Source organism: Anas acuta, chromosome 1 (assembly GCF_963932015.1).
Source record: "Anas acuta chromosome 1, bAnaAcu1.1, whole genome shotgun sequence".
Classification (NCBI taxonomy): Eukaryota; Metazoa; Chordata; class Aves; order Anseriformes; family Anatidae; genus Anas; species Anas acuta.
This window is the reverse complement of record NC_088979.1, coordinates 184,217,648-184,289,736: the sequence shown is the minus strand read 5'-3', so window position 1 is coordinate 184,289,736 and position 72,089 is coordinate 184,217,648. Positions and strand designations below refer to the sequence as shown.

Genomic DNA, 72,089 nt, shown 5'->3' with positions numbered 1-72,089 from the left:
TTGTTGCCCTTGATGTCCTCATCCAAGTTCAATTCTATCTCAGCTTTAGGTTTCTTAACTTCATCCGTAGCTGCTCAGACAATGCCTCTGTATTCCTCACAGTTTTCCTGTCCTTGATTCCACTCTCTGTAGGCTTCTTTTTTGTGTTCAGGCTTGGCCAGGAGCACCTTGTTCATCTGTTTTTGTCCAACTTCCTCTTTGGTAGGATGCATCACCCCTGAACTTGGAGGAGGCGGTTCTTGAATATTAACTACTTTTCTTGGCCTCCCCTTCCCTCCAGGGCTTTGTCCCACGGTACTCTACTAAGCAGATCCTTGAAAAGGTCAAAGTCTGCTCTCCTGAAGTCCAGGGTTGTGTGTCCTTCTCACTGGCCTGCAGATTTTGAACTTCACCATTTCATGGTCACTACAGCCAAGGTTACTTTTGACCTTCACAATCCCCACAAGCCTCTATTTGTTGGTGAGGACAAGGAGTGCACAGAGATGACAAGACAGTTTTATAGGCTGGGATTCCTTTGTGCTGCTGTTCAGTTGCTCATCTGCTGACCTCTAATCCCTCTGTTGGCTCTTGACATCTATTACTGGCACTGGCATCAAACCAATAAGAGCGTTCCCTTCCCCTAGCAAATTTAGTTTAAAACTATCTTCATCACCTTGGCAAGCCTGTAGACAAAGATGCTTTTCCTCTTCTCTGACAGATGGACCCCATCATGTGGTCCTCTGGTGGTTCTCAGATACTGTTATTATTCTGTCTGCTGTTTTCAATTCAGGGTGTCTTAGAGGTGTTTTGCAGTCCATCAGGATATTTTCATAGCCAGCAATGTAGGTTGTGCGTTGCATGCCCAGGGATATGCTATAGGAGCACATGGAGGTGTGTGAGAGGGCCAAAGATGCCAAGGTATTGTGGAAAAAATGTACTGAGAGCCAGAGCCTAGGTAATGTCATACATACTACCTTTTGGGAAAAGAGGCTAGAGTGGTCCCCAGAACTATGTCTGGGCTTCATCCCGGCTGAAGCAGGTCAGAGAGGTCCAAGACAGAGGCATGGAGTTTTCCCTTTCACAGCTAAAAAGAGTGCATGGCCAAAGAGTGCTGGGCCCTGCACCTGGGGCGCAATAACCCCAAGCAGAGCTACAGGCTGGGAGATGAGTGGTTGGAGAGCTGCCAGGCAAAGAAGGACCTGGGAGTGGTGGTGGACAGTCAGCTGAATATGAGCCAGAAGTGTGCTCAGGTGGCCAAGAAGGCCAACGGCATCCTGGCTTGTATCAGAAACAGTGTGACCAGCAGAGCTAGGGAGGTGATCGTCCCCCTGTACTCAGCTCTGGTAAGGCCACACCTCGAGTACTGTGTTCAGTTTTGGGCCCCTCGCTACAAGAAGGACATCAAGGTGCTTGAGCGCGTCCAAAGAAGGGTGACGAAGCTGGTGAGGGGCCTGGAGAACAAGTCCTATGAGGAGCGGCTGAAGGAGCTGGGCTTGTTCAGCCTGGAGAAGAGGAGGCTCAGGGGCGACCTTATTGCTCTCTACAGGTACCTTAAAGGAGGCTGTAGTGAGGTGGGGGTTGGCCTGTTCTCCCATGTGCCTGGTGACAGGACGAGGGGGAATGGGCTTAAGTTGCGCCAGGGTAGTTTTAGGTTAGATGTTAGGAAGAACTTCTTTACTGAAAGGGTTGTTAGACACTGGAACAGGCTGCCCAGGGAGGTGGTGGAGTCACCATCCCTGGAAGTCTTTAAAAGACGTTTAGATGTAGAGCTTAGGGATATGGTTTAGTGGGGACTGTTAGTGTCAGGTTAGATAAATATGTTGATAACATATTTATCAATTGTCCATCATCACCTTTGGAAAGTCCCCATGGACTGTAGAATTGGACTCAAGAGTCAAACCACGCTCAGCTCTCAGGTTCCCTAACGCCAAAACTTTCCAGTGTCAAAACAAAATTCACTTTCAAATTTAGAAGAACTGGAGCTGAAGGGAATCCACTATCTCTGTGCGAAGGATAATACAAACCTTTGCTGATCCAAACTCGAGAAATTTTGCATATCTTTTGTAGCCAGGCTTTGGAACAACACTGTGTTGCATGGTAACAAACTGAAGCTATTATCTGTTTTGCAGAGATATGATTTTATTATGGTAGTGCCCAGTGAAGAGTCCCCTATAATAAAGGATTCATAAATGTCTATTTTCAAAAGGCCTTATCTGAACCATAAAATTCATATTCAGGCATGTGCTATAAAATAAGGCTGTGGCACTCAAGCATGATTGTATATTTTTGGCAGTAGCATAGACAGCACATTTAAATTTGAGTTGGTTTGAACTGATTCAGTCTTTTTTTTTTTTTTGGTAATTTAAGGGATGTCACAAATTATATCACATTTTTATAGTGTTAGATTTTTTAATAAGATTTCTGGGAAAGAAAAAAAAAGAAAAAAAAAGAAAAGAAAAGAAAAAAGAAAGAAAGGAAAAGAAAGAAAGTGTGTTTTATGCCTGTAATTTTTATGGACCAATAAATCTGTGAGATAGACTGGTGTTTCACAGCCAAATTCCAGCACTGTACAAGCATGCTATTTTCATTGTCTTTGTAAAAACACTAATTACTATAACCAAGACTCTGTACAAAAGCTTGTGGATACAGGTTTGTAATCTACTGGGAAACAGCCTGAGGAACCACTTTTTTTTTACACACAGTCTTTTATGTTTAAAGCTTAGCCTGACTGGTGACTCCTCACAGAGAACCATATTTCAAAGCAATGGCAATAAAGAGTGTAATAAATGTGAAATCATTTTGGATCTGTGTGATAGCATCTTCTGTCAGTTAAATGATGATAAGTTCTTCTTTTTTCATGCACAGCAGGCCCTAGCCCAGTCCCTGGGATGGGAGGTGGGGGTGTAGGGACTCCGGTTGCCTGGTAAGGCACACACAGACATTGACCTCCAGGAAAAAGCCCCTGGATTACCCCATTTCCCCAGCCAGCTTCAGCACCCCCCATCTGCACCTAAAGCCTACCTCCAAAATCCCCAGTATGCCACTGTATCACCCTCTCTTACACATCACCCAAAATGCCTATTAATATTGAGTCCTTCTACTACTGGCACTTCTCAGCACCATGGATACTGCCTCCCACCATCACAGACTGTCTCAGTTCTTAGTCACATGCATAATCCCTCATTGTAAATGCAATCACAGAATGGGTTGGGTTGGAATGGACCTTAAAGACCATCTGGTTCCAACCCCCTGCCATGGGCAGGGACACCTCCCACCAGACCAGGTTACTCCAAGCCCCATCCAACCTAGCCTTGAACACCTCCAGGAATGGGGCATCCACAGCTTCTCTGGGCAACCTGTCCCAGTGCCTCACCACTCTCTGAGTGAAGAATTTCCCCCTAACAGCTCATCTGAATCTCCCATCCTTTAGTTTAATACTGTTCCCCCTTGTCCTGTCACTCTGCCTGTGTAAAAAGTTGCCCTCCATCTTTTTTACAAGCCCCCTCTAAGTGTTGGCCACAGTGGGGTCTCCCTGGAGCATTCTTTTCTCCAGGCTGAACATCCCCAGTGCTCAGTCTCAGACAGCTACATGAAACCAAACATAAACAGAGGCTGTAAGATTTGTTTATTATATTGTATAGTTAATAAACAAGCTGCCAAATAACTTGTCTTCACCTCTTCCTCATCCCCAAAATCCCCAACCACAAAAACACTCTTTACCAATCCTACAAGACTGTGTCTCTGTACTTCAGTTTTATCACCCCTGAATCCATGTATGTCCCACTCTTATTACTGAGATTAAATCAAAGCAGCTAGCTAGAATGGCTTGAAATGTCTCTGGTTTTCCTGTAATTCAGAGCTTGCATAGCGAAAATAGTTTTCTTTTTCTCCTTTTTTCCTCCTATTCCCCCCCCCCTTTTTTTTACTTCTGGTCTTGACAGGACGGATATATAGGAGGGATATATTGAACATCATCTTTCTTTAAACTGCATTGAAGGGAAGGGAAGAAAAGTTGAAAAAGAAGTAGAGATATTATGCTCCTGAGAGAAGAGAAAGAAGATTTTCTGTAAAAAAACTCATCACTCCGTGAGAAAACGCAGCTGCAGGAGACAGTTCCTTACTGGAAATAGGTACAGAAAAAGAGACACGCACAGAGCACATACAAAACACCAAAAGACTGCTTGCCTGAGGCTACCCCTTATAAAACCTTTGGACAGCACATGGGGCTAATGTTGCTGGAAGGAAATGTTGCCCAGCATGACAGTGTGATGTTATCCACACTCTGACCCCCAAGCCTATGCCCATCTATTGCCACTTTGTAAATTCACATTCACTCCACAGAAGGTGTTTCCTTGTTTATAGGCACTGCTATCTGTACCAGAAGAGATAGAATAGCCTGTCATACTTGGCTGTTAAAATGCCTGTTGAATGAAACAGCTATGGCCTTAACCTCTATTTTTATTTCCCTGTCCCCAGAGGACTTTTCACAGCTTGAATCTGTACAGAAGTTGTTGAGTTTCTTCTGATGCTGCTGAGATAGAGCTGCTACTGCTTGAAAAAGAAGCTCACAAAAAAATTACTCCTTCCTATTTAACCCTATAATATAACAAATTGCATTAAGGGTACTTTATAGAGGCAATACTTTATGAATAGACTTCTACAAATCTGTTTGGCTCAGGGAGGACTCCTGACCACAACATCAGATCTGAAAGTGCACCTAAATGAATATTTAATTCAGGAAAAAAAAAAAAAAAATCCTCTTTCCTCTCTACACCAATGTTGAAATGCATTTTATAGGCATGATCAAGTCTGTCATGATTCAAAATCTAGAAAAAAAAATTGTTACCCTTTCCTGTTTAGCGTAAGTCTGTCATGGTGATATATTCGTACATAATTACTTTCAAAAGAAAAAAAAAAGTCATTAGACTGTATATTAGCCAAGGAATAACATGTTTTAATGCTTAGGATTGCAAAATGAGTTCAGCGAACACATGAAAGCTGAGAAGTTCACCCAAAAGAGGAAGTAGCTATTTCTTATCACCTTTGATTTGCTTACGCTCATCTGGCTTACTACTTATCAGCAAGAAATTCCTGTTAAGTGTTTCCATAACTGAGACTGGTGTGTCACCCACCATCCCACAACCTGGCATGACCTAGCCTGCAAAAAAGCAAATACCTACAGCAAACAGAGCATATCCAGAGTGTGATTGATTTCTTTCTCAACTTACACAGTTAATATGCTTCATTACAAGTGTAAATGCTGGTTCATTCCCTTCACACCCATGTGGAAAGGAGCAATGATAAACCACACGGTTTGGAGTGCATTCAGCATGACTGTCCTCGGCAACCCAGATCTGAGCTCCCTGGAGATCACTGGAAAATGAAACTATTATGGTATCTCCTGACTGCAGCTTAGGAGCAACATCTCCATGTGTTACTGATCCACTGGCAAACTCCAAATTTCTGAATCAAAATGCCAGCAGGGTTAAATCTGAGAGGGTAATCATAGAATCACAGAATGGCTCAGGTTGGGAGGGACCTTAAAGATCATCTGGTTCCAACCCCCGGCCATGGGCAGGGACACTTCCCACGAGACCAGGTTGCTCCAAGCCCCATCCAACCTGGCCTTGGCATCCACAGCTTTGCTTTGGCAACCTGTGCCAGTGCCTCACCACGCTCTGAGTGAATTTCCTCCTAACATCTAAATGTTTTTTCTTTACACCCTTTCCTCCTTGTCCTGTCACTATCTGATTGAGCAAAGAATCGCTCTCCATCTTTTTTATAAGTCCCCTTTTAGTACTGAAAAGCTGCAGTTGAGGTCCCTCCAGAGCCGTCTTCTTCTGTAAGGTGAACATCCCCAGCTCTCTCAGACTTTCTTCATAGGACAGCTGCTTGACTGCTCCAGCCCTCTGATCATCTTCATGGCCCTCCTCTGGACTTGTTCTAGCAGGTCTACATCCTTCTTGTGCTGGGGGCCCGAGATCTAGATGCAGCACTCCAAATGGGGCCTCACAAAGGCAGAGCAGAGGGGCACAAACCCCTCCCTCCCCTGCTGGCCACTCCTCTGTTGATGCAGCCCAGGACACAGTTGGCCTTCTGGGTGGCAAGCACACACTGCTGGCTCATGTTGAGCTTTTTTTCCACCAGAACCCCCATGTCCTTCTCTGCAGGGCTGCTCTCAATGAGTTCTTCTCCCAGTCTGTGCTCATGTCTGGGATTGCCCCGACCCAGGTGCAGCACCTTGCACTTGGACTGTCGAACCTCATTAGATTCACATGGTCCCACTTCTTAAGCTTGTCTAGGTCCCTTTGGATTGCATCCCTTCCTTCTGTTGTATCAACTGCACCACTCAGCTTGGTGTTTTCTGCAAGCTTGCTGAGGGTGCACTCAATCTCACTGTCTATGTCATTGATGAAGACATTAAACAGTACCAGTCCCAAGATAGACTCCTAAGGGACAGCACTCATCATTGGCCTCCACCTGGAGACAGAGCCATTGACCACCACTCTCTGGGTGTGACTTTCAAGCCAACTCCTTATCCACTGACTGGTCCACCCATCAAATCCACCTCTCCCCGATTTGGAGACCAAGATGTCATGTGGTACCATGTCAAAGACCTTACAGGAATCCAGGTAGATGATATTGGTCATTCTTCCCTTGTCAACTAATGCAGTCACTCCATCAAAGAAAGCTACCAGATTGGTCAGGCACAATTTGACCTTGGTGAAGCCATGCTAGGTGTCTTGGGTGACTTCCTGGTCTTCCTTTGCTTTGACATTGCTTCCAGGAGGATCTTTTCCATGACCCCAGGTCCTCCCCTCTACCATTTTTTAAAATGGGAGCAATGTCTCCCTTTTTCCAGTCACCAGGGACTTCGCCTGACTGCCAGCACCCTTCAAATATGATGAAGAGAGGCATTGGCAACTCCATCAGCCAATTCCTTCAGGACCCAGGCATGCATAACCACCACTAGGTGAGGAAGGCCACTGCAAAGCTTTCCACCTACCATGCAGAAAGCATGAAGGGTAGTTTACAAGCACAGGGTATAGGCCAGACAGCGCTACACTAAAGGGCTCCTCTTCTTCTTCCAGATGATCCAAATACCTAGGGAGTTGAGATACCATCTTCTTGACCTCCTCTGGAGATTTCCTATCCTGCTCACTTCATGGGATAATATAAATGAAAAATAATTTGGACAATAATTTGGTTTTAATCCTCTTTAATTTCATTTCACTACTGTGCAGATTGAGAAGCTGCTAATTAATTATTAGCACTTAATAATAAGAAGAAGAAGATTGGTTGGCATGGAAAAAAACAGTGATTTACATCTCTCAGGTTGATCTGTGCTGTCTTTAGGTGCAGTGATTTTTTTCAGTTCTCCCAAAAAACCATGAAGACCATTCAGATGAGCATAGTTTGAGTAATGGCAGTCCCTCAAGGAGCACAGGAGGATCCCAGCCTTTAAATAACAAAATTTGCTCGGTATTATCTGTGCAAATTCCAAGGGGGTTTCTCATCCAAGGCAACCCATAGTCAGCAGAGAAGAGGAAGTCATGCTTCCTCACACGCCCACATAAAAGATGATTGACACTAATGGCATTTGCTGTAGTTTCTCCTTTTGTCACAATGTACTGCTCTCCGGTTCCATTAGGGGTTCCCAGCACAAGCTGACTTGTTCTTATCATGAAAACATTACTGGAAGCTATCATTCCTGTTAGTATTCTTCACAGAATTCATCATTCATGATTATTGCACCAGTTTTCAGAAATGCTTGTGGAGTGGAAATTCCCAACTTTGAACAAACCTACATGTGTTACAGCTTACATTACATTTGCATAGTTTTCTTATAGGAAACTGGGTGCAGGTTGTTCTTTCAGAATTATTTACATTTCAGAATTATTTCAGAATTATTTACATTCCTTGGGTTACGTCGTCTGGGAAAAAAAAAAAAAAAAAAAGAGAGGAATGAGAGAGAGAGAAAGAGAAGCTGTATTGTAACTGGAAGGTCGACAAGAATAAGCAGTTCTGTAAAGGGTGGTGTATCAGATCATAACCTTGGTGACTGCAGTTTCTGAGTCCAGGCTCAGACTTTTATTACCTATCAAACATTGTTATTGTTAGTAATATTATTCCAGCTAACATTATCACCTGGAAGCACCACTAGGCAGTTCCCTGCAGTGATATGCACCATGGCACAGACATTGATTATATGAATTTGCCCCAAATTTCAATTTCTCATAGTTTTCTTGCTCACATAGTCTACTTGAAAGAGCACATAGAAATACCTCAGCATCCTCATATACTACCAGGTTAACATAAAAAACAAATTCTCTAACAAGAATTTACATTGAAGTGGCTGTTGTTGGTGATGAAGCTCCAGTTAAAAATCAATCCATTAATTCAGCCTGAAGTTAGCACAGTTTAAGGACTGGAACAACTTTCAAGGAAGCCTAGGAAAAAGGTAAGTGAGGGAAGAGATAAGGAAAGATGAACGATTTCAAGTTTTAGCTTCCTGACTGATAATGAAGCAATTCTGAAAGACAGCCTTGAATAAATTAAAATTCACCTGAAAGACAAACACAGATACTATGACCCTCTTCATACTCAACAACTTATTATGTCTTTCCACATAAACAGTTGGAGGATGCAAATGACTGAAATAAAAAAGATAACTGATAAGAATAAAATACAGAAACTACTTTTGAAGCCAGTTTCTCACCATAAGGAGCAAATAGAGTAAAATAAGCATTTGAAAATCTCTGGCAGAATAAAGGAAGAAGGGAACAAAAATTAAATAAAAGAGGGTGTCATCATGATGTAATAAAACAATATTATGTCCATGGGCTTTTTCTTCCCCCAGTAGAAGCTAATAGAAGAGCCAGAAAGTGTGCAGAGATGGAAGCAACTCTTTGGGCTGCATGAGTGGATCCATGGGTGAACAGAAGAAGGGATATTTCTTTGTGTAATACAGGGAGAAGCATTAATACAAACTAATTCTTTTATAACTAAGGAAATGAAGGAAGTAAAGACAGCCAATTTTTGATGTCAGTATTCATAGTCCAGCTATTCCCACTCCTTAGAAATTACCTCTTTATGTGTGCACGTGTTGTCCCTGAAGGCTTGCCTCTGCAACTCATACCTCAGTCAATACCTCATAGGAAGGGATAACTTGACAGCAGATAGATCCTTTGTATTTTGTTTCAAAAGGTACCACATTAGTCATAGTTTGCACATTCCTCTCTTTTATGTCATTTTAGCATTCTTCTCTTTTTTTTCCCTGTGCACCTAAGTGGAATTGAGATTTGTATAGAAAAAAAGTGAAAAAGTGCATATTCGCATCCAGTTCCCCATTCTTGCCTTTGCAAAGTGGATGGACCTCCCTCAGGGCCTCTGACATTGCTATATTAAAAACCAAAGTCAAGTTAGTCAAAAACTTAGAGTTAAAAGCTATGAAGTAAAAACGTCAGTACATGCTGTTCTCAATGTGGTTTGTTGTTCAGACAAGGAGAATGCTTTGGGAACACTGGAACTGAAACTGAAGCGTCGCGAAAAGAAAACTTGATGACGCTGAGGGTCATCTCCAGTAGACAGAAGTGAGTAGGAAGTGGGTGTTTGAAGAGAGATGGGAAACAAAAGGGATCTGAGAAATTTTACTTAGATGCCTTGACAGAAAAATATCAGGGAACTGTGGATTTAAAGCTATGCAGAAGCTGTTATGATGATTCACCACCACGTGCTCATTTTTTCTCTGAAAGCTGTATGTGGAGTAACTCTAGGGAAACCAGGGGAGCCACATCTATGGAGCATGCAGCCAAGCCCTGCAGTCGTCACAGCAGAGCCACCACCGTGTTTCATGAGGAAAATAATTCCCAATAAACAATATTGTGACCCCCCACAATATAACTGTTTAATCTGTAATTAGCTTTCATCTGCTTTTACGAACCCGTATTTTTTTGCAATGAAGCAGCAGGGGAGTCACCTCCAAAGTAATCCCTCCACCTTGAGATGAACAAGTTCTCCTCCAAGAGTAACAGCCCACAAAAAAAGCTTCACCTGGGCCTGTTCCCTGTACATCATGTTAATTGAAATTGCATACGTATGTGCTGGATTTATGAAAGGCATGTTAGAACAGGAAGATAGAGCATTTCATGTACCCATTATCTATCCTCTTTTCTAAATAAATGCTTCAGAGACATTTTCCTGGCACAGAGTAGGTTCTCTCAGCCTGCAAGCTGGCCCAGGCCCCAGGTTTTGCAGTCTATTTTCAGCACACATAGCACAAACTTCGCTCTCCTCACCTTCCCAAGAGTCACTCCCAGTAAAGCTGCAGGTACCACAGCGCAGACATCTACTCAGGGACCAGTTCCTGGGCTCTGACTGAAAGACTCATGTTCCTTCCCATGAGTTACTGAGATGCGGGGCAAAGACAGTTCAGAGACACAGCAATGCTGAGGTGTTGGCCCTAACAAATCTGCTCTAAGATTGTCTCATCACTTCCCAGAGGGAATTGCCTGCCTTGTTTGTTCTCACTGTACTTCAAGCCCCTACTTTGCATTTATTATTGCATAGGGGCCCCTCTTCCTCCTCCTATTTTCTGTCAGACCCAAAAGGTATTTTATGTAATTCCCAAGGGGTGGAGATGTGGCACTGCAAAAAGTCAAGCTGCAGACAAGACCTGATGTTACAGTTGAGACACGCTGGCATTAGCAATCACCTGGCTGTACATCCTACTAAACAAGCTAACTTCCAAACTATCATACTGTCACCTTCAATACTCAAGTGCCCCAAAGAGGGATGGTCTCTGTTTCTTCTTCTCTATGTCAGTTTTAAGAGGAAAAAGAGTTTGTCACTGCTGAGGAGTCTCACTGGCCCTTGAAAGCACACAGAGAAATATTGTCCAGAGTTTTCCACATAGCCTGTCTTGAAAATCAAAGAGGCTTACAAGGAATGAAAGAATGAATGAATGAGCAAATGAACAAGCAAATGAATAACAAGGTGTCCTGGATATTGCATGCAAAATTTTGCTCTACAATTTCAGAGGAGCTGTGTGGAGATTGTAGAAGTACATTTCAATTCAGATTGAAATTCCCCCTATCAGACTCCAAAAGCAGCAAAACCTGAGCCTAGACCCAACAGGTATTCTCCTTCCCTACCAGTTATTACAGGTGAATGCTGCATTCAGTTTTTCACAATTAATCAAATAAATGTTAAACCTATACAGCTGTTAAGAAACACCTGATAAAATCATGTCTGAAAAGGTGAAGGAGAATGACTAATCCAAAGCAAACAGTACTTTGCATAAATTAGGAAATAAATACCTGGAGACATATTATAGATTGCAGATCACTTCCCTTTGGAGCACTTCATGGCTAATTGCAACTCAGAGTAATTCCATTCCACAGTTTTCATTTTTGGCCCCAGCTGTATTATTAAGCAATCTATCTAGAGACAGTGATATCTTCTAGTGACCAAAAACCAAAGATGAGATAGAGAGCATGGAAAAGATATCCAGCTGTTTAAGAAGAATTCATTGATGTGATATTTTTCTGCTTTAGAGATGGTATGTGTTGGTTTCTCAGCTGTTCAACAGGCTTGTAAATAGCCATGGTACTGATTTAAACCATTTGCTGCTCATCCTAAGATATTTAAGCTAAATATGGCAAATTGTAAATGAGTTTTGCAACAGTGAGCAGCTGATGAAAAACTGGTAGGTTACATTCAATGCTAATAAATAAAGTGATGTGTGTGGAAAAAATAAATAAATAAATAAATAATCCTAGCTTAAAAGCTACAGAAAACTCCACTGAGACTACCACACCATCATAATTACCACCCCTACCATGAAAGCTTAGATACTTACAGAATGTATCCTCTGCTGGCTCACAGTAGCTTAGTACATTTGTGAGAACAAAAGATACCATAATGAGTAGGTTGCCAAACTTTTGCATAGCTATCCATCTTGCAGAAAAATATTGCAGTCCACAGTCCATTCATGGTATATTCACATACAGCCTACTGCATCTGCAAATCTTGCTCTAGGCAGAAGTGATTTGGACTGGAAGATCAGGACCATTTTCTTTTGAAACCTGAATACATAAAGAGCACAGAGTTATAGCAGTGCATGGATGCCACAGGATCCTCTGTCTGGGTCTTCCCTGCATTTTGCACACACAGATATATTAACGTGTGTTACAAAAAACTGTCTAATACAAGGTAAGTTCCAGCAGTTCTCTCTTTTTCCCTTTCTGATTTTGTTTAATTAAAGAAATAATATTGAAGCCTTTCTATCTTTGTCCAGTCTACAAGAAACAAGGTCTGCACACAGCATAAAGCTATGGGTTTTGTAACATTACATGGTGCTAAACTCTGATTTAGCTATAACCACTAAGAAATGATATCTCAGATATATAACAGTTCCATGTTATCAACAGATCAGCACAGTCGTATTGGTTGAAAAACCTCTAGCTCCAGCCCCACAGTCCTCCCCTAAGACAGACCTGATTTGGAGATAGCAAAAAGGGAAGGTACCTGTCTCATCATACACACAACATGGAGGAGCAACTTCATCACAGGACACAGTCCTTGCAAATGTGACAAAGTAGCAAAATAAATAAATAAATAAATAAATAAAAATGAAAAAAAAAATCAGGACTGCATCCTGCCCTGACTTGTATCAATGGGGAAATAAAGTCAAGCCTTTAGGCAAACTAGCAAGGATGACAGCATGGAAGCTCATAACATCCAAATCCAGTGTCCATCAAAGTTTGTTTACCAAGGAAAAGTCTTTGATTTCTCATTCTTATTTACTATATACATATCATTTGTACCCTCTGGACAAAACTTATAATTACTCACACTTGAAAAGCTATTTAGAATGTCTCATCATCTCTCAAAGTGCATTAATTTCCATTTACCTGGAAATGAATCACTGAACATCACTGTAGAAATAAGACATTTTGTGCTCCTGGGAAACAAAACCCAGCACTATGCGTATATTTCCAAGCAAAAAAAAAAAAAAAAAAAAGAGCACAAAAGACAACTGGAATTCACACATGACTGGGATTTACTACTAATTGCTGCAGATGACGTACAGATTAGAGGTGTGCTTTCCTTGGGCTGCACCAAGTCTGTTTTCTTTGTGACAATGCTAAGTGAGCAGTGAACACTGCTGTTCCTGGCAGACACGGCGACTGTTGCTGTCAGGCAGTGGTTCACAGAGGTTAAATCACAAGAGAAGTTTTCTCCCGATGAAGCTCATTCTTTCTCTCACACATGCACACACACACACCCTTCACAAAAATTCACAACTGCCAGATTAGGGATGGGAACTGCGGTTGTGAACTATATTACAATGAACATTCCTTAAGGTTCCATTCCATTTTGCTAGAGCTTTTCAGAATTGCATAAAATTGCCTATTAAATTCAAAAGAAGTTTCTTTACAGGCCATAAGGTATAGATAAAGGGATGCTGCTACTCTGTATGCTGCATCTTACACAAACTTATCTCCAGGAAAGACCTGATTGAAAAGTTCTTCATTTCTGTGCACTGTAACCAAAATTTGGGGGTGCATAACAGTGAAAGATAATTTAACCTAGTGGGGACCTGAATTAAACTAGACTGTACCATGAGTCTTATAAATAACCAGAAGCACAGATCGTAGCTCATGTTCTTCAAACACAGTGACTATCTTTCTCTTCTAATAGTGCCAGAGCACTGCCAAGCTGCAGTACCCATTCAGGAGTCACAGTGTTCTCTCTCATCTGAGGAAAGAACACAATGGGAACAATTTTGGTATACACATTTAACCATGATACGCAATGTCTCTCTCCCAAGAAGATAATGACAAGTGCTAAACAGCTCTCACAAATACATTTACACTGTCTTTGTCATCTTGGCCAAGGAGTAAGTCTTGGTTTGAAATACCAACTTGTGCAGACCAGGTGGCATATATTGCATTCTGGGGCTGTTTCCAGAGCAGATTGGATATATCCACACCCCCAGAAGGGAGGGAAGGTACCCTAGAGCCAAAGGTGTACACGAGCCTTGTCTCAGATGGGAAAAGTTGGTTTGCTCAAAATGGAAGCCTTTGAGACAACTAAAATGTATGTAATGTGGATAATCAAAACCCTGAAGTAAACTGGAACAAAGAAGTTTTACCCTAGGGACTCGAAAATATTTCTTTGACAAATGAAAAACAAAATACCCAAGACTTATGTATTGCCCAAAGACTGAGGGGCATTTCACAATGCCCTTTAAGAGCCAGTTTCCTTAAAGTTGGCCCCATATCATTAAGTTCCTGATAAGACCTTTGTAGCAACTGGAACACATTTACCTCAACATCCTGTTGGTGTTTGTCTCTTCAAAGTATCCCTTTAAGTTAGATCCAGCTGGCTGCAATTGAAAATGTTGCCTCCTTAGAGGCATTCCACCTCCCAGGACACAAGGAAATATCTGCAAGATTTTACATGGAGAGAAGGGACAAGTTTCTAGCTCTGCAGATGGACAAAACAGGAGGCCAAGAGAGAAAGACAAAAAGTGATTAATAATACATACAAGAACAGATCTCCATTGCCATTTCTGGACAACAGAAAGGCAGAAGAACAAAGCTGTCACTCTGAACTCCAAGAGCTCTGCTCACAGGAGAAAAAAAAAAAAAAATGTTTGTCAGTGAGGAACAAATACAGGCTTCAGCTGTGAAAGCATGGGTTCTCAATTCACCCCTGGCCTTTGCCAGACTTTGGAGATGCCACGGAGGCCTAAACCCCTCAAGGTATCCAATGCAAGAACTCGTGAGCTCATTTTCATGTGGAGACCAGATGGAGCATGCAATGGAGCAGCAACCAGGAGTGAGAACTAGCAAACAGCACTGAAAAGCAATGCAACAGGACAGCATCTGAAGGTTTTGAAGGATTTGAAGCAAGAGTTGAACGACATGAAGTCAAGTAGAAGAAAACCAAGGGTTGGATTTGACTGCAGTATATACAGACAGGCTGGGAAGCCCTCTTGCAACAATTCCCTTTGGGAGTGGGGATGGTGTCTGGTGAGCTGGCCAGCAAGTACTCTAGCTATTTGTTCAATATTCTCCTGGTGGTAAAAGCAGAAGATAAGTCTGATCACCTTGAAGCTTACAAATAAATGTGATTTGTAACAGACCCTTAAGGAGCTTGAAATGGGCCTCTAGAAAGAAACTTGAGGGTCACAGCTGGCAGCATCACAGAAGCCAGCTGCCTGAAAATTGGCCAAAGGAATTGAGTCAGACTAGCTGTTTGTGACAGTTTTCTGCTCATCATTAACTCACAGGACCTTAAAATAAAATAAAGATACCCCAGCTTGAACCACACACACAAACACATACAAAAGATTCTGAAGGAAGGGACCCCAAATGAGGTAGGCCATTTGGCTCTGCTCATATGTTAAATAAGACAAGACAGAAAAAGCTATTTTGGGAAATCCAGCTAATCCAGCTCTAATAACACTATCAAATATAGTGGTATATCCAGAAAAAAAAAAAGACTAAAGTTGTGTTTATATGATAAGGTAAGGATAGATACCAGATAGCTGCCTGTACTCTGACTTGACCAGAGCAAGATATCCTCAATCTGGAAACCATATTATTGCAGTGCTGTGGTCAAGCTGATCTCTCCTGCTTTTCAGTAAGTCTTATTAGTTTAGGCACACTGCCAAACAAATGTAGTTAAATGTCTTCCAGGACCCTAACGCACAACCATCTCAGAGCACAGACAAAAAATCTTTTATGATCTAGAAATAACCTGAGACATTCAGACACTCATGGTTGTAAGGTTCAACAGTATCATCTGGGCAGGGCACACATAAGAAACTGGAGAGGTAAAAGCACACATCAATGGACCATGCAGAACATTTAAGGGTTTTTACAATTTTGGTATCTGCAGACATAGAGAACCGTGCCTTCCAGTGCAATATGAAGGCAGTCAGCTGGCCAGGGTATTGCAAACAAACAAACAAAACAACAAAACAAAACAAAAAAATCAATGAATAGAAACACAAATGTAGGAACAGATTCTGGATTTAATAAAAAATGTGAATAGAGAGAAGAGGAATAGCCACTGGAGAGGAAGATGACTGCCATAATATCTGCACTACTGCAAGAGAGGAAGAGATTCATGATAATAAAAAGTAATTAAGGAAAGTGAAAGTTCTACTACTAAAAATAAAGAGAAACTGACAGTAATGTAAAAAATGAAAGAAACGGCTCTGCCAAATGACAGTGCCTTTAAGGGGAAAATGATCACACACAAAATAAACCCTATTCAAATATATGGCTGTTGTGTAACTCTCTCCACCCCTTTGAATTACACCCTTGCTTTCTCTCCCTACTTTTAGGACTGTTATTATTGAAGAAAAAGAAAAAAGAAAAGAAAAAGAAAAAGAAAAAGAAAAAGAAAAAGAAAAAGAAAAAGAAAAAGAAAAAGAAAAAGAAAAAGAAAAAGAAAAGAAAAAAGAAAAAAAAAAAACACAGGTTGTTTCCATGCCCCTCCTAAATCATGCTCTGCATTTAGGAACTGAGGCATAAAATGACTTGCCAAGGGCTTGACAAACCCTGAAGCCTTGTGGGTAAGCCCACAAGCATGCTGAAGGGGACTCTGTCAGACAAAGATGTTCTGGGACTGTTCACCTGCCATTCACCATGACGCTGCGCCCCATGAAGGGGAGACAAGATAACACAGGGCAGCAAGGAAGGTGAGAAGCAACCGGGTAGGACTAATGCAAGCACTGGATGCAGAGCAGGACATGTCTAGTTTGTCTCCACTCACATTCCTATTTTACCTGGAGTTTCTTAGTGAGAAGCAGGTCGGACCCAGAAATGTGAATCACACCTGGCTGGCTGGCTTCACCTTCCCCTCTCCTGCCTGACACTCTTTGTCCCTCCCATCCATCTTTCCCACCTCATCTCCCATCATCCCTGCTTCTGTTGTTGCATGTCCACTTCAGCCTTCAACCTTTATGGGATTCCTTCTGCAGGCTTCACATACACTGCTTCCTTTTGAGTGTTTCTGCCTGCCTGTGCCCAGAGATGGCTGGAAGTACCTTCTCCCCATCTTTTAGCTAGTCATCATATCTCTGGGCCTTCTTTTGCCTTTCATCCTTTCTTCTTCCAGATGAATGCCATCAAACTCATGCTAAAACTGCTGGTCAAGCACAAAACAGCTTCAGAATGTACATGATCTACGAGGGAAAAGCTTGGAAACCTCTGCAGAAAGAGTTTAGCCGCTCAACATGCACTGTGAAATACATGAGAATAGTGGCCACTGGCTTAAAGACAACAGTTTTGTGATTATATTGACCTCAGAATGAAAAGGTCCAACTCCTGACTGCACTTCTGTGGAGACATCAATGAGGAACATGATAGAAGCCTGATATGATTTTGAAAACCGGACCTTCAGAAGCTAGATAGGGACTTCCACAGCTTACAGAGAATAGGTTAATAAATGGTTTAGGTTTCATTAGTCAGCATGTCACTGTTGGCAAGAAATGTACCTTACAAATTCCATCTGTTTAAAGAGGTGGGCTAGATAAACGATCATATGTTTTTTTAGTAGATAAACTGTCCTGTTTGTATTGTATCAGACACATATAAAGGAGTCATTTGGTCCAATGTAAGCTGAAAAGTGGATGAGAACTGTTTTGACACCAACGGCTCCTAGGAAATTGTAATTCCAATAGTTCTCGTGAATCCAAATACAGGAACTTATACTTGTGCATTCAGTCAAAGTTTTGAAAAAGTGACACCTATTGCCACATAAAAGAGTGCAACTTGAGCCAATGGCATAGAGCAGAAGAAAAACAGAAGAGGGGTGGGAGTAATAGCTCTCACCACTGCTACTGGACTTGTTCCAGTACGACACTGAACACTGCAGCATTGTTTTTTCTCTAAAGAACTTTTCAGACAAGAGGGAGAAGTTGTCTTCTTAATCCAGGAAATATATTTCTGTGTACAATAAAAGACTTGCAGACAATATGAAATATAAGACAAAATCACCATTTTTAAAGGCCAGCCTTTAATAAGATATGAGCAAAGGAGAAATAGCTCATTGAAACCTGTTGAAATAAATCACCAAGCTTCTCCTATTAGCTAAGAACAGCTAAGTGATCAGGTTGCAGTGTTACACTGCCATTCAATCTGCTATCTAAGGAACTAAGAGGAGCAGCATCCCTTCCACTTCCTTGTAGCTGGGTTGCTTCCCTTGCGGTGGCTCACATGTGTGACTTCGCAGTTCAGTGACTCAAATCAGCAGAAAACTAACCATACACAAGTAGCCATTATTTCTTTTCTCATTTATTTCTCTGAAATGGTTTAACAGCAGTTTACCAGAAGGCCAGAAAAGAGATGGTTGGGGAACACAATCTGCAGAGCACTGGATCAGGTCTGCTGTGGCTGTTACTATGGCTTAGTGAATATACAGCTACTCACTAAGATGTGGCAATTCAAGTATGCTGCTCAACTCTAGCTTGCTACCAAGGAAATGTATCCAGAAATGCAAACAAAAGACATCCAAAAATACTGCAGCAGGATCAGTCTGGTTTCCCACACCAGACTAAATGGGGGTATGGCAAGTGAAAATAAATTCCTAATTAGTGGAGGAAAACTACTTTAATTTATGCAGTATCTTTAAATGATAGTTTCAAGTTTGTGCAATGTACTAGACATTACTGACAGTCTTTTGAAAAGACTACTACAAAGCATCCATCATCCCTTTTGCTATACCTCAATGATAATCTGATATATGCCAATATCTTGGAAGAACTGGGACCTTGATGCTCTGTGATAATTGTAAGGATGTCCATATGAAATGGAAAGCAAGTAACTGTGAATTTTTTCAAAACAGGGTGATCCAGCTGGGCCCACAATCAGCAAGAAGGGAATTTCCTTTAATAAACATGGAGGCACTACAGGATTAGTCAAGTCTACAGGCACTCACATAGGAGATTTGGGGATTTGGCTATTGTTGCAGTATGTTGAGTTGTGCATTGGTCAATATTGCAAAACTATTGCATAGTTTGGGTGAGAAAAAGAAAACATTTCACATTTCAGTGTTCAGCTAAATGAAGTGAATGCTTTTAGGGCTGGAAAATATTCTCATACTTGATTCTTTCAGGATTGTCCTACCAATGTTGAAAATGTTTAGTGAAAAAGAAAAAATAACAAATAAAAATAAAAATGTATTTTTGCATCTGTAGCATCACAAGTATACTGGTGTCTGGTAGCTTAGTAATGCGGAAGTCTAACTTCTCTAGAAAAAGCAATATCAGAGTGCAACTCCTTCCAGGCCACTACATGTATAATGCAGTCCTGTTTGAAAGAGCTAGTTTCAGGTGGAGCCAGAATTTTGTAATCAGAAGAGATGATGTTTACCTGAAGCGGTGTATTAGAAACAGAATTCTTGAGGTTCACGTTGGGAGTCAATCAGAAGAGCTATCAGCAATTTTCTCACTATACAAATGCAAACAGGCAGATCTGAGCCAAAGTATGGAAATACAGCTAGGGATTACTTGCAAACATTGCTATAGGCAGGAATGTCAACGGTAAGCATTTAGGCTAAGCTGTCTAGGCTCCCTCAAAAACAAGTGTCTAAGTAGAATATACTAAGTTAAATAAACTTAGGAAGTAGCTATCACTGCAGTGGCCATCATGGGAGTCTGGACTACTACCTATCAGTGAACTGTTAACTTTCAGACATTTAAGTGCTATGTCTGCTACCTTCACCATTCAAGCTTTACTGTGAAGCAGCACCAAAGTGATCAGGACCAGGTCCCATTCTGTTTGGCATTACCATCACTGCAGCCAACAAGGGAAGATTTGACCATCTGATTTAGCATCTGTACAGCCAAAACAGGATCTTAAAATTGAAAGGATCCAGCAACCTCCAGTACAGATATTGTTACTTCAGGACCTTATATGAACTTGTCATCAGAGGTCGTATCTTGTCATGGATACACTTTGGTTTTCAGATCCTACCACAGCTGTACAAACTTGATTCATTTTCAGTCTGAGGACATAGACAAAAACATGGTGTTTTTACTTCAGCTGGGAAGCTGAGCTCCACCACAGCCACTCTCTCACTCCCTCTGCTCAAAGCGTAAGGGGGAGAAAATACAATGAAAAGGGAACAAAGGTTAAGATAAGGGCAGGGAGATCATTCAACAATTATAATCACAGGCAAAACAAATTCAGCATAGGGAGATTAATGCAATTTATTACCTATTACTAACAAGCTAGAGGACTGAGAAACTGAAAGCAAATTAAAAACACCTCCTCCTCCTAAGCTGTACAGGGGAATGGGGTGTGTGGTCACTGCTGCTTCTTCATGGTCACTCTCTGCCCCTCCTCCAGTGTGGGGTCCCTCCCATGGGATGCTGTCCTTCCTGAACTGACCCTATGGGGGCTTCCCACAGGCAGCAGCTGCCCCCAGACCCCTGCTCCCATGGGGGCTCCTCTCCATGGGCTGCAGCTCTGGCCCGGGGCTTGCTCCTGTGGGGGCTCTCCATGGGCTGCAGCCTCCTCCAGGCCACAGCCACCTGCTCCACTGGGGGCTCCTCCATGGACTGCAGCATGGAGATCTGCTTCATGTGGGACCCATGGGCTGCAGGGGGACGGCCTGCTCCACCAGGGGCCTCTCCACAGGCCACAGGAGAACTGCTGCTGCCTGCCTGGAGCACCTCCTGCCCTCCTCCTGCCTTGACCTGGGGGTCTGTCTGCAGGGCTGGTTCTCACTCGTCTCTCCCAGCTGCTGTTGCACAGCAGTTTTGTTTGTTTGTTTTTGGTTTTGCTTTTCTTAAATCTGCTCTCACAGAGAGCAGATCACTTATTGGCTCGACTTTGCCCAGCAGCGGGTCCCTTTTGGAGCAGGCTGGAACTGGCCCTTATCTGACATGGGGCAGCTTCTGGACTGTTCTCATAGAGGCCATCCCTGCAGTCCCCCACCCCCACTACCAAACCCTTGACACGTAAACCAACCCTTCCTACAGAAAATACTTTTCCACTGGATGAAAGTGAGGAGACTAATGTTACAATGATCTCTCTGTTTAATGTGTTGTTTCTGGCTGCAATTGGAAGGGTATTAAAGGAAAAGCAGATGTCTGACTAGATCGGTGCTTCTGTTTCACAGCCAAAGCAAGTAACCAAATGCTTTAGAAGTGATGCCTTCCCGCCTCTGCGTTTGGAACTGTGGCACTGAATGGAATAAGAATATATCTATGAGGTATGCACTGTGGACAATTAAGTTTTAGTATTTAAGTTTTAGAGCCAAGCACCATTTGGCCTCTTGAGGGCCACTCAAAAAACTTGTGCTTCAATGTAGCAGATACATCTCTTACACCATTTGTAAGTCTTCTGTAAATTGTTCCTTTTAAGTCTTGAAACAAAAAAACACATTCAGGTGGAAAATATTTTTTATTGATCAGCTTCTTCTTCCAGACCCTTGCTCCCCACCCATCTTCCTGATCCCACATGAGCAATTCCACGTGGTTTCAGGATTTGTTATTAATCATCTTTTAATTGACTTTATTTCCTTGTTACACAACAGGAAGTAAGTATGTTTGACAGGAGTATTCATTGAAATAAAGCCCAAATGTTTGATAATCAGTACAGTGTGTAATATTATTCTCAACTGTTAAGTATAAATACTGATATAATGGGAAAAAAAAATACTTCAATTACTTCCACCAAACTGTTTCCTTCTAGGTAGGCTGCATTTTCACTTGACAGTTTTAAATAGCTATCAAACTGAAGACATGTACCTCCTCAGACAAATGGGAAAGTCATCTCCCATTCAAATACAAATGCAAACACAGAAAGCAGTTAGATATATTTAAGGAATATGGTCTGTCATGGTGAGGTCATGGCATCAGAAAACAAAGGAAATTACAAAGAAAGACAATGTAACAAAGATGAGAAAACTTCCTCTATTCTTCATTTCCCAAAAACTTTTTGCTTATGGTTTAAAAAGGGAAGTTACAAATAAGAACATCTGAAATTCTTGTTCCATAGGTACATGAGGTACTGTGAAAGTATTTATTTATAGAATATGATATCAAAAACATCCATTTCAAAGGAAAATGTGAACCTGATTCTCTAACTACATGATCTAAGGGTTCTCTAACTACATGATCTAAGATGCGGTTTGTTTTGAAATACTGGGAAACGAGGAATCATAATCCAGCTTCTTTTGGACACATTAAAATAGGCATAACTTGCTAAATTCTTCACCCATTGGAATAATTCCACAGTAATTTGGGGAATTTATTAAGGTGAGAGATACCAGTTTGCAAGTTACACCAAAATACAACTTGATGTTGCAAAGCCACTACGGAAATTGAAAGTGTATTGTTAACTTCAATGCAAGGAATGCATACTCTTCATTCTGGGGGAGAAACAGAAGAGGTGAGATTTATTTTTTTTCAGTTTCTCAGAACTGTGGGAGATTTCATTGCATTTATACTGTTGCAGTTTACTGTTAACTTAACCATTTACCTATACCTTGAGGACTTGACTGTCACTATCCAAATCACTCAGTCATTTTGAACAAATGAACAAAAATTAGATGGTTCTTTCTGAATGGTATCTTCTGGCAAGGCAAAAGGCAAAGACTACCTCAAATCAAAGATGGTAGCATCTTTTCAACCACATGATTTGCATATGTTCTGCAGGACTGCATCTTTTTCTCATCTTCAAACAAAGGTTTTTCAGAGCATCTCTACTCTTTATGGAGCTCTAGGTTGCTCTTACTGTTCTAGTTTGCCTCTCAAAGGACTTTCTTGAAGGAAAAGTTTTTGAAAATCTCAGAGTCCTGCCAAGATTATACATACATTGACCGCATTAATTACCAATTTATTTTTTTTACTGCATAGGAAAAAAATGCCCTTGTTTTGAAAAGGGCTATGGGAATGAAAAGATGCAGTGGAACAGCTGAGCAGATGTATCCAATGAGTGAGAGCACAGAGGGGACTGTGATCTCCCTGCAAATGCTAGGGAAAAAGCAGGAAACAGGTGCTAATAATATGAAGGTCATGCTCAGCAAATCTGAGATTGTTCCAGGGTTCTTGAAGTTCATCGCTTTACAACCTTCTTATTGTCACTGGTTAATTGTCTCCTTTAGTCCTCAGTCTTTGGCAGCAAGGTTGCTACCCCTGATGCCAGACTGCATATAGAGAGATCAAGAGGACAAGAAGAGGGGACAGACAGGAACCTGATACTCCTGACAGTAAGTATAAAATTCACTTTGACATTGTTTCTGTTCTTTAGCAAGAGTAATGTTATGTTTTCAGGATTAACAACTCTGTCAACTACTAAGAGTTTTTAAACAATGCGTTAAAGAGAATGGCTGAATACCTGTGTGTCATGGCCTTTGCGGGGCTTCCATTACCATAAGTGTGTCCACGAAAACCTAAAGAAACAAGTTCAAATGTAAGCTGCCATTGTGTTTTCCTTATGGTTCATATATTTATTTTCACATTAACTTATTCAGGTTATTTTTTGCATTTAGAATATATATGTTTCTTCCTAAATGGGTGAACTAATGTCTCAGAATATTTGGCTGAATTAAACAGAATCCAGAAAAGTGGGCAGAAGAAAAAAAAAAATGGAAAGGAAAGCAAAGTTTTGCCTTTGGTTTTGAATAACAAAATGCATGTTAATGACACCACTGCTCTTTCAGGCATGCTGGTGCTGCATGGTACCTTTAACATAATGTAGTAATGCTGTCAATTTCTATTTCACAAAAAATGTATATAGTAAGTATTTTCACTATGCCATCATAAGATCATTTCTCATTTACTTTGACGTTTTGTGCAATTCAAATTGTTACAAATTATGGACAGATCCCATCTTTAATATTCCCTTTGTCCTTGTGTGGATTGTTTCTCGTAGCATCTTAGATTCAAAGACACCCTAGATGAAATAGTCTTTAAGAAACTTTCATCATCTCTTGATTTTGAAAAGCTAATGCTTGTGAATATTTTTGTTATGGAAAATAAACATTTGAGAATTCGAAACTCTTAGTAGTACACATGACAAAACAAGCAGTTTTGACTCTCAATGAGCTATTAAGAGCACAAGAATTACGTCAATGATATGGACCCACACAGTTAAGCGTCCCATCACTGACGCTGGCTTGCTCCACCTATCTCAGAGGGAAGTTTCAGTAATCCCCTCCTGATCAGATGGCAGAGATCGAATCATCCCCCTGCTAATGTGGATGGCATTATCCCAAAAATACGAATTTTGGCAGAAGCCATGAAGCACGTTGCATGTATCCTTCATACAAAAAAGCGATCACATATTACAGTTCTGATGTACTTGATATGCACAGTTTATCTTTTTTTTTTCTCACAATATCTCTTTTCACAGTATCTCCACAAATTCTTCATCAGAACAGAAACTAGGATGACAAATTCCACATTTTAATCAAATAACATCCAAAAAGTTCTTTACTCGATTTTCAGTGTTCCACCATTTTCATTTAATACACAGACCTTGTCTTTCATAATATAAAGCATCAGGGAATTCCCAGGCTGCCATCTCTGGAGCCTTCTGTTATTTTAGATGCTTTTGTCATATCCTTCACGCTTGTTAAAAGGAAACTATGAATAAGGAAAATGCATCCAGATTACATGAATCACATCACTCAGTATTTAATTGATTCACCTTGAGTGGGCTTGTTATGAGTTTGTAAGTACAGAAGAAAAGTGAACTAGTGGTATGCCAGTGCTTGCAGAGATATACAGTTAGACTACAAATTCAAGCCCCCTCCTTTTAAGTATCAGAAAATATGTCATAGGAATTGCTGTTTTTACAATGAACTGGGAGAGGCAGTGTTTGGTTGGGTGGGTTTGGGGAGTTTTTTTGGCAATGAGAAAAACAGTTTGAGCCTTCTCTCAGCTTGACTCCTTTTAGACTTTTTAATTCTAATCAATCTAATCCTCTGCTCATTGCTATAAACCCCAAAGGCTTTTACTCCAAATTCACTAGCTTTTGTAGTGACATACTGTTAGGATTTGGAGATTCAGAATCCTCTGGAATCGTGAGCATATCTGAGTGCACCTCAAATCATAGTAATATCCTCAGAGTGCTTCAGTGGAGGGAACTTCCACCATCCCATTTGCAGAGGTGGAGGATTAACAGTAGGGCTATGCTGCAATCACTACAGTGACAGAACTGTGTGCCTACTTGCCAAGGATTGTTCTTAACTAGTTAACTCATGTACCAACAGCAAGGTAAATATAGGTGTGGTATGCAGAACTTGGCACAGGCTGGAAAATTCAACCAAGAAGCAGAGAAAACACAGCCACACAAGTTGCCCGTGCAGTAGCTAATTAAAAACTACTTCAGGTATGAGTACATTGTCTATAAAGGAAGCTGAGCATATCTAGTTCACATGTAGACATTGACATACAGTCAGAGGAATCCTATCTCAGTTTCTCAATGAAAGCATGCTTCACCTGAGATGCTCTCTTCCATACAATCAAGACCTAATTTTTCTTTTGTTATCGTTAATACTTACCACAGTGGATATCACAGATCTGCAGTGGAACTGAATAATCTACATCTGTCCTCCAGCCCTTGTAAAAGAAAGAATTGAGTCTTATTCCACTTTCAGCAGTACTGTTACTAAATACTTCTGTTGACATAAGTAATAAAGCATTGCTTTATTAGTCTACTCAACAGATTGCACTTTTAATCTGTTTTTAAATAAATGCATATGGAGACTGTGGTCTAGTGAGACGCAATCACTTTTAGGTTTCCAGAGGATAAAGCTAATCAAACTTTTTTTTTTTTTTTTTTTTTTTTTTTGAGAATTATACTCCAACAATGTATTATTTACACAATAAACAATTTATACTGGAGAATATCAATTTTATCACCGAATCTGACTTTTCACCAGGGAAAGAAAAATAACTCTCCTTGCCAAGAAGGCTTTTGCCAATCTCACTTTCATCCTGTCCTTTTCTTCCTAACAGCAAAAAATGAAGCTGGCAAGGGCCCTCCAGGGCAGCTGCTGGAGCCTCATAGCTCTGGCTGCCAGTCACTCTTGTCTGGTGTCTGTTGAGAACATTAACTCCAGAGAGGAATAAACCTATCATCTTAACGATCATTTTCTATTAATGTTGTCTTAAAGTAGTTTAGCTACAGCGGTGTAGCATAAATGTCAGAAATTTGCTCTGCTGTGCTTTCAGGAGTGCTAATTCCAGCATACTTTGTACTTACTGTACTGTTAGCTAACTGCCTAACCTTTTCAGCTAATGTCAATTTTTGAAAGATTCATCTATGATTTGCTTGGATCTTTCAGCTAACTATTACAAAGGAACCTATAAAGACTGGATTAACAATTCCCTGTTGATATTCCTTTATCTGGCACTTACAAAGAGGAAAGATTGTGGAGAGCACCTTCTCTGTTAATTAATATCATCTCAACAAGAGGTGGTGGCAGCACATCAAGCCATAAATAATGCTCTTTGCCAATTCCATTTGCACAGTGATCAGATCTGGTTAGGAGGAGGAAGCTATGGGAGTTCCAGCTGTTTTTTGTTTGTTTGCTTGCTTGTTTTATTTGGGGGGGGGGGAGGGGGGGGGAACGTGGAGGGAAGGGGATTAATGATGACGTGTTTATTTTGTACATAGTACTTGGCAAAATCAAGACTCATACCTGAATGCAAATTGTTGATCCACACATTTCCTGTGACATAGTGATTGATACAGAATCACCCTAATGAGAAAGAAAGAAATAAGTTATTTTCCACACCTCAGAACAAAGAAAATGTACTTTTCTTTCCACCTCTCTGGCTCCTTTGCCAATAATAGTACATGTTCTACTATGCTGGAAAATTAATAAAGTATACATTCATTATGGAAGGTTACTTATTTTCAGAAATACCTCTAGCTCTCTATAACCATCAGCAGTTTGTGTCATTTTGCTAAATACAATTTGGACAGCACAGGAAGAGAGCTAATATTCCTGCATTTTGTGAAGTACATAATATTAAAACGGAGGAGTATTAAAAAAGGAAGTATTAAAACTCCCTGCCAAGCCTGCTGACACCATGTTAGCCACTGAACATCTTCACTTCTATCCCCTGGTGTATGTGAGTTGAAGGAATGACCCTTTCTTTGCAGTTCTTGTGGGTTTCCGATCATATTGTATGCCAAGAACAAGCTCAGCCTTAGGGTAAAATTGTCCTAAATGACAGTCCTGACACTTAACATTTGATTGTTTATGGTTTGTCCTCAAAACAGTGTTAGTTTGTCCACTAATAGCTTTGCATCCTACACTGTTTTCTTTAGTGTGGCAAACTCCTAAAATAATTTGGGGTAAATTAGGTGAATGTGTTCTTACTCAAGCACAACTGAACAGGGATTACTAGAAGGAACATCGGTTTCTGGGAACACAAAGCTAAATCATGATGAAAATTTTGTGTGTATTGCTCACAGTGGTAAGACAGGAACTGTACATAATTTACATTGGTTCCCATAGTGTCAGAGTAGCAGAGGAAATCACAGCTTTGTACCAGAGGGAAGGAAAAAGCATTTCTAAATACAGCAGTGCCCTTCATGAAAGACACGGTATAACAGCTGGCTCTGACTTATCAGCGCTCTACCATAACCTTTCTTACTTTGCAATTCACACAGGGAACCTTTAAAACTGAAAGTCTACATTCCACAGATTTTATTTGAAATAAGCCATCTGAAATGAAGTGCCACTGCTAAGTGTTCACTGAACATAGTCTTTGACAACTCTGGTACTGTAAATATCTCCATTTCTGCCAGTAATACAGCACTTCCCCAGATATCTTGCCCTATTAGAACAGACTCTTGATAGTTCCACCTGTGCTCTCAGCTCTGAAATCTCTTGACAGTGCAGTTACCACTTCAGCACATCCTCAGCTTGTGCAACAAAACTCAGAGTTGGAAATCTCTGCTTTTAACAGCTGGTCTGTTACACTTGGAACCAGAGATGTAATAAAAACCAAAACAGATTTATTAGAAAATAAATTCAGTGTCCACCCCTTTGAGTTTAAGAAGTTGCCTGCTTCATAGTTACCTGCTTGTCAACTACCCCTTGGTATGTGCATCCTGCACACTGAAAGGATCAGAGGTACTTCAAAAATCAGTTGCAGCTTATACATGCAGACAGTGACAAACTACAGCTAGAATATATCCTAAAGAGGACAGGTGTAGGAACTACAGCATGCTTGTGTCTTCTACAATGCAGCCCCATGACGAGAATTCAATGGACACAACCAGGAATAACAGTAAAAATCATAAGATCCAGATTTCTCAACTTTCTCAAAATCTGTCATGCAACATCTCGTACGCTTGGTAGGCAGGGCAATGGCAAGAGCACACCTTTGGGGGTGGACATAAGACTACTGAGAAGCTGGCAGTTGAAACAGCAGGGTGCCTACAGCTCCTACAAACTATTTTGCTAATATTCTCCTAATAGAAAAATAATGCTATGAGCACTCTTCTGCTCTTTGACCCCGCCTTCCAGATGTACCTCCCAATAGATCACAGGTCAGGCCAACAAGGTAACTGGTATGCAGGCCTGAAGGGCAAGGGCAAGCCACAGTGCTGCACTGAAAACATATGGGATACATGCTTAGCTGCAGGAGAGGAATGAGGCTCCCATTTCATGACAAGCTGCTGCCTGAAATAGCAGTCTCACCCTTCAACAATCTTCTCCTCTCTTCCTTCCTTTTGCTGGAAGAAGCAGTTGTGTATTCACACAGTCAGATGGCTCGTAAAGTTAATTTGGCTGACTACTCAGCTTTTTCTGTATTGAGATTTTTTTGGCAGCCATGAGATTTAGAGTGGCTCAAGATCATTGTGGAAGTATGCCTCAAGTCTTCCATTTCATGAGTGAGATTTGAGATCAGTTGTATCAGTGACCAATATATGAAAAGCTAATAGCTCTTATATACATAATACAAAGAGAGCACTACCAAAACGATGTTAAAAGAATAAGAAGGTTCCACTCAATAGTCACTTTCTTTGATGCGACCTATTTGACTTCAGCATCCTTATTTATATTTTGCACAGAGTGAGGTCAGAATTAGAACTACGTGCTTTAAATGTTCTGGTAATTGTTCCAATAAGTACATGCATGTGTTTATCAATGATTTCAAGCTGCAGAGCAATAAATGGAATAATAAACAAACACAGATTTCATAAAAAGTATCCCAGTCTTGAAGAAATAATATATACAAACCGCAGAGACTGAATGGTGCATCCCAAGTGAGTCACATGAGGCCAGCTGCGTCTTGTTACACACAAGCACTGAGAAGTGTGCCTTGGTTTGGGACGTGAAGAAAACTTGTATCTGATCAGCAACTGCAGCAGTTCTCATTTTCCAAGCTGATATTAGGGGGGGAAATACTTATTTTTAGATGTACAGGGACCATATTTTATATTTCAAATTGGTGTATTTAAAACAAAACCTTTTTAATTAGTTGAGTAACTAATGAGAAAGTAACTATTCTCATTACTTTTCTCATTACTTTTTCATTATTTCTTTATGAAATAATTTTATTATTTCATATATTCTCTTATTACTTCTTCACACTGATAAACACTTAACCTACTGGGAAGTATATACATACAAGTAACAAGCAGTCAAATCTCTTTGCTATAATTTATAAGCTACAATGATGTGAATACATTTCTAAAGTGAAAGGTTACTTACTGGAGAAGGCGAGTGAGAGATTTATTATTTTATTTTTTTTTAATTTAATAATATGTAGTAAAAAATGTGTTTACCTGGAAATTCTCCGTGTGCGAATGGACATTTAACCCAAGAGCCTTGCTTGGTTGTAAACTGAAACCAGAGAAATTGGTTAGGTAAACTGATTTTTAAATTTCAGTCTGTAGCTACAGATTCAAGTAAAGATAATCAATGCATTCCAGAAAGGTGCAGAAAAAGAATTCACAGCTTTCCTGCTTTATAGTATCTTCCAATACTTGATTTAAATTAGGTCCACAATTCTTAAGACATTTACACACACACTAAATTTTACAGAAACATGTAGTTCCATTGACTTAAAAGTAGCCTAAAAGAAAATAATAATATGCCTATATTAATCTTACGTAGCACTTTTTCTCACCTGGAATAATAAACAGTACTCCATCAAATGTAGTGTATCGATCATTTTTATTATTGAGTATTCAATATGGGCAATATTTCACATTAAGCTTAATGCAAGCTTCAGAGTTTGCATATACGACCTTTTTTTAAGTGGTGAAAATGGAGGGCACAATCTGACCCATGTCCTATCATTGCTGCTGCACTTCCAAAGAACCTCCTTGTACTGGGTCTGCAGGGATGGAGTCACCTTTCCCTGCAGCAGCCCACACAGTGCTGTGCTGTGCACCTGTAGCTAGAACAGCCCTGGTATCACTCGTGTTGTGTCTATTGCTGAGCAGTGCTGGCAACATCAGGACTCCCTCCAAACGCCTGATCCAGCAGGCTGAGGGTGGGCAAGAGGTCGGGAAAGGACATAACCAGGGCAGCTGACCTAAACCAACCAAAGGGATGTTCCATGCCAGATGGTGTCACACTCAGCAGTAAAAGGAAGGAAGGGGGAAAGAGAAGGACGTCTCTCATTATGAAGACGTCTGTCCTCCCAAACAACCACTGTATCAAGGCACTGCTTCCCAGGATGTGGCCAAACACTGATGGGAAATAGAAAATAATGTTTTTTTTCTATCTGTATACTTCTGTGCAGCCTTATCTTGTTTTCTTCCTCTTCCTTTTCCCTTTAATTAAATTATCTTAACCTCAAACTATGAGCTTTTTTTCTCTTGCCAACACACTTTTTTCTCCCCATCTGCTTCTGAGGAGTGGGAATAAGAGAGTGGTTGTGGTGGAGTTCTGCTGCTCAGCTGGGTAAAACCACGACACTGTTATTAATTTAATCTTTCACATTTCTTTCATTCTTACTTCCTAGTCATCAGAGCTATAAAACAAAACATTAATCCTAAAGAATATTAGCAATTCATTTTTTAAAGCTGACAGACAGAGGACAGGAAAGATATCTTGTACAATTAAATCACTGTACCTTCATGCAAAGCCTCGGGTGAGTGTCCACACGAGAATATTTAACCTGCTTGAAAAGACAGCACTTGTCATTAGCTAGTTTCATTGGCTAGTTTCAGAAAATTAATTACTCCAAATTTTATTGGTTTTATTACTGAGAAAGGAACTGGTTTATTTGCTTTATAAACATCTTAGTAAGTTACTCACATAAAATAGTAAGAAAATTGGGTTACTGAGTATCTTCTTTTTATCTGTAATGTAGCATTTTTATAGTCAGCCTGACCCTTTAGAGTTTAATTAATTGATTTTGTGGTGACTCGTACAAAATTCTGGTTACACAGTTGTCTCCTTCCAGTCCCTTTTTTACCACTGATCAACAGCACTGCAGACCATTTAAACATATACTCAAAATTGTTGTTGAATTAAGACTTCCACCTTCAGTTTAGAAAATTCTCAATTTTCAGTATCCCTATTCAAGAAAAAACTTAAACATAGACTGAACTTTAGAAACCTAAAAAAAAAAAAGTCACATTCTTGATTAACAATTGTTTACTTCCCCAAAGGCTTCTCCATAAAAAGCCTTTTCTCATATAAGCCATTAGTACCTATGTAAGTGATGTTACTATAAAAACACCATTGCTCAAGTGACTGAGCACAATGGATCCAACACACAAAACATAGTATCATGACCAAAGTAACACCTCTTTCATGTAGCTTTTTGGGGGACAACACAATGGATGTACTTAGGCTTATCTACAGTAGGTTCACAGAAGATATTTCCATGATAATCCATTCAGAAGTGGAGACAGAATTGCCATTGATAGAGAAAGCCCCACCCTCATTAGAGAGAAGAGTTACATAGCATTTGGGCCTAAAAGTGCATAGTTTTAGAGTGTGCGGCATTGTGTGGATTTACTGGGAAGCTGGTACTATTTGAGGAATCTCTGCAATTGTCTCCAGCACAGTATACAAATGTTCTTCAAGGTTTATAGTATAAGAAATGGACTAAATTTAATGTGTGATTCTGTAATACCAAACTTTTTGCAATGGAATAGAAAAATTCATCCTCTCCAATAATATTTGTTCAGCCATTAAAAGCAATAAGTACAGGAAAACACTCATTGTCTGTAATAAACCAACTTTGCACTGTGTTCTGAGTAATAGACATGACCATTACCAGCCAAATCTCATTATATGCTTCTTGCTTCTTTATTTTTCCTTTTTTTTTTTTTTTTTTTTACTGCAATGAATGAGCTGTGCTTGTTGTCAGCAGATGATGAATCCCATAGGGACCATTCACATGTGTAAAATTAAATATATTTGTTTTTGCAAGATCAAAGCTTTGTTGAAACACATAATATTGTGAATCTGAACAATCACTGAACACTTGGCCAATCAAAACACTTTCCTAATCAAAAAAGCATTCAAAAGTTTTGAGTCAACTCCCCCAGATCATTTCACCAGAATAAGACTCATAAAGTTTCAAAAATTAAGAATTTGTATTTGATTGGTTTTCTTTTTGAATTGTTACATAAAGTTTACTAGCTCTTCACAATCAAGAAAGCCTGAAACTTACTTTTCAGGATGAAAGCAGGAATTCTAACCATCCTCATAAATCCAATACATTCAGTATTGTGAGATTTATGGCTGAAGTACATAGCAGTTCAAGATAATTGCATTTAAATTCCTCTTCAACTTTAGAATATAAATGCTGGAGGAACTGAGCAATGCCCACAATTGCAAGACATTGAACCCAGGCTGAGGCAGTCACTTCAAAGAGATCTTAATAGAGTATAAAACTACCATGACCTATCAAGGTACCATTACCTCTCCAGTAAGACCTAAGGAGATTTAGATTCATCTCAATTATATTTTAGATGTCTAAATGTTAAATATCCAATCCAATCACAATAGACCCTTGTCATTTGTGAAGAGATACGTGAAATGAGAAACTCAGTGAAGAGAAATGGGTACCTTCAGAGATGTATCCCTCTGGACTTTTTTATATACCCATCATCAGACGAGAAGAGTTGTCCTTTGAGTATGTCTGCTTCATTTGCTTACTTTAAAGGGAATCTGAGATGAATAGTTCAGACTTGAACACCTATCTTTTAGACAGCAAGGTCAGGGAAGATGAATCATGTCTTTACTATAAATGAAAAGCAGACCCTATTGACCCCAAAGAATTTAGTAAACATTACTAGCTTTACAGTCATCTCCACATTTTATTTGTTAGTAGTGAGTCAGCCATTATTGAGCTTTCTGAATATATTATGTGGTTAGAGTACAAGAAGAGACTGTGGTTATAAATAGTTTTAAGTATCAAAGAAGAAGAGAGGAATTTGCAACTGCTCTTATTCCAAAGTCTAGCTGTTCATGTTATGCATTGATTTGGTCATGGCCTTCACTCGCAGTGGTTGAATATATCTGCATAGCTCTTACCTTCTCAGGAAAATGTTTGGAAGAGTTTTGTATGTCTTCACAGTGGTCATTAGACTTTGTTAATCTGCATAGGTTAACCGTGACAAGCACAGGACAAGCTGGTTCCCAAGCTAGGGTTTGTGTTGCTGGATTATAAACAATATTATCCCATAGCACCTTTGTATCTGTGAGAAAAAGTAGAAACATTGTTCAAAATGTCTAAAAATGAATAAAAACCTTTCCTAAAATTGGTACCTATGTATGTGCTTAAAACTAAAACAATTGCAATTCTGTTCCCTTGTCATTTACACCAATCAGGAGTGTTTCATGCTGTGACAGTGTAAAACAGTAATTCATCCCACTGAAGTGTTGGCATTTACTGTACAGATCATCTCATCAACCTGAGAGCTTAGCCTGATCAGTCTCCTACTATGATGACAGATAGGCATGACCAGGGAATGATGCTTTAGATCTTAAGTAGGTCACATAACCTCCTGGAATTGCATTCCTTGACTATCAATCATAGAAAGAGTGTAATGCAAGTACATTTCTAGCCAAAGACCTTCAGTATATGGTAGATTCAAATGAATTCGTACGCTAATGATTGGAGGTCCTGGCACTGGAGGCTCAGGCTCCATGAGTGTTCTGAAGAACTTACATGCACATAACGCAATGAATATGTAACCTATAGACAGAGCATGAGTGTTCCTGTAAGTGCTCTCTATTGCATAAATAGAGTCCTTTCCCTTTTTATTTAGTCAAACTGCACTCCATTGCTGCAAAGGGATGGTACTGTCACAGTCACTACATTCTGCCACAACAAAATTAGCCAACAGTGAAGCCTGGTTAACCCAGGAGAAGAAACCTGAAGAGGAAATTGCTTCCATTCTAACACAAATGTATTGGTCCTGCAAGAACATGAAAGCATTGCAGTGGATATCTATGCATTTTAATGGAGTTTGGAGGTACTGCTGGAGGTTGATGTTTGTAATTGTTCTCATAGGTTGTTTTGTTGTGTTTTTTTGTTTGTGTTTTTTTTTTTTTTTTAATCAAATACTAAAATCCCTTACTAGTCTTCTCAGCATCATCTGGACCAAAAATATACTTGTACTTATGCTGAACTAAACAAAATAAAACTATTTGTCAGGATGTACTTTTTCTATCTCCTTGGTAGAACTTCTGGTAAAGACCTATACAATATGAGAATTTCATTTTCAGCTGTCATCTCATACCAAAATCTGACTTTGTTGGAACAATTTATGCAAATAGTTTCCCATTACGTATAGGAAGTTCCATATGCAGTTAACTGTCATCTTTCTCAATTCCCATTAACTTCCCTTTCTGAATTCCCAATAATCTTCTATTATTACTGGTTTCCTGTTTGACAACAAAATGTGTTTAAAAACTTGTTTTCACCTTCATTCATTTCTTGTTCTTGCTCGTAATGAGCTAGCTTGAGATATCTGTTATAATAAATAAGTAGGAACACTGATTTTATTGCCTGGTTATCTACTCTCCTATGTGTTATAACTGACACTAGAGAATAAATTTTTAAAAATGCTCCTCTTGACGGAGGGGGTTGGGGGGGGGGGAGGGGAAAGAGTGACTTTTTCTTCATCTCTCCAGTCTCTCCTTCAAGATAGGTGTCAGGAACCTTCTTCAAATCTTTCTTCAAAGCCCTCTCCTCACGTCAACATTCCTTGCATGTGACTTCAGAAAATGTGGGAAATGACTAGAAAGTTACTTGGTGTTTATATTGGCAGAAATTTTATGAACTATTTGTTCTGAAAGTTATTTCATCTACCCACAATATAACAATGTGATGATTTCCTTGCAGTTTTGCAATGCTTGGTTTTCACCTTAGATGAATTTCAAATTGTGACATATTACTGGAACTGCTGAAAAACAGTCAGATAAAGAGTAATCACAAAATACTTGCCATTTTCAAAGGGACAAAGTTGTATCCTCCTTGCATCTGGAACTGCCAGCCAACCCTATAACCCAAAAAGTTTCCGTTAACTAGAGATTTTCAGGAACACGAGTTTTTAACATTTCAGAAAGAATGCGACAGAACAAACATCCCATCAAAGACACATATGCTATGTTTATTAGTTTGGGGAAGCATTTTTTTAAAGTATATTTTGCACTAGATATCTGTTTTATTGTTCATCATTATGGGGTTCATTATGGAGCTCATAAACTAAGGTGATTTCTTCTACCCCTATATTCCTTCTAAGTCATATATTTTAGTCCAATTTCATTTAGGAAGTCTTACAGTTTGATTTTCATTGTTTCTTACACTGTCATTATATTCTAGGGGTAACCAAAAACATTAGAGAATCATAATACAAGATCTCATGGTTTTTGTTATGGTTAAGAATGTATCCTTAAAATCTGAGGACTAATACTTAACCCAATCCTGCAAGTATCTAATGCATGTCTGCTACTATAACCTAATTATTTAGATTCATGTGCAAATATTTTTATTACTCACAGTCCCCATCTGTTCTTTCAGCAGTCATATTATGGGATTTTCTATATATATGATAGGAGAAATAATATCTTTCTAGTGATTTCCTACCTTTCAGAGTGAAATAAAACAAAACAAAAAAATACACTAGGTTTGGAAGAGACCTCCTGGTTCAACTTGCATATTTCGTATATCAAAGTATGCGAGATTAGATGCCTAAAATATATACATCTGAATGTGGATTAAATGCCTAAATTCCTATTACAGTGGCCATATGAAGATGTAGACAATGCAGCCAGTGGAGTCTACAGTGCTATCCAGCTCATCTCAATAAGCAAATACTCTTGGTTCACTGAGTAACTTTATAGGCTCTGCTGTTTGCATTAGCCAGATTACCATTGACTAAAGAGCTTGGACATCTAATACAAATGTAGATATCTACATCTGGACATCAAAAATGGACATCGTTCCATTTTTGCTAATCATTATTGAATACAGATGCAAGATTTGCCTACATTATTCCATAGAAAGCCTTACCTTTACTTTTGTGTTAGCTTAGAATAATCTAGCCCAGTAGACCTTTGTTCAAATTTGCATCATGTAAGCATGTTCATTTAATCATCATATGATGAACTATTACATCTAGATTTTTTTCCTCCACGGTTAGTTCTAAATTAGGACTCACAATTGACAAGTTGTTTTATCAGACCACATACATGAACATGCACTTCATACTTCATCTTCCTTCAGTTATTTCACATATGAAGATATCCAGTCTCTTGATTCTCTTCAATTTCGATTACACCACTCAGCTGTATTTTCAGCAAATCTCATTAACACATTCCCACCTTCTGTGCCCATGTGATCACCCAAAACATTTATATAAGACCTAAGTGTCTTATATAGACCTAAGTGTCTTATATAGACCTTATATAGACATACCTAAGATCCTTAAATAACCTTTCTACTAGCACTGCCCCATTCAACAGAAGTAGTTTAATTAGCCCTCCATGGAGGTGTTATCTACCATACAAATCTTGTAAGCCCCAGCTTCCTCAGTTCATCTTTTAGTTTAACATGTTTCTACATCAAATTCAGATAAAATTTGCTGTCTTTCCATTACTTATAAAAAATCAGTCAAATTAGCCTTACACAATACTTTCCATAAATTAATGTAAATTGTATTCATTTTTCTCCATGTATTCATTTTATCTCCATGTTGTAATTAATGTTTTCTGAAAAAACTCCTCTGCATTTACATAACTATAAGGTCAGATGAACCTTAGTCAAAAACATAGCTCTAGAGCCTTTTCCTACAGATTTTTCCTTTTTTTAGCACAAATACCAGATAAAATTTCTTTAATTAGAAACACAAGTACATATAAAATCCAGACTGTTACCTCAATGCAAAGACAAGGAAGTAGCTGAGAATATTTCAGAGAAACTGATTTTAAAGTGTCCTTCCCTTTTATCTGAAATGAAAAAGATGGTCATGAATCCAGTACAGTAAATAACATTCAATAAAGTTAAGTAAATACATAGGAGGTTATTTCTTATACGTATGATCTCAGTGAACATTACTACATACAATTCTCACACCAGTTCAAGAAAGGAATGCTTCAAGCTTTAACTCACCACAGCAAATTGTCCCACATCTTCACAAGTAAACCATTTGTGACACAAACGAACATAATAATCTTGATCTCGAAGAAAGTTGGATACATTCACTGATATGATTTTCCTTGCCCTTTCTACATTATAATCTAACTTTCCAGCTGAAAAATAGAAGTCAAAGGTAGAATTATTACACCTGCTTCTGTATTGCTTTATATATTTCTGACTTCATTATTTCTTTATAAAAGATACGGAATGAATCTTGTAACTTGATAGAGATGAAACTCAACATTTAAAGATTCTTACCTAGGATATTTGAATTCATTCTTTTTGTATACTGCTATTCCTAGAGGTCAGCTTATTTTATAACATATAATAATTTTCAAGATAAAAACTTTCAATATTACTAATTTTAAATTAACATTGTCAATATTGAGAAGCCAGGACATTTACTGATTGTACTTCAGCTTCAGTGTAAGAAATATTATGTAGTTCATATACAAATAATTGAAACAGACACACTAATACTACTTCAAAAGCTGATTATCCTAAGGCTGAAATCTTGTTTCTTCGAAAATATGTGCAATTATGTCAGATAAATACAATTTCTTTTTAGTATCTTTTAATTATTATTATTCACAAGTACCCCAAAATTAGGATACCATTTTTGCAAATTAATCTGATTATGAAATCTGTCTATAGACAAAATATGAAACTAGTAATACAAAGTGCATGATAAGGACACAAACTTATTTTCAAAACCTTAAGTATTAAATAGATTGTAAATATTTTTATCTGCTATCTAGCATTTCCAAGTCTATACAGAGAAACGCCAAACATTTCCAGGACTTTAACTATCCAATATATAAGTAGCAATAGATGTAAATTGTCTTTTTTTTTTTTTTTCTGCTTATTCAGCTATGAAAACATATCATTGTATAGGTCACCAGAAATATCTCACTGCTTCCAGTTGTATAAAAGATCAGCTCACCCAAACAAGCTGGAATATATTTTCCCACGTCACTGTTTTTGCAATCTGTAAAATAGAAGCCAGAAGTTTCTTCAGTGTTGCTTTATTGATACAGATGTGTAACTAAGGCTGCCAAATTATCCAATAGCTTACCAACAGTAAGCCTATCTATCTCATATATCCCTTTTTAAAGACTGATTTACATCAATTTCCAGACAAATGGTGTAGAGGCAGAGGGGCAGTGCAAAAGTACCTTTACTACACACACTGATTACACCTTAACTAGCATTAAGGAGCTATTTCACTAGTGTGGGGTTTCTACTGTAAAATTTCATCAGCAGTTTAATGTGGCAAACTAGGATACAATAATGCACTTCTTTACCCAGTACCTAATAATAATATAAGTAATAACAATTTCAGTTATTCTTTCCTTGAAAGTCACTCCAATTGTTTACCAGACTCATTCCTCTGCTATAAACAACTGTGTATTTTTATTATTCTGATTCTCTTCCAGGCTTGCAAAGAATTACTGTATTTAGTTCCTAGGGAGCTTGCCAGAAGTAGAGGCTAGCCAACATTTTCTGAACTAGTATCTAATATTTGTATATCTGAAATTTAAATCTTTATTTTAAAAAACTAAATGAGTTCATAAGTGCTCTTAACTTAGACCAGTATTTTTTTTTCATTTCCCCACATTGCCATTTCCCTGAGGAAATATTTTCCTGTGTTTTCATTTGCTTGTTCCTCCTTGTAAAGTGGCTTAAAACTAGGCTTTATAAAGCCTTATTTTTCTCCTCTTCATTCACAAAGTACATATCTACTTCAGTAGTGAATTATGGGGTTTTCAAGAAAATGGAAGGATTTCTTGAGCAGCCATAACATGCCTGATACCTTGTGTGAGGGATGATCCTGTACCAAGGGCCATGAGCAAGAGCAGCCCATCTACTGTGGTGATGGGAAGGAAGGACAATTATGGGCAGTGGATTGAGCAAGGGGTCTGGCTTCATTTTTTGCACCACCACTTTCCTGCACCAGCCACACTGGTTGGACCACAGTGCCAAATCAACTTTTATATGGTAGGCATTGTGTGCCAAAAAGAAAAAAAAAAAAAAAGGGGACCAATGCTATCTTGTCTTACCCACTTACATTAAAACAGGTGATAGAACAGCTAGCTAATAAACACTTTCTTATTAAGCTTTCCTCAATCTCTGAAATGATCTGGGGCCTAACAAAAGACAGACTATGTGCAAAGATAATGCAAGGCTGAACCTGCAGGCAGAGAAAGACCATTCTTCAGTCACAAGTCAGTCACAAGGTAGCAAAACTGGTACAAATGCATAGAGTAGTAACATATATTTTGAGATATGAACTCTAGTCTCTTTTTTTTTTTATAGCAAGTCAGACATCTACATGCACTAAATAAATTATGAAAATAAAGAATAAAATTGATGCCGGCATACATACTGTAGTACCGTTTAGATCAGCCTATCCCAGAAAGTGGGTTGGCTTTGCATTTGGGTTTGGGCTGGGTTTTTTATTTGTTTGGTTGGTTGTTTTTGTTTTACCTTTTTTTTTCCTTTGAAAAAATGTTTCTTGAAAAAAATCTGTTTAAAGATGGTTTCCTACCTTCAACATAGTATTCCTGACTCATCTTGACATCACAGTAATTTGGTACTGTTTTCATGGTCACATAGATGTGCTGTGCTACATTGACTTCAAAGCAATTGAATTGTACCTGCACCTGTTTAAAACATTTATAAAGCCAGGTTTGTGTGTGAACTCCAGAGTACATGAAAAGCAATAGTTATTAGAATTAAGCAAGCAATATTCTTCATTTAAATTGATTTATATTTACAAGGAGCACTAAACATCCTCAGATATTGTAGCATTAAGAATGTAAAACAAGCAGATGACATTAAAGGATTTCAAAAAGAATCATTGTTTCTAGTCTTCTTCACTTCCAGAAATCCAAATATCTACAAACAAATATCAAATAAACCTAAAAGAAATGCAGGTGTCCAATGTTCAATTAACTTCAAAAGGATTAAAGGTCTTTTGTACTACCAGATGTCCTAGTTTTGCAAGCATATTACAAGCACAAACAGTTGCAGAACAGAAAAAAGAAAAAACAAAACAAAACAAAAAAAAAAAAAAAAAAGCTGTTTAAACATTTAACAGCAACTTCAGCAAATTTATTAATTCCATTTATTAATTCCAGTACATTTCTGATACAGAAATTATTTTAGGAGGCATAAGTTGAGGTCCAATTATAGTAGGTCATTCCCTCACAGATAGTGGTAACTACTATATTCCCTAACAACCCTTCACTTTCACCTGGATATACTCCTATTTGGTACAAATGCCTGTAGAGAGTAACATTAAGTCACATTTATATTCATTCAACTGAAACTAAGAAAATATTACTACATATGTTTGTTGAGCCATGCCTATAAAACTTACCTTACTCTGAAAGCTACTAATTGTTCATTGTCAGCCCTGCACTGTCTATGAGGACTTTTGATCATCAAGTGATACAGAGTGTAAAATGCAACTGGAGTTTGGGAGAACTTTGTTTCACACATGCAATCAATATAACGTTACAGATCACATGAAGTAACACATTTTGTATGGGATTAATAACAGTTATCCACCCCTTATTGAAAACAAAAATTATTCAATTTTAAAGAGTGGGTCAAGCATGGCTTTTTTTTTTTTTCTTTTTCAGTTGCAAATTTTAACTTAGACTTCTGCGTTTAGTTTAGCACAAAATTGTACTCTGGTTTTGCAATTATTATCATGAGTTTAGGATAGATGAGCACAAGTGCTTAGGCACTTGGCTGTCTTCTAGATGTGTAAAGTCTATTGACATGGTTGGACTGAACTAAATCTGTATGCACTTAATGGTCCCTGTGGAATTGTGCTTCTTAGCAATTGGAGGTATAAAGCTTCCCCATAATTTGGTGATCACAAAAAGAAAGCTAACAAAATTGATTTGAGAAGTAGGCTTTGCAGAAACAGCTTCTCTTGATAAAAGGAAAGTGGAAGAAGTGTGAAAATGTTAGAAAATCAAATGTCTGGTTACAAAAGGACATTTTGTCATGGAGTGACAGTCATGGATTTGACAGTGCTGAAGAATATATTTCATTGCAGTTTTCCACGAAGTCAATCAGAGAATAAAGAGAAATACATATTTTTTTTCCAAAGGCTCATAAACATTTACATGAAAAACAACCCATCCCCCAAAAAAACAGAAGTCTACCTTCTTCCCATTAAGCATCTTGCTTTTTTTCCTGGCAAATCTCACATTTGTGCACTGAGATTGCTGTGTGTCCAGTGAAAGAGAACATATTTCCAGCCCACGAATATTTTCTGAAATGAGTTAAGAATAGATTTCAAATATGTAATTTGAGCAACTTTAACAAAAACAAAACAACAAAAAAATAAAGTGTATCAAACTTTCCAAGTGAAAAGCTCATGTATTTTAACTCTGTAAAAAAGAGGGACATATATAACACACAAATGAAGGTGGGAGCAAGGATTAAAGATTACTATAAATTAAAGCTTTAATTATGCAAAATCTTATGCAAATGATTAAGCATGAATCACACCAGGAAATATCTAAATGGTAACGCACTAAGCACATGAATGGCAGGATGTTAGTAAAAATAAACTATGCCAAAACATTTCAGTGCTTTTATTTTATTTTGATGCAGAATTATAGAATCATAGAATGACTTGGGTTGGACAAGACCTTAAAGACCATCAAATTTCAACCCCCCTGCCATGGGCAGGGGCAGCTCCCACCAGGTCAGGTTGTTCAAAGCCCCATCCAGCCTGGCCCTGAACATTTCCAGGGATGAGGCATCCACAGCTTCTCTGGGCAGCCTGTGCCAGTGCCTCATCACCATCATGGTAAAGAATTTCTTCCAAATAGCTAATCTAAACCCTCCCTGTTTTAATCACAGAATCACAGAATTTCTAGGTTGGAAGAGACCTCAAGATCATCGAGTCCAACCTCTAACCTAACACGAACAGTCCCCACTAAACCATATCCCTAAGCTCTACATCTAAACGTCTTTTAAAGACTTCCAGGGATGGTGACTCCACCACCTCCCTGGGCAGCCTGTTCCAGTGCCTAACAACCCTTTCAGTAAAGAAGTTCTTCCTAACATCTAACCTAAAACTCCCCTGGCGAGTTTTTCAGTTTAAAGCCATTATCCCTTGTCCTATTACTGCACTCCCTGACAAAGATTCCCTCTCCAGCTTTTCTGTAGGCCCCCTTTAGGTACCAGAAGAACACTATAAGGTGTCCTCAGCGGTTTTTCTTCTCCAGGCTGAACAACCCTAACTACCTCAGTCTGTCTTCACAGGAGAGCTGCGCCAGCCTTTGACCATCTTTGTGGCACTTCTCTCGATTCAGTCTAATATGTCCATGTCCTTATATTGGGGGTCCCAGAGCAGAAGGCAGTACTCAGAATGCAGTCTCATGAGAGCAGAGTAGAGGGGGAGAATCACCTCATTCAAGCTGCTGGCCACGCTTCTTTTGATTCAGCCCAAGATATGGATGGTTTTATGGGCTGCAAGCACACGTTTCTGGCTCATGTTGAGATTTCCATCAACCAAAACTTCCAGGTCCTTCTCCTCAGGGCTTCTCTCAATACATTTTCCACCAACCTGTGCTTGTGCTTGGGATTGTCCCAACCCAGACCAGTGTAAGACCTTGCACTTGGCCTTGTTGCGCTTCATGAGATTTGCACAGGCCCACCTCTCACGCCTGTCATGGTCCCTCTGGATGACATCCCTTCTTTCCAGCACTATCAACCACAGCACACAGCTTGATGTCATTGGAAAAGTTGCTGAGGATCCTACTGTCCACGTCACTAACAAAGATGTTAAAGAGCAACAGTCCCAATACTGACCCCCAAGGAATACCACTCATTACTGATCTCCACCTGGACACTGACCCGTTCACCACAACTCTTTGACTGCAACCATCCAGACAATTCCTTACCCACTAAGGTCCATCCACCAAATCCACAACTCTCCAATTTAGAGACAAGGATATCACAGGGGACAGTGCAAAATGCTTTGCACAAGTCCAGGCAGACAGTATCATTTGCTCTTCCCCTATCACCAATGCTGTAACCCCATCATAGAAGGCTACCAGATTTTTGGGGCATGATCTACCTTTAGTGAAGCCATGTTGGCTGTCACCAGTCACCTTCTTATTTTCCACGTGCCTTAGCATAGTTTCCAGGAGGATCTTCTGTATGATCTTGCTGGGCACAGAGGTGAGACTGATTGTCCTCTAGATTCCTAGCTCTTCCTTTTTTCCATTTTTAAAAACGGGGTTTATGTTTCCTCTCTTACAGTAAGTAGGAGCTTCATCAGACTGCCACAACTTCTCAAATGTGATGGAGAGTGGCTTAGTAACTTCATCCACCAGTTCTCTTCAGGACCCATGGATGCATCTCACCAGGTCCCATGGACTTGTACACTTGGTGTTCTTCTACAGTGGGCAGTTCTTCATTCTCTCATTCCCTGCCTTTACTTTCTGGGACTTTGGCTATGTGACTGGAGCTCATATTGGTGAAGACTGAGGCAAAAAAGTCATTGAGTACCTCAACCTTCTCCATATCCCAAGTAAATAGGTCTCCCATTTCCTTACAATTCCCTCCTGGAGAGGGAACTGTAACTTTCAGAAGCAAAAACTGTTTCTTCTGTTGGAGCAGATGGAATTTGCGTTTGTGTATGTGTGTAGATATTTGCATGTGAGAGAGCTAGAAATAACAGCAGTATTCTTGGGGCACTGGTAGAGGATAAGTATAGTATGTTAGAAGTAAAAATTTAGTTGCATTGAATTCATCTCAGTTCTCATTCCCTTGGGAAATTCATGACCTTTATCCTGTTTTGTAGTTAAACAGTTACACAAAAAATCTTTCTGACACAACTACATGAAAACACCTTGGACACAAGTATTACACTGTGGGACAAAATTTGGCTGAAAAGCTATAAGCAAAAAGTAAGCAGGAATGACTCAGTAGCAAATCTGCTTCCTACCATCCAGACTCAGAGATCCTTTAATGTTTAAATGAAGAGAGCATGGGCTTCCTTGGACACATTTAATCACTGTTGAGATCTTCATGCTTTTCAGTATCGTAGAAGATAAAGATGTAGGAGCATCATGGCAGAAGCTGTTAAAAATGTCACCTGCAAATGTAAAACACAAAGACAGAGAAATCTCATTGTGTACAGGATATTTCAGTGGCAGAAAACACCAAAGTTAAGCTCCAGCCCTACTGGAATCAGTAGGAAAGTCACCATTGACTTCAGCAAAGCCAGCACTTTACCAAAGGTATCAAGGGACCAGAGCAAGTACATAGCTGCTTGACTTCTCTAGCAATGCAGTGGGAAAGAATTACATTACAGATGGGGTTTCATAATAAATTTCCTGGTTTAGGGAAGTGTTAACCCAAAACAGGAAGGAATCATAAGTCTAGAGTGTAGCTAGATTAATACTGTTTCTAAGTAATCAGATCTGTTAGATCATGACTAGACTAATAATTTAAGCTTTTTTTTTTTTTTTTTTTTTTTTTAAGAAAAAAAAAATTACTGGCATATTGTGAGCACTCTCATAGGCAATTTTTAATTTTAGGAGGGATTGCCTGATGGTCTCAGACGCTGTTAAAATATAATTTTCACACAAGAGGGCACCATTGCATTCCTAGTCATGGAAAAATCACTGACACCTATGGAATTGTTTTCCCCTTTAGACAGGCACAGCAAGAGATTTATATATATATATATATATATATTTATATATATTTATATATATAAATATATATTTATATATATATATATAGTATATGTGTATGTGTATATATATATTATCCAGGCCTTATTTAAGGTGTAAACAGAACTTCTGAACAGAACTACTGATTATCATCTTATTTTCCTATGCCAATTTAGTCATGCTCAAAAGCTTTGGACATGGGTTCGTACAGCTGATTTCTGTAGACTAATGCAAAAGAAAAAAAAAAAGTCTTAAGGCTCCAGATCTCATCAGTTAGCCATATTTCAACTCCTTCTACTTCTCAGACTGCTCTGCAAAGAAATCGTTTATGAATTTATTTCATTCATTTATGAATTTATGTTAATACAGTGGATTTAAGCCCCAATGCATTTCTTAGGCTTATCGATCTCATATACATTGTTTGTAGTCCCAAAAGTAGAGTTTAAGAGAGTGCCTTAATGAATAGCCAGGGAATTGGGTTTTGTCCCTTGGCTGTGTGTTTTACAATGCAGAACGCCTCACTTTAGCTGCAACAACATGACAGCAGTTTCTTTGAAATACTTCCTACCCTATTAACTTCAGTACATAGCATGAAAGTTAAAAGACACCTTAAGTAAAAACAAGTATTTCATTTCCCATTCTCCTCCCCCTGGGGAGAGGCTGGAAGAACAACAACAGAAAAAAATAATAATAATAAAAAAAAAAAAAAGAATAAAGAAAAAAAGGAAAAAAAAAAAAAAAGAAAAAAGCATTTGACCTTATTAGTCATACTGTTTAACATACTCCTAGAAAGTGCTCAACTATTATGAAGAGCTAGTATGAAACTACAATGGCATGATACTGTGTTTGCCATAAAATACAAGATAACATAGAATCACAGAATCATCTAGGTTGGAAATGACCTTCAAGGTCACAAAGTCCAACCACCAACCTGACCTACTGTAGTGGGTTTATAAGGCAAGAATTTGGTAGTGCGGGGACTACAGGGGTGGCTTCTGTAAGAAGAATCCAGAAGCTGCCCCATGTCAGAAAACAACCTGTTCTAGCTGTCCCCAAAGGGACCCACTGCTGGTCAGAGAGAAGACAATAAAAGACGTTGGTTGAGCCTCTGTGAGAACAGATTTTAGAAAGGGAAAAGAACTGCTGGGCAACAGCAGCTGGGACAGCAAGGAGTAAGAACTAGCCCTGCAGACACCAAGGTCAGTGCAGAAGGAGGGCAGGAGGTGCTCCAGACACAGAGCAAAAGTTCCCCTGCATCCTGTGGAGAGGCCCCTGGTGGAGCAGGCTGTCCCCCTGTAGCCCATGGGTCCCACATGGAGCAGATCTCCACGCTGCAGCCCGTGGAGGAGCCCCCGGTGGAGCAGGTGGATGTGGCCTGGAGGAGGCTGCACCCCATGGAGAGCCCCCACAGGAGCAGGCCCCGGGCCAGAGCTGAAGCCCATGGAGAGGAGCCCATGCAGGAGCAGGGGGTCTGGGGGAGCTGCCGGGGGACCCATGTTGGAGCAGTTCTTGAAGAGCTGCTGCCTGTGGGCAGCCCCCACAGGATCAGTTTGGGAAGGATGGCATCCCATGGGAGGGACCCCACATGGAGCAGGGGTAGAGAGTAACTGTGAATGAGCAGCAGAGGAAAAGCATTAGGGACTGACTGCAGCCTCCATTCCCCATTCCTCTGCACCACACAGGGAGGACGTGGAAGAAGGTGGATGAGGAGAAGATGTTTTAGTTTGTTTTCTTTGTTTCTCACTTGCCTAGCTTCCTAATAATAGGCAATACATTTTATTAATCTTCCTACTGAGTCTGTTTTGCCCATCACGATAATTGTTGAGTGATCTCCCTGCCCTTATCTCAACCCTTGAGCCCTTTTCGTTGTATTTTCTCTCTCTTTCCCTTTGAGGAGGAGAAGTGGGAGAGAGGTTGTGGTGGAGCTTGGCTGCCCACCTGAGTAAAACCACCACACCTACCAAGTCCGATCACTAAACAATGTCCCTTAGTGTTATGCCCACCTGTCTCTTGAATACCTCCAGAGATCAGTATTCTAGCGCTATTTTTGGCAGCCCATTTCAATGTTTGACCACCATCTCCATGAAGATACTCTTTCTAATGTCCAACGCCCACTGTCATACAACTTGAGACTGTTTCTTTGCATCCAAATACTCCTACCTCAAATCATGAAGAAAGGGTGCATCCCTCAACATCTAGCCAAGAATTATTGTCAAACACAGATGCCCATTGACTCACATAGAAGATGCATTCACAGTTCTCCCAAAGGAAAGGATGCATGGACAGTAGGATGGAGCGATAAAACACATCCTTACTTATCCCTTCAAGCATGAAGGAAAGTGCTATAAATGTAAAGATTAAAAGTATATTAACCTGTACAGGAGCACAAACCTTTAGGGACAGCTGCCTGACTGTAAGCAGGGACATTTTTTTCTAGGTCATGATTTTTACCTTCAAACCAAGAACAAATAAGTAATATACTGGATAAAATGAAAAGACTCTTTCACTTTGGAATTTCTTTACATTAATTTTAGAATACATCTGAGAATTGCAAAAGATGCTCTAAAATTCATTAATAATAATTTAAATGTGTCAGATCATGCATGGACATATTAGTTTGGATCTCAGTTAATACATAATACAAGGAAGAGTTTACAGAAAATAATTTCCCTTCTCTAAATAATCACAGACACTTCTGGAATCACAAAAGAAGACTCATTTCTGACTATTTCTTCTGTAAACTTCCATTAATACCTTATAATATCCCTTCGCTTTCCCACCCCCTTTAAATAGTTTCCTCTGGAGCACGCACCTCCTTCTTTTTCTCACAAGTAGTTTGATCTACACACCTCAGTAGACATAAAGGTGTATCTTGCTACACAAACCATCTGCTGAGTAAATCTTGCCTAAATTTTATGTTTGTGAATTATAACTGTAATTAGCCCTACATGAGAGAGGGATTGTTGCTGTAATAAAAGAATCCTTAATTATGGACACATATAAACCCAGGCATAAAGAAGCCAAGTATTATTATTCAGCATGTAGACACTTTCCTTGTACTTTTGCCATCAGCTTAACCACAGCAGATTATTTTTTTATCTGATGATGCAGCAATCAACCCAGAACTGTCACGACAGCAAAACACACCTTGTGTATCCTTGTATAATAGAAGCCAGAGCTGAGCAATGAATACGCAATAGAAATGATTAGATGGATAATTTGAAGCCTCAGGAAAGAAGATGAAATTGGAGAACAGGAAAAAAAAAATGCAGAGAAACCCCATTACTAACAGGCCCAGGGCAACTCCCATTAGAAACTCCTAACTGTTTTATTTTTTTTTTCTGGTATTTGTACCCTACAAGAACTGTAAGAATCTGAACTACTTAGGATAGTGACAGTGCTAAATCTGTTAAAATATCTACTGTGCACTAAAATTGCTTCACTGGGGCATCATTCCATCAGTATAAATTGGAGTAGCATTTTAAACCTATTTGCATATGATTTACCACGTTATCTGCTGCATCTGTGCATTATGATGATTTAACCATCCTCATAAACAAACTGTCCTAAGATAACCACACTGTGCACTTCAGTTAACAAATACCAACATTTGCAACTTAAAATTACTTGCACATTATGAAACAAATTAAAATGCAGCCTCTATTTTACAATAGATTTCAATGCACAGTAAATTCAAAGAGTTTTAAAGTTGTGCATCCAGAAAACATTTCAAACTTGCAAGGATAGTGAATGACATGGTGTTATACTGTGCCAAATATATTTTCTGAGTGATTCTTAAATCAGGGGGTCTTGATAAAGTACAGCTAATTTCAAACACTACAGTAGCCATTACGTACTACTAATACTTTGGGAAAATGGGAGGGAAAAGGCAGTCAAAGCTCTGTTGTCAAAAGCTAGAGAGCTGATAGCTGCACATTCTGCAGAATAAAGTCATCTTTTTGGTGCAGCTAAAAGCATTGACTACTGGAAAGATGCTTTATTACATAGTTAAGGTCTTTTGAGGTAATTTTGCGTCAAAAAATAAACAAAATGCATGACTGTAGAAAAGGAAGTATGGAAATTAGTACACACCCATTGTTGCACAAGTGAACTAGGATAAAAACTAAAAAAAATGGTTTTTTTCATCACTCTTGTAAGGCTGAGTCATCCTACATGTTACTTGTATTAAAGATAGCTGATAAGTCATTTTCAGGCAGCACTGAAAACCCACAACCAGCCCTGCCTCATGTACATCATATTGCAAGATAAGGATCTTCAGTTTACAGATTAAGTGCCTAAAGTCTATATCCAGCTAGGAGTTAAATATCTAGTTTAAGTTTATGTGTATCACCTAAGAACCTTTGGCAGTCAGATAGAGGGAGAACCCCTCTCACTTCCATCCCAGCACATAATTCACCTTGTCTTAGGATAGGTGGAATGAATCACCACCTTGTGGTACCAGTAGTAAGTCCCCATTATCTAGATCTGCATTTGTGTAATACCTAGCAATGATTTTAACTCATAACCAACAGTATTGCAAGTGTCCTTCCCTTTCAGGCCATGGTTGAAGGGTTAGGTTTCCTCAGCCTGTGCTGCCCAAAGGTATGAAGACATGCTTCAGCTTGGCAGAGCAAAGATCAATACCCCTGTTTCTCTCTTCTTCTCTTCCATGCAGTTTGTGTAACTAGCGGCTCACCTGTCTAATCCAAATAATACTCATTCGCAGTCCTGGAACCAGCCACTGATGGTTCACTCTGCTTACCAGTAGAAAGCTAATGACTTTTCCATGTGGGACTTTTGACTGCATCCCTTTCAGAGCCACGTTCTTTCTATCCACCTCAACAGTACATGTTCCACAAACATCATGCTTTTGGAGTAAGGCTCAGGACAGCTGATATCCAACTCACTGTTCCACCCCACAGCATTAGAATCTCACTCGCTTGCAGTTCAGTGCCAGCACTTCTCCCTTTCTGTGGACGCTCTGCCATGTGGATCCAGGAAAGGCTTGGTGGAGATAAGCAACACTCTGAGCTGGGACTCCAGGTACAACTGTCCTCTAAAAGGCAACAGTCTGTAAGGCACCTGCCTCATACTTCCTTGTCAAGCAAATATGGACACTGGAAGAGTGATTGATGGAGGCTCCACAGTTTAGGAAATTCAAGAGCCTACATTATTACTGTAGCCAAACATAATAAGTAGAAGCAATGAAAACATGTGAGTGGAATGTCAAAGCAAAATCTCCCAAATTTTCCTTATCAAAGCTATGGTAAGAAAAATTATAAAGCAATAATGCACAATTATTAACCTATTATTTACTGCAGCCTACCAATTTCCAGTGTTTTGTACAAGGAAACTTGTAGGAAATACCCTGTCAAATGGCACAGTGATGTGACATGACCAGGAAAGCAGACTTATTATTAGCAATAAATTATCTTTATTTTCAGAAAACAAATGTAGTAAAAAGTGAATGATGTATACTCACTGGAAGGTTTGCTTTTACAATGAACCCCCTGCAAACAGAAACAAAAGTATTACAAAAGCTGTTCTGAGGAAATTAAAAAAATAAACATTACTTAATAATTATAAACAAATATAAACATACCTTAAACAAGTAAGCATATTTACAGACCATAAGAGAAATCACTTTTGAAATGAAAAAAGATTTACAAATACAGTAAAAATGCACGCTACTACCCCATATGATGGCCTGATAAGTTTAGGGACACAAGATCAATATTAATCTTATTTTCATGTATTTTCAACAAAGGTGTAACTGTTATAACAAGTCTCAGGTTCTATCAAATAAAGATATAATTTTATCATGCACTGCCATTTACATTGACCTTTTTTTTTTTTTTTCACAACAAGGCAAAGAAGCTAAGTGATTGTTTAATGGAAGACATCTATAGCTCTTCTGAATGTTAGACAACTCTTAGAAGATCACACTAGGCCAATAGAAGGAATTATTATGGCAACTGCAAATGAATTTAAGGAATAAGAGTTGTCATTTTATTTCTGAGAACTATCTGGCTCAGGATCCTGAAAATGAAATTACTCAGGCACAGTACTTACTATGTTCAAGTGGGCAAGTGTTTTTGTAAGAGGCAAAGGGAGCTGAAACTGAGATTTGAACAGTTTTCCAGCTATCTTTCTGACAAACTATGACCATTCCCAGTAAAATAAAAACTCAACCACGAACTAAAATTTTATAGAATATAAAAATAGCAAATCTTATTCTGAATACTCTGCATTAAGTGCTAAATACAGGCTATAACTAAACAAATATATTTTTCTCCTGTTCTGACATTCAAGCATCTGACATAACACTTACACTGGTGTTCCTTACTATATGGCATAAAGTATATTCCCCATTACTTTCCTTTAAAAATCAGTGTCTCATTCACAGAGATGCATTTGTCACACCCACAAAAGGAGCAGGTACCACCTTGACTCCTCTGCTCTCAAATGGACAGGAAGCTCTCAGTCCTCTTAAAGCATTTAATAACCTTGTCAATAAGCCAACAGTCTGCGAGTTTTAGAGCCAGCAAAAGTCTCTTAGTGGACATTGGGAAGTCCTCAAGTTGTAGTAAAATACAGAGTTGTCAGCCTGGGTAAGTAGTAGCATGACATAAAAATACCTATTGCTTTGTCTTCCACGTGGCCATCATCCACAGGTAGTTTTGTCCTCCCCATAAACACAGCTCTAGAGCAAAATCATATTATTTCTGAAGGTGTGAAATTACAGCCCTGTGACAGCTGCACATGTGTATGCTCTTACCCTGGGTTAGCTGATAAGTGCACACTTCATGTAAACTTCTATCCTTCATGGCTGCATTTGAGTTTTTAGCTAAATAAGTTTGTTTTCAAAGAAAGCCCTTAGAACACCACTGGCCAGTATCTAACCTCTATTAGTTATCATTCTCTTCTATTCATTTGTTCATTTGGAACTTTTATATTTAATAATCTCTTCTGTGAGTAGGTTATCATCTTTTATAATTGGCAGTTTGTCACTATGACCCATAAAAGTTGTAGAGGCATAAAATATGGTCACTTTTTATAATAAGACAGAGGTGGAACATATTTTTATAGACTGAAAATTACAAAAACTATCTGTGATATTCTTAAAAATATTATTTGGCTGCTTCTATACAACATTACATCTACACTCAAAGAAGGGAATCTAAAGAAATCAAACTTCTTTACATAACTGTTCTAAAACGGTATTTCTGTTTCAATGGTTTCATAGAATCCTCATTTCTCCTTGAAGGGCTGAAAAATTTAACTGATGTGACCTCATTTCTGTTGCAATGAGCTCATAGAAATATTTGTCATTTATATATTATTTCTGAAGAAAAGCTTCATTTGTAGTTTGCTAATTTTTCTGATGCAGATTCATCAGTAGAAGAAAGACTATAGCTTTCTGACTAACTCAGTTCGACACTAATCCAATAAAAGTGGAACATGCCAGCTCATATAAAACTCCACTGGAATTTTAACTGCAGTTTCAAAGATCTAATTGTGAGTTATTTCTAACCAGACCCTGCACAAGTATGCAAAAGGACAATCTGAATTCAGTGCCTTTTACTTGAGGTCCTCAGTGGCCTTAGGGAATGGAATAGACAAACACACAAACTGAATGCAAAAAAAAATCAGTGAGTGAGTGAGTTAGGGAGCTAGCTTTCTTAGTAAGAAAACCTAACTAATGGATCAGCTAATTGCTGAGCCACTTCTCACTGGAAGGAATTAATCTCTCATGAGGTTGATAATTTAGCAAATTACTTCCATATTTTTAATTTGCCACTTTACAGCCAGACTATTGAAAATATTCTAGTCAGGTGGTTTGAGAGAGTTCCCAATTGCCAGTCAAAATTTCTTAGATTGTCTTCGAAATAGTTGGCTATTACTTTCTCTTTAACCCTTCTTTCTGGTTACCATCGTAAAAATGTATTAGATAAAAATCAAGATTCCATAGCAGTAAACAACATAAATCTCAAAAAACTTGGAAGATCCAACCTTCACTTAAAGAAGACCAATGTTTCAGATCCCCTGTGTAAGATCTGACCTTAAAAATGCAAATCATATGTAAATCAGTTAAGTTGCAGACAAGAAAACAAACCACCAGTTTCTGTGAGGCCGTAGGATGTTCAAGAAAACCTATATCTTCTAGTCTGTCCAAATTAATTCTCATTTTTCACTACTGCTCATATCAGTCTTGGTCTCTGATCACACAGTAACATCCAATGTTTATTTTCACATCTTCTCAAAAAAAAAAAAAAAAATTAAAAATAAACATATCCAGCACTGATTTTGATTCTGGTATGGAAACATTTAATGGATCTTGGGCACTTAAGTTTTTTCGGGGTGCGGAGTTGTTGGGAAGGTTTACATAAATAATCAAGCATTTGCACAAGCACTTGCCAGTTACAGTAAGCATTTGGTCACAGCACAATTCCTTTTTTTTTTTTTTAAGTGATTGCTTTTTATTGTACAATACCATAGTGTTTTGTTTTTTTTTTCTCTTTTATAATCATTTTGCAAAATAGTCAAACGAGACCATTTGTCTCAAAGAAGAACTCAAATAAATTAACCAAGTTCCTCTCCCACTTTCTATATCTTTTGTTTTCAGGAATTTTCAGTGATGAATGCAATAGAAAAATATAACACACTAAACCCAGAATGGAAATTTTCTTCCCCTTTCACAAATGCTGTGGGTGTTTTTTCATGCAAAAATGAGATCCTGAACATGATAGTACATTTTAGTTCAATACAGAGAGCATCTTTGATTCATATCTGCTTTGGCAATGAGCCTAAGCAAAATATACTTACACAATGTACAAACAGTTAGGGATTTTCCTATTTCTCTAGGGTTTTCCCCATTTGTGGTATTACTCAACTGTAGCCAGAGGTTATCTGAACAGACACCACCAACGTGCAGCATTCTGAATAGAAGGTGTGGTGCCAACTTTTTAGCTAGCACAGCAACTTCTCAATCTAAGTCAATTGTAATATCACATTGTGTTGTTTAAAGACTGTAGAGAAGAAAGTGAGACCAACAGAGGAAGACCAGGATTTGGGGGCATGGGGGGTATTTTCATGAAATTAAATTGCTGAGGGAAAGAAACAAAGATTAGACCTACTTTCTATTTTCTCTTATTCCTCCAGGCATTGAAGCAAAAGCAGTATTGTAAAAATTCTTCTCTGAATGTTCTGTCAACCCAGGAAAGAGTTTGAGGCTAATTTGGTTTCACAGTCTGCCTGCCAGCTCTGTTGTACCTTGTTCATAGGTTCATTCTGTAAGGAGTAGTAATATCCCTTAAAATGCCTTAAAATATATTTTGGGGCCATGTTGACAACAGATACTCAGCATTCATTCATTCAAAATACCTACACTAATGTCAGTGAATGTAAAGTGAAAAAAATTTCCCCCTTTTGAGATATCCTCAGCAGAAAAAGCTATTACCTACACTACTGTCTAAAGCCAAATTATCAGAGAGGGCTAAGAAAATAGAACATGACTATATTCTGAAGTTTCCCTCTATTCCAGCAACTTGTGTTCCTTGATCACCATTAAAAGCAAGCAAGAGGCTGTATGTCATCTTACAACACAGTGAGTAAGCTGTCCTAATGTAGTGTGGTCTGCAAGAACCAATGCCCAAATAGTAGCCAAAAGGCTGATAAAGATAACAAATCTAGTAAAGTTGTTTATTATTATTATTATTATTATTTCCTGTCAAGAGGGGATACTCTGCACAAATTCATCTTATTCTACATGGAATTAGAAGGGATCTCTCAGATCATTGGGCCTAGTCCCCCGAAAACCACAGGTGCCACATCACCTATACCTTTCAAAAACGTTTTAAAATAAGACAGGCTTTTGTGTGTACTGCTCCAATGCCAAAGCTTTTCCGGAAGCCCTGTTCTCTAACAACAACAAAACTTTTATTTTCAAAGGCAAACATAATAATGGTTAGTTTTTATTGACTTCTGATTGTGTTTATTACCTTTTCACTTAAACAGATGCTTTCTAACCTGGAATTTACTTCCCATTGATCCACAACCATTAATACATCTTGTCTCAGATTTTGTTTTGCAAGAGCCAAACTATTTTATTCTCTCTCTCTTTTTTTTTTTCTTATTTATTGTATTATTTTATTGTAATAAAATAGCCTTTCCTTCTTACCATCCTCCTCCTCACCATTTATTTCTATTTTAACATGTATTTCTTGGTTCCAGGCGGTTGGACCCAATGACCTTAGAAGGTCCCTTCCAACTGCTCTACTCTACTCTACTCTACTCTACTCTACTCTACTCTACTCTACTCTAATTTCTATCCTATCCTATCCATTATCCATCCTATTCCTTTAATGGGGTGGCCAGAGCCATTGTACAGTTCTGAAGATAGTTTCCATGAGGGCCATGAGGGTTTATTCGGTGCCTTGTAAAGTAGTAATGCTCTTTGTGTCAACCAGGAGCACCACAACCATATGGTTATATCAGTAACCATCCTTAAATACTGACAGAAAGCTGCCGACCCGTTTCCATGTAAGTAATCCACTATCAGCTTTTGTCCATCAGCTTACCCCACTCAATTTGTGGAAGGACAATCCTACAGATGTTCTGGGCTTTAAGAGTCCCAAATGTTTTCTCATGGCCTTTAGTGAAAAACCAGACAAAGATGATCTGTCACCTCCATAAAGATAAGGTCTTTGAGAGGTGCTGTGCCAAAGTGCTGTGGATCCATGAAGCCTGAGAAATTTGGATAGAAACAGAGCTGTGTCATGAACTTCTCAGACTTCCAACACATTACCATAATTTCCTACAAAGACTTTCAGATACAGAAGTAATCTGGGGAAAACTTCACAAATGGAAACAATTGAATATGCTTTAGATTTTCACAGAGCTATTTTCATACACAAAGAAGATAATGACTTTGCATTTTACATATCCTTGATGCTGGTGAGAACTGGAACCTCAGAGGACTCAGAGGACATTCTATTATATTTCATTTTAAGTCATGTTTAAATATCACCCTTACTGTAAGAGAAAGCACAGGGATAATATAAAAGTTCCTGTCCCAACAAAAAAAAAAAAAAAAAAAAAAGTCTTAAAAACATCAAGGTCAAGTATTTATGTTAAAAATCATGTTATTACTATAACTATCATGTTATAACTTGGAAATTGAATTAAATTGTGAGGATATTTACTGAGAACTAGAGGAATTATAAGAATTAACATGCTTAATATGAACACTTAGAACTGTTAAGGATTCATAGCTAGTTCTGATACACTGTCCCTGAAAGACCTTTTCGCAAAAGGAGCATCTCTATTTGTCTTGATGTCATCTGTAATTACTTTCATTGCCAAGGAAAAACTATCTTTCTGGCAAACAAGGTGGTTCTTCAGCTTCTACTGACACTGTAATCAGATACACATCGATGGCATATAGTGGAATCAGCTAAGAAAACAATTGGACTGTTATACATGCAGAAAAGAAACAGGCACTAGAAGTTAAGGCAAAGCATTATTTTTGACTACTGTTTCTACAAGACCACCTGGATGTTGCCAGATTTTATTACAGAATGCTAAAAACAAAACATCTGAGTCATGACTACATGTTCTCCGACTCTGAGCAGCAACTCTCTCTGCGAGCATACCAAACTGAACAAAAAACTTCCAATCACATGGGTGCAGTGATGAATCTGAGAGGATAAGCACAACTGAGAAGTGCAATAATGAGCTCAGCCTCAGAAATGGGCTAATTGAAGTCACACATTTTTTGGATAAGAGCTGTTCCATGTCCAACAGCACAAGTTAAATTCTGCCTGCATTAACATCATGTTGACATGCTTCCAATTAAACATTGAGATGGCAATGAACTAACAGGGAAGAGATAATTGGGTTTATTGAAGAATATTGGACAGTCCTCGTCAAGGCTTTACAAGGATCTAAGACATAGCATCTCACCAATCTTTGTATGCTGCACCATTTGCCCTTTAACTAGTATACACAAATGGGCAATGAGCCCACAACTTCTTGTTTGTCAAAACTGAAGGCCAGCATTTCCCTTACAGCCTACCAGTACTTCAGAAATGCAGGAGCATGTGACTAACACAAGACCTTCAGGCCCCTTAGATTTTTGTCTGTTTAACTTCTACTATTCAGGTGTAACAGAGATTTGTGTGTTCAAGACAGCATATACTTCCTCCTGCATTGTATTGATGCAGAAGAACCTTGTTCTTATATTTTAACTGGACTTCCCCATATTTTAACTGGACTGCAAGTGGCATCTAACTTCCCCTGACCATTACTGCAGGACAGAACAAGTGAAAGAGTTGGCAGCACAGAAATTTTATCTCTGGGAACTCTTTGCAGTGGCATGCATTCATCCTATAAGTGAATGTCCAGTCAGAATGGTATTGCTTTGAGGTCTCACAACTGGGAAGAATATTCCCCCCTTGTATTTTGTTTAAGTGAATTGTACATAAAAATAATGCTGTGATACTAAAAGGGCCTACACACAAACCAATTGCTTTTAAAATTATTGGACCAAAGGGAGCTATGACAGTCTGAAATAAAAGCTGCCTGATCTATTGTGTGCTTCAACTCCAGGACTAGAAGCAGGATTTGCCTGGAGCAACAGCATGCTCTAGCTTCTTCTTTTTTAAATAAATAAATAAATAAATAAAGTCAACCATTTTTATGTCATGTTTCCTAAAATATTAATACAAGTTGTTAACAAAACAAAATTGCATACAATAGACAAAGTAAAATTAAAATGCACTTTGAATGCCATACCCTCAGCTGGTATAAATCAGCACCATCACATACATAGAGTGTCAAAAATTTCAGACCACTCAGCTACTTGAAAGGAAAACTAATCTACCAAATCAGCACTTCCAGTCTAACAATGAGACAGGGACATTCTAACACAGCATTAATGGTTATTTCAATGAATGACTGGAGTTCTCATACAGAGGACGATAAAATGGAATCAAGGAAATTTGGGGTGTAAAAGGTCTCTGAAGGTCACTAAGCTTAGCCTCCTACTAGAAGCAGTATTATGGCCAATACTAGATCAAGTTAGGCATGAATTTGACCAGTCCTCGAAAAACTAAAGGACATAGGTTCCACAACCTCTCCAGATAATTGTTGGTGACCAGTACTTTGAAGTTAGGATGGCATAATGATCTCTGCTGCCCAGAAGAAGGTACAAGAAAAGTTTAGTACAAATCCCTCAGCAACACGGACAGCACTGTGACTTGCAGCCACTGGAACCAGTGGGCAGTGAGATTCCACAGAAAAGGAAAAAGAAATAGAATAATGAAAAAAAAAAAATAAAGAAAAGAAAAAGAGCAAGAACTGAAAATTATTAAGAGACCCTGTGGGCTAGATTGGCCCCTCTTGCTGCTGCTGGAGGCAGTGGCTATTTCTTTTGGAAGGCCTTAACATTTTTATATTCCACTTACTGTCTTCTCATACATCCCAGCACTATTCCTCCGCAAAAGAAGCAATATGTTGCAGGCCTGGCTTTCCCGTGCTCTGGCATACACAGCAAGGCCCTCACCATTTTGCTCTGGGCAGCTATTCATTTTTCTTGTGCTTAGAGTCAGTTCCAGGAGCAGAACACTGCCCTGAAGTACACTATGGCCTTTATAGATGATAAATGTCATCCTCCTCACATTCACAAACTGTGGAAGACTGGTTTTAACTCCAAACCTTTGAAAGTCAGTTAAAATCTTTCCACTCGTTTGAATAAACTTTGGATCAGATCCAAATGTGGGAAAAACTTTTTGCCTATAAAAACTCTGCTCATGAGAAAAGTGCCACTAACACCGTTTCCAAGTCAATTTCTCTTTGTGGATTTTACATTACTACTGGTAGTGAAATGAAGCCATGGTCTGCAGTCATTTGCAAAATGAGATTAAGTCAGCTTTGTGTTCCAAATCTAAAAGAGGCTTTAGATGCCTGAAACATCATTTAAGCAAGCTGTAATTATCTCAGCCAAACACCATGATCCATAATACCCCATTAATTGCCACCTAACCCTAGAGGCACCTAAGCTTATTAGGCAGCTCTCTTTCAGACCTGAGAGCTACCTGGATGTTTGGGACTTGGTATATAGTTCAAGACCCATACAGAGCAGGAATGACACCTACCTCACGCCACAGTTATTTGGGATAGCATACACCCACTTGTGAGACAACCGTGTCCCCCAGTGTATCAGGTGGCTGGAAGGGATTTCACGGTAGTAGAGATTAATCTAGCAAAGCTCAAGACTAGCTTCCCTTTCAGAATGGGAGCATTAGAAAAGAAAAGCAGAATAAAGGCATGTTCCAGCTGTTATACTCTATCTGTTCAAGTCCAAACCTCAAGGAGAAGCCACATCCTCCTTAACCTGAAGCTGCTCTAACTCTACACAAGTTATCTTTTTACCATGTTGCCCAGTAAATGAGAGTTTCCCAGGCCTCCTGTCAAAGCAGTGATACTGTATAAATATGAAATGAAAGACTAATGGTCTGAGAGAAGGACAGGCAAGAGAGAATGAATTTTTAAAGTCAAATGCTTTCGACATTGAAATGGGAGATCTTTTTCCTACTTCAAAGGCTACTTATATTTTATTTTAAGCATTCATCAAGAAAAAAAAAGAAAGAAAAAAAACTTTGGAAGAGTGGGTCTCAGACACTACTCTGACTTGGGTATCTGGGCTCCAGAGAGCTGAGTTAAAACTAACCTTGTGCTTAACTTTTTCCCTTGGCTCACTTGAGGCAGCACCCCGCTGAGCATGCAAGTTTCTCATATTGCCCTGACAAATGTTTAATGCTATCTCATGATCTCCATTTAATCTGCATTTAATAACCTAGAGCAATAGGAAAAGAACAGGGTCACAGGAATGTGAGAATGTCACACAGATATTATACTGATTTTTATTTTTTATTTTATTTTAATTGGGGAGGGGGGGGAGTAGTTCTTAAAAACAAGAATGAGCTTCCTAACCCCTTCCCAACCCTGTCAGTGTGGTTCACAAAGTCATATCAAAATTTAGAACAAGAAAGCAGACTTGGCAAAACTCCTTGTAAAAGTTTCAAGACTTTGGAGGCCATATGTCAGGCCTGAGACACACTTCAAAGTCATGGAGAGAAACAAAGGAGCACATGCTTTTGTTGGTTGCAGCTCTCATAAAAATGGTGTTTCTCCCTCTTGCCCTTAGACACAGAAAAAAAAATTAAATTATAATAAGCTTAGAAATACTATTGATTACAGCTCTTAGTGTTAAGAAGTATTTTTAAATGTTGATTTTGTTTTTATTCCAGCCTTAGCTTGTTATGCAGTTGTGTAAGGATGTAAGCCCATGCAAATGATCCCTCGGGCCATACTGGAAGCAGTGGTAGAGTAGTCTCAGACGGCAGTCCTGACAGGCCACTGCATTCTTCCTTGGTGCCATATCATCAGTTAAGGAACTGCTTCCATTAAGACTTCACGATAAAGATGATAAAATCATCATGATAGGATCATAGAATGGCTTGGGTTGGAAGCGACCTTAAAGATCATCTAATTCCAACCTACCTGCCATGGGCAAGGATGCCACCCACTAGGTCAGGTTGCCCAAAGCCCTATCCAACCTGGCCTTGAACACCTCCAGGGATGGGGCATCCACAGCTTCTCCGGGCAACCTGTGCCAGTGCCTCACCACCCTCTGAGTGAAGAATTTCCTCCTAAACTCTAATCTAATCTCTCTTTTAGTTTAAACCCATTCCCCTTTTACCTGTCATTATCTGGCTGTGTAAAAAGTCACTTTCCATCTTTTTTATAAGCAACCTTCAAGTACTTGAAAGGCCACAGTGAGGTGTCCCCAAAGCCTTCTCTTCTGTAGGCTGAACATCCCCAGTTCTCTCAGACTTCCTTCATAGGAAAGCTCCTCCAGCCCTCTGATCATCTTCATGACCCTCCTCTGGACCTGTTTGAACAGCTCCACATACTTCTTGTGCTGAGGGCCTCAGATCCAGATGCAGTACTAAAACTGGAGCCTCACAAAGGCAGAGCAGAGCTCCCTTGACCTGCTGGTCACTCCTCTGTTGATGCAGCCCAGGACACAGTTGGCCTTCTGGGTGGCAAGCACGCACTGCTGGCTCATGTTGAGCTTTTTGTCCACCAGAACCCCCATGTCCTTCTCAGCAGGGCTGCTCTCAATGAGTTCTCCACTTAGAGATGAATCCCATGGCTGGGATTGCCCTGACCCAGGTGCGGCACCTTGCACTTGGCCTTGTTGAACCTGATTAGGTTCACACGGGCCCACTTGTCAAGCTTGTCCATCTCCCTTTTGACAGCATCCAAAATATATGAGTAGTTATAATTGTGCTTGCTTTTCTTTCTCTAGCCAGAGCAGAGAGAGAAAAATTGTCTTAGTGCATGTAGATGAAAAACATTTTTCTTTTTTTCAGTTGTAAACTTGAAAATCTTGGAGAAAAAGGATTTATTCTCTAAATACGAATATTTGGATTTTTATGGCATCTGAAATTCTTAATCCTACATCAGAAACTTATACCAGAACCCCTGCATATATGCCTCTCTTTTCAGGAGCAACAAAAGCCAAAAATATATTCCCCTGAAACTGTGTCAGTACAGGAAAATGAAAATAAATAAATAAACAAATAAATTTGCTGCGTAGAAAAGCTCTAATGAAAATATCTATACTATGAATCTATGAATTTTAGTTGCAATATCTGCAATTCAAGATAACTAATATAGGAGCTAGTTATAAATAAATTTGGAGATTCTAAGGAAGAATAAATCTTATAAAATATAAAATAATAAGTAATCAATTTAAAAGTCATTACATAGCCTATTTCTCTTTTAACTATTAATTCTTAATTTTGAGGGAAGGGGGACTAAAAAAAAAATAAGGGATAATCATCTAGTTTAGGTTTATCTTCTGAATCTTCACAAACTGTAGTTGCTAAAGTTAGCACTGGTCCAATTAAAGGTGGCAGAGGTCCAAAAGAAGTGGTTCCAAAGAGGCAGGATTCCACCAACTTTACAACAGCCACATTGTTTCACCTGACTCTCCTGATCACACAGTTGTCCCTAGAGGCAGCAATAATTCCTGGGCGCGGCCTCAGTTTAATAATCCCATCAGTGTTCAGTACCTTCATATGTTGCTTCACTCTATGTCTCATTTTTAATGATAGCCCTTACTTACTAAAAACCACCTATGCCACACATTCTCCTAAAAAATATACTTTTTTTTTTTTCCCAAAGTGGATGAGAAAAATAAACTACAGAGGCAGACTGAATGCTAACACTGATGTGATCACACTCTGTAAAATTATTATACTATATCCTACAGAAAAATAATACATGAAAAACAAGGGGGAAGATTGAAAGAACTCATGCTACTGACCAAAACTTACCATGAAGCTTGATACTCTAATGAGAATTGCTAAAATGCAAGAAAAAACTATGAACAGGGAAAATTACAGTACAACAATATCAACATTTAAAAAGCAGTGGAGAGACCTGTCGTTGCAGTCATGGAAGGAAGAACAGCAGGTCAGGGAGATGAGGAAGTGGGAAAAAGATCAAGGAAGTTTGCATATTTAGGAATGAAAGGGGAAAACAAAACTGAGCACAGTGAAATGTATTAACTGCAATAAATTCTATTTCCTCAATGTTTTTCCAAGAAAAGACAATGAATGTACATCTAGCACCATACAATGGTGTTTATATGATTCATACTTTCTGAAAATATGCAGACAAGTAGAGGCAACTCCAAGACCATCAGTTTTCCAGAAGTGATTGAAATTTACCACACATATTCAAAACAACAAGGCTGAAACACTTTTCTGCAGGAGAAAGAGCCACGGATCATTTGCTTTGTAAAACTTAAACTCTGCTCATTTTTACACAGATGCTTCTTTAATGGAAGTGCAAGTTTCATACAGTTTTCCAGTAAGTTGGAACTTTCCCATACTTTGCATACAGAAAGGACAGCATATGCAATACAGTAAGGCAAGTGTTTGGCTCCGTTGACTGTTCCAAAGCAGCAGTAAGTTAAATATGACTTGAAACACTATCTTTAGATCAAAAAAGAGGAAATTACACATAAAAGAAGAGATATTAAGGTTAGAAAAGAACTCAAGATGCCATCTACTCTAAGTTTTTGCCTTAGGAGGAATTATTTTTATCTGAGACATATCTGAAAGATACTCTTCAAGCATGTGTAGAGATCTCTATAAACTCTGCAGGCAATCTATTCTAGTGCTCAGCATCATTAGTTACTGTGACTTTCCTGCTCATTCATGACTTCTCAAAATTCTGGACCAGTAAATTCATATATCTGTGAAGGCAGGGTCAGGGTTGTGACATGTTCATATCACATCTGAGTATAAATGAATTTACTGGTTTGGGGATCATTCCTAGCAAAGCATACCAATTCCTAGCCAGAGCTACTCTGGAACTTCCTCTGTAACAAACTACTGCTTGGGAACATTTTCCAGTTTGTGTTTTATTTATGAAGGCAGATAACTGTGGTTTTCAAAAAGCAACAAGTAAATGTTAATAAAAGCGGGGACACAGTATTCCAGTACTTAAAGGTTGGTTACAAAGAGGACAGAGGCTCTCTCTTCACAAGGAGCCACATGTAGAAAACAAGGGGCAACAGGTACAGCTTTACCAGGAAAGGTTTTACCTTGATATAAGAAAGACTTTACAGTGAGAACAATCAGTCACTACAATAACCTCCCCAGGGACATGATGAGTCCCCATCAGTGAAGGTTTTCAATGTGCAATTGGACAGAGCACTAGATGATCTCATTTAGGCTCCCTTTCCCAAAGGATTGACCTGATGATCTTTCAAGGTTCCTGCCAGCCTGGGCTGTTCTATGCTTCTATGACTGATCAGTGCCAAAGCTGATGTATAAAACGTATGCAGCTCATGGGGATGATGGTAACATAGTACATATAACTTTAAATGTGTTCCTGGCTTTTACAGCTTGGTAGCCATTGCACCTCATAATTCATGGTTCCCAAAACTCAAATGATTTTTAGTTGGGGATAGAAACATTGGACCTCCTTAGGTCCAAGTTACCCACCTATCTGGGACTGAGGCCCAGATCCTCAATGCTGAGGCAAACACCAAACAGGCAGGAGACTATCCAAAACTATCCTTAGAAATAAATTATTTAAAACATCCTCTTGTTCTTTCTCATTTTTGATCACTCCTGATTCTTCCACAAGCAGAGGCATTCTGGCAAGAGTAGGAGAATGAGACTGTATAAATCAATGAGACAAAGTATTAGGTACAGCATTGCCAGCTCCAGCAGATGTACAAATTAAGCCAATTCTAGACCTTTCTGCAAGAATTCCGTCAAGGTAACACCACCTGGTCTAGTACAAATTATTACCTGTCTCTGCACAATTTTTCCTGCTTATGTTGTCTCCTTCCCTGGAGATATTCAAAAGACACATGGACGTGGTCCTGGGCAACCTCCTCTAGATGACTCTGCTTGAGCAGGGGGTTTTAGACAAGATGACCTCCAGAAGTCCCTCCTTATCTCAGCCATTCTGTGATTTTGTGATTAGAAGGTACAGTTTAGACCAATTACAAGCAGTTTTCCAACTGCAAAGTAGTCATTCAATGAGCAATATTACACAGATGTGGAAAGCGCTTGCTCCTGAATTTTGATAATCCCCATTGAAATTTGAGTCCAAATGAAGTTGAAGCATATATTCCCTCCCTAAGCTCAGGACTCAAATATATTAATGAGCTAGAATTCCCTGCCAATAATAAAGACCAGCTGCTCCCATCTTCTGCTGAACTTATATATATATATATATATATATTTACATTTTTATTTCTATCTCCTGGTACAGGTACTGATTGCACACACTTGTGTTGATGTCTGATGGTGATAAAGGTTCTAACACTGACTTGTGTTTGAACTTCAGGACACCTTGTCAAGTCCAGTAGCAACATCCGCTGACTTTGAGTCCCCAACTTTCATGACTATCTGTAGTGCCTTGGCTTTTGGTACTCCAGTGGCTCATTTCTTTCCAGACCTTGCAACCTTTTTCCAGAGTTCTTGAGGAAGGGGAAAGTGGGAAAGAAAAAACAAGAACTACTATTGCAATTTTTGCAAGTCCTGAATTGCAGAGCTTTCTCCATCTCCATCTCTCCTGAAAGAAGTGGTGGTAGTTGCTGTAACTATGAGGAACATTGGAGAGTTTAAGTTTTTATTTGTATCTTTTACTGGCTGTTTTCTTAGTTGGGGGTGACGAAATGGGACGGCAACCAATGAATGGCATAGGACACAGCAGGAAACATTAAAGCTATGTGTCTCATGTTATTGCCAAGCTATTTTTGACCATGTAAAACAAAGACCTAGAGATAAATCACCTAAACTTGCTAAACTGCAACTCTCCTGACTACCAGCAGAAAAGACAAGCCAGGATATCTAAGCAAATGGGCTAATATAGTGACTCAAGATGATTGAGCCCCTTAAGTATGACTGCTTTGACTAATGAAAACTTAACACTTAATTATAGTATTCAAAGTACTTAATTAAAACCTGTAATTAAGACATATCACACAGGAAGGTCAGCACTATTTTGTACTTGTGAAAACTGGAGAGATTAAATTACTTGAATAGGCCCACACAAGTAAGTCAATGACAGGCAGGGATGCAAAACCCAGGCTTAGTATTTAGGGGATGCTCCCATAGATTGCACTGCATCACTGCAAACTTTAGCAGAGGATATGCTTTACATTTTCATGCATTTCCTCCAGTCATTAAGTATATCTTGGCATTCACAAAAAAAACTGTGGTAAACCATCTTCCCTTCCTGGGACTTCACAGTGGTATCTCCCTCACTTGTTTGCTTTGAGAAAAACAGGTCTCTGATCTTGATCTCCATTTACCACATCTAAAAACAGTTTTTTTTACCATGTCTAAAAACAGATTTTAGAGAAAAACTGAATTATGTCACCTAGATTCTCATGTGCATTGTTTAAAGTCTTGCTTACCATGATAAAGAAAACTAATGCCAATTTATGTTAGCTGAGTTAGCAGCCTGAGAGCTGTATTGTAACACTGGTTTTGCAATGTGTAGTATTCAGTCAGAATGGTCTGATCCATGGCATAAATATCCAGTCAAGAAACACTACACACTTCATCTATGAATAGCACGAGCAGGCAGCAGCTATATCAAGAATTTGCTGCCAATAATCTTTATAATCGCAGGGGAATACCACATTCAGTTTAGGGTTTTCTTCTTTATTCATAGACTTTGGAAATGTTACTGCATTTAATGGCAGACAATACAAATACTATTTCATAGTTTTCTGGAAAGGTTTGGGTTTTTTTTGTTGTTTTTCTTTTTTTTTCTTTTTTTTTTTATGTAGTGCACTTGATCTTTACCAGCTGTTGAGTCAAATTTGGCATAGGTCTGTTTCTTTCTGTACAGCCTGCAAACAATGTGGATTGTAAAATGAGTAGGGCATAAACCCAATTTCAATTGCAGTATGGGATTCCCCTATGCTTTTACAGGGAAGCATGGTTGATAACTCTATTTGCTATTGGATGAGGCCTGGAGACCAAGCCCATTGTAGTTAACCTTTGAATACCAGAATACCATACATGTTCTGAAGCTAAGCCATTAAAATAAGGAAGGGGAAAAAAAAAAAAAAAGACATAGTACATGATGAAATCTTGGTGTTTCCTTTGCTGTCATTCAATCCACAATTGTATATTTTCATGCTGTTTAAATTGCCATGTGATGCTTGCATAAACATTCAATGATCTTTTGTTTTCTCCTTTCCTGTACTGGAGCAAAGTAATTTGTGGTACAGTAATGAAACCTGGATATTTTATAAGCCAATGCAAAGATGTCTTGCTGAATACTCCTGGTAAACTAAGAATGATTCATTGAGTTGTAATAGGATCCAAAATCTAAACAGTTGAGTGTGAAGGTTTTATTAGGTCACATACCTCAAAACAGTTATGTCACAATTTCCCTATTACGTACAACTAATGCTTTACTCTGCTAAGTACAAGAAGTTGCTTACAAATACTCAAGGGACATAGTCACCTTAAAATCTAGTCTGATGATCAAACTCAACATTTTCAGCTACTAAGCGTGCTCAAGATCCCCCTTGGCAACACCTAGAATTTGAAAAATACAAAAAAATCCAAAAGTTTCCCCTATTCTTTTTATGAAGAACCATACAACCTCAGGATTGACTCTGCACAACAGAAACTCACTATATAGATTTACAGGAAAACTTCATAAAGGAAGGAAAAAACCCTGTAACATACACTTATAATAATAGTAGCTACAGAAAGCTTCTGATGGCTTTAAAATTACAATATCTCACTATCTCATTAAGTAAATTGCTAGAAAAGGCAATCCCTTTGACTCTAAATTCTCCAAGTTGTGACCTGATATGCTAGAACAGAAGACAGTAGACATATATTGTGCGTACACTGAGAGCTAAGTTGTAACCTCTGGTTAGTGCCCCTATAAAGAACATTTAGTTGTGAATTATGAAGGTAAACTGCTCCCTTTTAAAGTAACTCAGGTAGGAATGGGATTAAGGCCATGGGATTGTGATGGGTTATGTAGGAAAACTGAGGTTACTTCCAATGGAAAAGGAAGGAGTTTTCTTTAAGAACCTAGTCATGAGACTCTAACATTCATGTGGCTAAAATGCTTTACACTGGATTGAAAATCCTAAGCTGGCAGTAATTTGCCCTGTTGAGATCATTATTGTTTCCAGTGAGAAAACATTTTTGTCTTAAAAAGTCATTAATGCATTCAAGATTCCACTGAATACATCTAGCAGAAATATTACATACAGAACATAAACTGTATTCTGTCTTTTACAATCAGAAATTATATTGATACTTCATTCTATTATACTGGAAATAATGCATTTCCCCTGAAAATTTAAAACAACAACAAAAAAATCTTTCTTACTTATCCAGCCTTCAGTGCTGGAAAAGTTGTAAGATAGTATCTTGAAAGCAAAGAAAGGGATCCAGTCTCCCTAACCCCACAACTCTGCCAACATCTTAGGCAACTCGTGAATCAGTCTTCCTAACATACATACCTAAGACACAACAGAGAATTGTGCCTTTCAAGGTCCACAGAGGTAAAACCTGTCCCCTAGACTGGACCCACCTTAGAAGTTGTTCTTGTATTTTACATTCTGAGTCTGAGAGTTAACCACTCTCCGGAGAAATAAATTAGAAAGGTAAAAGAGATCTATTTTAAACACCCATTGCAGCAGATCAAGGAGACCCATTGCAGCATTGCAAGGCGAATAAATTACTTAAAATGCTTATGTTATTGCACTCATAAACTTAAGTACATAACTGTTGCTGAAGAGTGCTTGGGTACATCAAGAGATTAATCTCTCATTACTATATATTATTATTTTAAAATCATTATCTAAGTGGGGAGAGACTGTGAAGAATTTGAATTCAGAAATATAAAACAACTTTTAAAATATTTTTTCCCCTCAACTCTAGTATTTTATAAGCATCTTTGTTCCATCTTTATTACATTTTAGGATGCACACCAAATATAGAATAAAATGCTGTAACATACTAACTTAGTATCTGGGTAGTACCACCACATGTAGACAAAGTCTCGGTTGCCTGTCCTAGGGACTGTGACATTTTCAAGCAAGACTCTGTACATACAGCCAAACTCTCTCATGCTATGAATTCCACTTCCCCAAAGTAACTACATACTTATCATCCCCTACTCAGTCTGAAAATATCAGACACCCTACTCTTTTTATCTTATTTTTTATTTATCTTTCAATATATTCTCATCTTGAACGTCCGGAATGCCAAGAGAAGCAAAATATCTCTATACTGCCCCTTTGTGGGGATATTTGGAAACATTCAAAATTCAAAGCCATTAAAGAGATGGTATGGCTCACACTCCACTTTTATGCACATACATAAGTCATTAAATTTAATAGTCCAGTTACATTCATTCCACAAAATGAAAAACAGGTTTTACTCTTTCTCAAACCTAATTCATTTATTCACAGAAAAGTCAGTGTTTCCTATATTCCTAACATAAAGAGCAATTTCTGAAACCTCCCGTTCCTCCCTGTCATCTATTTGGCACCACATCTTATTGTAAAAACTTAATCTTCAAAGTACTTCATATAAACTAAATCATTTTTATTACCGTTTTTCAAATACAAAAGACAGATTTTAAAAGGTACTAACAACAACAGCAGCTGGAAATTGTGTGAAATGCATTTTCTTATTCCCTTACTAACAGTCATCTTTGCCACTTTATATAGTTAATTGAGAATGACAGGAATATAAATCAAATGGTCAGGATAGTTGAAAGGCTTTTTCTGTTTTTGCTTTCCTTCTCTGCTTACAATTATTTTAGCAGCATACATCTATTATATTAAACAATAGCAAATAGGAACAAGTAAGAGATTACCTGAGAACATGAAAGTCCACATTCTTCAATCCTGGGAATAATTTGACAATCAGAATTCCACAAAAGAATTATTAGAAGAATCTGAACATGAATATTTATCATCCTAAATTGAAAAAAAAAAATGAAATAAAATCAAAACCTCAGAAGAAGTCTTCTACTCTGACAATTCTCTCTCTCATGCCAAAACTTTAATATGAATTTTAGTCCCTCCCACAATACCTCTGAGCTCCTCCCCATTAAAACTTTTTTCAAAGACAGAAAATTGCTAGTTGTGGGAAATAAAAATCATGTTCAACTCATTTCTTGTGTTCCTTAATGAAAAGTGGGAAATATGAATTTCTGACAATTACAATAAAAGTCTTTTCCTTCTGTTTTTCATCATGACTGGTTTGGATGAGTTTTAGTAAATTTCTTTCTTTTTTTTTTTTTTTTTTTTTTTTTTGAAATTCCATATATAAATGAGAATTTTGTTTCCAGTAGTGATGTAGCAGACAGGTTCACTGGAATCCAAATGCATTATTATGCTTGTTTATCTTCCTGGTTTTCTAATGTACCAAATAAATTTTAAAAAATAAATACATAAAAATAAAGATAGAAATAGAAATAAAAATAAATAAAAATAAAAACATATCTGTGTTGAAGTCAGTATTCATGGAAGATTGGTTTCTTGTTTCTCTTCAGCAAGAAAACCAGCTCCTTTATCCCAGAAATCTGTTGTGAATTTATTTTTTATTATTTGATTTTATCAACAAAAGCCTCTTGTTTATCTCCATTCTCTATTCTATCTCCAGTTCTTGGATTTTCATCATGCTTGGGAAGTATAGTGCTTTGCCAAAAAAGCAGAGTGACTCCAGCTCTGGAATCCAGGTATGAGGGCTACAGCACCTCAATACTACTTAGATCAGGAATGCATTCCTTGGAGCTACCTTAAACAGTACCAATCACAAGGAAGAAGTACTCTGAAAACCACACTCTCTAGTTCATATAGAGGCTACATGGTGTGTTACGTGGAGCAGGGAAGAATTCCTCTATAGAAGGCTTGCTCAAAAATGAGAGAGAGATCTTCCAGCTGATCAGTGCCACAACCAAAGTCCTCAGCGCTGAAGTTGAACCTTTTGTTTCATTTACAGTAGGGAATGTACAATTAACACCATCTGCAAGGGTGTAGCTTTACCAATATTTCTTTTAAGAAACAGGTAGAAGACAATGTCTATTCTGCCAATGTATCTACTATACTTGTATTTTAGATAGTGTCATGTGAGTCCAGAATGTCAATTTTCCAATGACACTTTATTTTTGGAAGATGAATGCTGTCACAGTACTGAACAAATTGTCATTAATTTATTTTGGTTAAAAAAATAATAAATTTTGTCATACATCAAATCAAAGATCCACCCAGTCTACTCTCCTGTAACAAGGAGGATCATAGCATATGCTTAGACAAAGTAAGAAAGAAGCTAAATACATTGCTTCCATGGATTACTTTAATAATACATATACATTTAGTAACATAAATGTTACCAAATTCTAGTGACCCACAGCTTATGGATTTCTTGAACTGAAAGCCATGTGCCTGTCACTATTTTTAAGTTATTTCTGGGTCTTTCTTACATGAATTTTTACAATAACACTTTGCATCTATTTATCCTTTTGGTTTTCAAAACATCCTGTGGCAATGAGTTACACAATTAAACTATGTTTGTTTGCTTTGTTTTGAGTTACAGCTGCTTCCAAATACTTCAGATGAACTCCCCCCTTATTCTTGCATTGGAAGGAATGGAGAACATTCATTGTCATCTCACCTTTGCCGAGACTATCATGTTTTTGTTGATTTCTAATATGCTCCCCTGCCCCCTTTTTTTCAAGATGAAGAATATGCCTCTGCATTTTCACTATATGCTTTTGTAAGATTTTTGTAAGGTCCTGCACACAATATTCAAGGAGTGACCAGACTGAAGATCATTTATACAATAGCAGACTGATGTTGACTGAATCATCAGCAGCACAATTTCCCTCCACCAAAAATCCATTTTGCCTCTCCCTTAGACATTTACCAGCATGTCTGCTGCAGACAAGTCAGTTCAGCACACATCACTGTTAATAGTTTTGCAACTTCAATTTCCACTGCAATTTATGGGACCTTGTAGAATACTGTTTGATTGTGAGACATTTCCTCCAACTTCAGTAAGTTTCCCTGTAATCAACTGGCTTCATTTTTTATTGTTATTAAATGTCTTGAGCATAAGGTGTCCTTTCATATCTCCATTACTAAGTAAGCTCTATAGTCTTTTTAGGGGTCTTCCCTCTCA

The 72,089-nt window shown here is 38.6% G+C and overlaps 1 protein-coding gene across 3 annotated transcripts; it reads right to left on the bottom strand.

The window, feature by feature from the left end:
• Nucleotides 1–21,401: 21,401 nt before the first annotated feature.
• IL17REL (interleukin 17 receptor E like) lies at nt 21,402–69,949 on the bottom strand. Of its 3 annotated transcripts, none has more exons than XM_068669673.1 (17): nt 69,781–69,949; nt 50,795–50,822; nt 44,580–44,729; nt 41,779–41,888; nt 40,146–40,260; nt 38,541–38,585; nt 37,571–37,710; nt 37,336–37,407; nt 35,405–35,459; nt 33,487–33,650; nt 31,067–31,114; nt 29,769–29,826; nt 29,221–29,366; nt 26,662–26,721; nt 25,519–25,576; nt 23,349–23,403; nt 21,402–22,380 (listed from the first exon to the last, which is right to left on the bottom strand). In XM_068669673.1, the coding sequence occupies exons 1-17, from the start codon at nt 69,880–69,882 to the stop codon at nt 22,353–22,355; spliced, it is 1,434 nt and encodes a 477-aa protein (XP_068525774.1). In that variant the 5' UTR covers nt 69,883–69,949; the 3' UTR covers nt 21,402–22,352. The 3 variants fall into 3 exon arrangements, with proteins under 3 accessions (XP_068525774.1, XP_068525775.1, XP_068525776.1); XM_068669674.1 differs by having other exon boundaries at nt 31,067–31,111; XM_068669675.1 differs by lacking the exon at nt 50,795–50,822.
• Between the last annotated feature and the right edge of the window lie 2,140 nt (nt 69,950–72,089).

Excerpts from the sequence above, each read along its gene's own strand:
- IL17REL (XM_068669673.1), bottom strand. The coding sequence starts at position 69,882 with ATGATAAATATTCATGTTCAGATTCTTCTAATAATTCTTTTGTGGAAT. Across the intron at positions 25,577-26,661 it reads GATCAACAATTTGCATTCAG|GGCTGGAGGACAGATGTAGA; the intron begins GTATGAGTCTTG and ends TTCTTTTACAAG. Across the intron at positions 23,404-25,518 it reads GATCTGTGATATCCACTGTG|GTTTTCGTGGACACACTTAT; the intron begins GTAAGTATTAAC and ends TTGTTTCTTTAG.